The sequence below is a fragment of the Amblyomma americanum genome, chromosome 1 (genome assembly GCF_052857255.1).
Source record: "Amblyomma americanum isolate KBUSLIRL-KWMA chromosome 1, ASM5285725v1, whole genome shotgun sequence".
In the NCBI taxonomy this organism is placed as follows: domain Eukaryota; kingdom Metazoa; phylum Arthropoda; class Arachnida; order Ixodida; family Ixodidae; genus Amblyomma; species Amblyomma americanum.
Window position 1 is genome coordinate 340267207 of NC_135497.1, and position 71767 is coordinate 340338973.

Genomic DNA, 71767 nt, shown 5'->3' on the forward strand with positions numbered 1-71767 from the left:
CGGTGCTTTTATCTTTCGCTGGGCTGTATTAAGTAGAAACAAATTTGTATCTCCTCGTTTTTACGGGAATATCTCAATTAGGACATAATCTTACTCTCAAGTGTGTTGTATTGCCGTAATATTGCGTTGCATTAATACGGCGGTGGACACGCCCGTTACTGTGACGGCATCGTACCCTGGCGGTACATATGCCCGATAATCTGACCGCGCCACCAGCTTCTCACACTACAATAATGTCCGGTGGACGTTGCTATGCTTGAAAGTGAAATAGTAGATGCTCCCCGTCACGTAGGAAACCTGTGTAATTCCACTGCTATACTTTAGTTTGTTGCGTGGGGGCCACATTGTCGATCATTTTTTGTTGTAACGGTAGTAAGCCTTTCTGCAATGCAGTCAGCTTCTCCATCACTTGTTGGAACAGAGCCTTCAGTTGTGTTCTGATATTCTGAATTCCATTGTTAAGGCATCTATTTTAGCCCCTCTAAGCTTCCTACTCTAAACTCTAGGTTGCCTACCTTGATCTCTACGTTATCCACCCTTTTGATGAGCGCATTAAGGTCAGCCCTAAGGTTGCCTGTGGCCTCAGCTGGCTGCGGTACATCGCCTTCAGAGGCTTCAGCAGCTCTTTTGTTTTGGGTATTCTCCTCGGGGTTATGGGGGGGGGGGGGGGGGGCGTTAGCTGGGTTGCGTTTCTCCGTTTCCATAGCCTCGAGCGCGGGCGTGTGTGTTCTCGGAGGGGTTTTCGCACAGCTTTTGGTTGCGGTTGTGATGTTTGCTCTCCCGAGGCCATTACAAGTTGATGGAGCTCCGCCATCTCTTTCTTTAGTCTAACGTTTTCCTCGTGACGCGCTTTGAGTTGGTTCTGGAATTGTTCTGCGAGTTCCTTCTCCCGAGCGCTCATCTGTTGGGAGGCTGCATTTGGCCAGCTCACCTTTTTGTTGGGTCTGCTATTACTTCTTCCTCAGCTTGACCTTGTGCTCTTATCTCTATCTTCCGCCTCGGTCAGGGGCGGGAAGGAGCTGGATCTGTCTCTGGCCTGGTTCCTTGCTTGTTCCCTCGCCCGGCTCGAAGATCGCTGCCTGGATCTCGGCTGATGTCCCACGTGGTGCAGCGGCGCACCCTCGTTAGGCTTAGGTATTGTTTTCTCGGGACCATGAGGCGGTGTTTGCAGTTTCGGCTACGGTGTGGTGTGCCCCGTGGCACACGATGCAGCATGGTGTGTATGACAGTGATTCCCCATCAAGCGGTGCAGGATGGTCCTTGCCGCATCGATGGCAAAGGTTAACATTGTGCCGGTAGCATACGTCGGCTCGATGTCCGACTCTGCTACAGTTGGAGCAGGATTCTACTTGTTTATGGAAAGGGTGAACCTGAAAGACGGATCCCCAGTAGCAAATCTGGGTGGGAATTTTCCTCGTTTGGAATGTTATCTAGATCGTTTCGAAGCAACCCATTTGCAGAACGTCGACGATCGCGACGCCTAGGGTTGCGGTTAATGAAGCGCTGTCGGACCTTCTGCGTCAAGCTACCGTCATATGCTTGGTAAATTACGAATCGGTCCGAGTCGTCTAGCGCCACTACATACGTCACCGCGTCATAATTCTGGCTTTCCAGCTGTACAGTATTGACTCCGGCATTAACTGCAGCTCGATGGCGGGCCGGAGTGCTCACGGTGAGCGTGTTATTGATTGAGTGAACACGTACCAATGGTGTCTTTAGTTAGCGCGGCCTGATACGGAACCTTGCCTCGCACATGGCGAGTTAGAGTGGGCGTGGCGCAAAGGTTTTCAGATTCCAGCTTCGCAGACGAAAGAGTACTTTATAGTCGCTCAGAGGGAGTTGCGGCCGCGGTACTCGCCTTCTAGTAGCGGGCGGCTTACGTGTCGTGTTGGCGGGAGTGCAGGAGTTAGGCTTGCCGGTGGCTTGCCCCAGATTAGTCCTCGCGGCGGCGGCTTGGTTGGCGGCGTCTTTATTCAGGCGCCTGGCGGAGTCTTTTCGACGAATAATGGTTTCCCATTCCCAGGATTCCAGCTCCACAGGCCAAATGTCGTCCCTCTCGACGGTGTAGTTCATCGTATATAGTTTGGGTCTGGCTGAAACGAGCAAGCACACGCCCCAACGTCCATGAAGTTAACAAAAAAAGATGTCGAGTTGCCAAAATTGGTGTCCACGGGTGGGGGGCAGCGCTCCGAAGACGTTACCAAACACGGCAGGTCAGAGGATGCTGCAAATTCTCCTAAAATTGGTTGTCAAGCGGCAGCAAATGTGGAACACGTACGAACAACTCAGCGTCTTCGTCTTCATTGCGCGGGAAGAACATTATAAATATAAAAAAAATATTTCACAATTCGCGCTTTAAAGCGCCTTTTGTGACGTCATTTGGCACGCGCTTCCGGCACAATTACTTTGACCCTAACTCACCTGGTGCCGCTGTTGCGCACCATCTCATGGCCTCATGTGCTGCCCGACGTGGACGTGTGTTCTCCTTTATAAGGTACAAGACAACTTCAGAGATTTTTTGCGATACACTCAGACAGGATATGTACGGTATGACAGTTTCACGTTTTTAATCCTTTAACTTGTTTTTGCTGTCTCATTAGCCAGCAACCCAGCGCCGCAGCGGTGGCCTTGTGGTTGAGCATCCGCCTCGCATGCGGGAGGTGCGGGAGGTATTTAATGGGTACAAGCATTCATCTGGCCTGGTGCTCGGCTATTCTAGGATGGCTTCATGGGAAAAGGGCCCTCGACCAAACTGCTGCTTTCAGTTCGGTGATTCGTGCGCTGCTATATACCTGAAATCCACATTGTGCGGTAAAGCCCGATTGTGGCTCTTTTTTTTTGCCAGTTTGCAGCTCCTTAAATGATGCGACTGCATGGTGGCCACACAACCTTTTCCACTGCAATCACCCCGACCCTAACAAGCCAAACAACGGGCTGCGTGAGAACTTCGCCCTATTGAGCAATCCGTATACAACTGGAACCATTATGGCGTGCCATAAAAGAATAGAATGAGTTCCTTGCGTTTTAGAAAACCCACGTCAGCTTTAGAAAACAGTAATATTGTTCTGGCTGTCCGGGGGATCTGATACTCTCCGTCTCGCTGCCACCCAGGCCCCACCGTGGGAGTTGTCCATATGCTATCCTCTCGCTCCAGCTGATTGGACGCACTCCTCCGATTACCTTATTACTTTCTATCCATGTGCGCAATTTTAGCGTCACCGCCTGCACTGCCAGCCTGTATGTAACAGATGTTATCGTAATCGCTGTAAAGGATTTTATGTTCGTCCTATCACCTTCTCCTTTACAAATTAAATTCATTGCACTCTATCGCCAGCTGTCTCGAATTTGCGTACCTCTTATCCCTGTTTCCAGTGATTTTAGTGTCAAAGTACTACACCAAACGTATCAGCCTCGAACAGACTTCTTGTAATTTTCTCTTGCCTTGTGCTCCGAAATAAATTGGGCTTATCCGGAACACGGGTACGCTCCAGAAGAACCGACAACTGCGCGAGTAGGTGCATCAAGGACGTGGTAAAAAAACAGCGCAGCGACGACGGACACGTACGATAAAGAAAGAAGGACAGCGCTTGTCCATCTTCTTTGCTTGTCCATCTTCTTCGTACGTATCCGTCGTCGCTGCGCTGTTTTGTTTGTTTTTTGCCGCGGGAAATCTCGGGTTCAGAGGAGCATCGCGCCAGCTTCAGCCAATGGGAGGCAGGTGGCTGATAAATAAATCATTATTCACGCGAGGTTGCTGGCGAGGAGCAACATGGGTCGCAGAATCCCTACCGGTGGCTTTGACAGAAGCAGCCACCAGCCAGTGCAGTGGCGGATAGCTTAGCCGCTGCGCCACTGCGCTTTTATAGTGGATGAAGACTGGCCTAAATCTATCAATGTAAAGCAGAGAATTACCAATTCTCTACCGCAGCGGCAATGACCAGCTAAAGCTATCGCGTTATACCCTAGCTTAAGGCAGAGCTCAAGTGTCCCCTCCGATTGAAAAATGAACACATTCTTTCGGACGACGGCTCGATTGAACTACATTAAACCCCTAACCCTTTTTTAAGAAAGTCTCCTAGCTGCTTGGACCAAATACGTTAATCACCGTCATTAAAATTTCGTCTATTCCTGCAGTTGTGTATTTCGGAATATTTGCCTCCGCCTTTTTCCAGTTGAGATTGTCAGTTCTGAGTCTCTTTCTGCTATGCTGTCGTGCGCTGCTTCTATATGCGGGGAGATTACCCTGACGTCGCTCCTACTCGGCTATAACGGATGTCATGTATTTCACAGCGTCGTCGCTCTCTAAGCATTTTCCCTCCGCACCTTGGCGTTCGTTCTTTGACTCCGTTTAGACAGACAGATTATGTGGCTTCAGGATTGCCTTGGCCCGCCTTTAGTTGCATCGCTAGGTTCAGCCATCCAACGATCAGTGGACGGATTTATTTTACCCACCCCGGGCGAGAATCAGTACTTCCAGTTCTTTTGTCTATAAGATTCCCATTTTCGATCTATGCCCTCCTGACAAAGCTGACAAAGCGAAATACGTTCTCTTGAAGACGCCCATCTTTGTTCGATGGCCCCAAAATTTCCTTACTCCACTAGCTTCGTGGCTCCCCGTTCCCTTTCCAGCGGTTTGGTCTTTTTAGATGTTTCATTTTCGTACTTATGCGTCGTACTAACTGCTTATAATCCCAGACGATGAAAGAGAGTAGGTCCCTCGCGCGACCAGCCTCGTGTATCGCAAGGGAGATGCAGAAGCGGCCGAAGTGAAAAACGGTGGCCATTCCGCTGCCTCGCAAAGGTCTCGTCCTTGGGGACAGCCACGGAAGCTCGATATGACCGAGCTTCTCTTGTAAGACGGCCTGCCGCCGTGTTACCCGCGGCTCCAATGGGAGCTGTCAGTCGCTGCAAGAAGCAAACTTTCAACCCTTCCAGCTGTAGCTTGTTGAGACCCGTCAGAGACCAGAGAAAAAATTTACCTTCGGGAGTTCCGCGTTGCAGGCACTATAGAGTGCACACTTGAAGTTCAGACAGAATCACGGCAGTCTGTGCAACATTTCAGTGGCTTTCCAGTGGCCAAATATTCAGCTGAAGTCGACGCGAGCACTCTTTGAAGGCCGCCATCACAAGCTGTACGGAGGTCAGGCACAACAAGTGCGGCTGAGTATGACTTCTTATGCCTGCTCACGCAGACAAATGCGTATAAACTTGCAGGTGGCTCTCCTGTTCACGTGTGTCACGATGATGGCGCACGTGCCACTTTACTGATGCCATGGCACGTCGGATCCACTTTCAACCCGTTAGATATCAACGCCAGTAGCCCTGCAAGCAGTGGTGGGAGGCCGGAGGAGCACAAGAGAAGTATGATGTTCTTCCTATGCTTCTCTGACTAGTGGCGGATAAGGATTGCTGCAAGCACAGGATTCGCGAAATTGCAGATGTGTGCGCACACCCGAACACACGAAGGCAGAGTAGGCAGACGCCACTATCTACTTCTCGAGGATTGCTTTCATCGTTGATGAGGCGAAAACGGTTTCTTCCAGACTTCCAGCAGAGGGTAGCTGTGCAGCCCACACATGGCTGCAGCAAGACCGCGCAAAGTAAGCGTAGCGTTCCTTCTGCACGTCACTTGTTGTTTCATCGTGTGTCATTAGAAACTTTAAACAGAGGGTCATCCCGATGCCCCTCTGGGATCTGCGGCTTCGTGCATCAGGCTGTTTTTTTTTGGCATCTCAAGTTGTTTCTTTGTTGTTTTAGGATGTAGATCATATGAGTATTACGGATTCTGAAACCTCGCAAACCTCGCAATTTTGGCTACGTTAGATTTTCTGGGAAGACCATAAATTGAATTATGTAGATTTCATTTCAGAAATAGTTTATTCTGCCTTCGTATCTACAGTTTCCATGATGTCCCGGACCCAGTCAGATGTACATTGCACCTTTTAAGGCGAAAACCTTTAATGGCTGATACTTGAGGCCATGACCTTATCCGGCCTCCGGTCATGTCCGGCCTCAAATCATGTCACATCTATGGCGTCATCAGCGGTGTAGTCATCAGCGGTGTATCGCGAAGAAAAAACCATTGTGGATGGCGGGATTCGAACCACCGTCCATCCGTTCCGAAGCCGAGCGTCGTAACTACCACTCTACTTCCTGCCATCGCATATGTAGTTCTGCTGCAAGCAGGGGCTTATTATTTTTCAATCTTTTGATGTTGCCCCAACCCTATATTTGTCTAGCGTAAGGACTATCGCGAGTGTTTGCGGAAAGGCGTCGAATCAGACGGATGCCTACCAAGCGCCATCCAATCTCTACAGCATTTAAGATTCACAAACATATATGTACTTAATCAACAACTTAACTACACATCAGGGACACACGCAGCAACACCGCGCTGAAGTCTTTCGCCTCACCACACTTTAGGTCAACAAAGTGCGCCCCTGAATTTTTTCTTATGCTATTCATTTTCTTGTAACCAGGAAATAAACAGAACTTGAACGTTCAGAACGTGCTAATTCTTTTTTACGTCGTTCCAAGCAGATAAATATAAAATGCCGCGGAACCGGCAAAATAGCATGAGCAATGTTTTCCATGTCTTATACAACCCAAAGAAGAAAGCCCATGTTGTCCTTGTTGCTGTCTCAGAAGGGATGGCACATACACACGGCAGGGGATTGGCCAGGGATTGGTGCATTAAGGGATTGGTGCAGAACTGGTGAGCTCGTGGCATGTCCTGCCCTCTGCCTTTTCTAATGTGATTTAAGCGCAATCTACGCCCTCTTGACCTTTCTGCATCTTATGGCCTCTTTGCTCCGTCGCCAGTCAGTGGAAGCACATATGCAAAGTCCTCAAGTCTGAGTGCTGCAGACAAGTGAGATTTCTGGGTAGCGAGATAAGTGGCTTGTGCGTTCAAAGACATGTAGGCTGTAAGGGTTTTGGCGCCTACAAAACCACCACTTGGCTGCTCAGCTTACAAGTTATATTTGAACGAAGTCAGAAGTTGTCTGGATACAAAAAAATAAAAGGCCACATTTTCACTGCTTACGGATGCAGTGAATCATATTCACGACGGGGTGGCACCATCGAACATCGAATACCTTCTTCAGAGTGGCCCCCAATTGAGCCTTCGTCTTCGTCCTCGGGTTCGCGACTATATTTATACGAGCAGTTGGCCATGCAGTGCGTGACGAAATGCAGGCAAGGCTAAAGACAACGATGGAAGTCCCCATGATAAAGATGTAAGTCCTTTTGAAGCTGTTTACTGAGTGTTGAATCTGTTTGAGGAGGCCCAGTAGTTCCGCAGAGCATGTTTGGTTTGTGGGAAGGCCCTAAGTCCTGCTGTTGGAAACCTACGCCCCATCCTCTCTTGCGGTGGAGAGCCCTTCAACATCAGTGGTCTGGCGTTCCCTACCAAATCATAAGCAACCTTCAGTCTCAGGAACTGCACCTGCTGTGTATGACACGAGTACGCGCACCTAATGTGGTCATTTTCGCGTTGGAACTACGTCCTGTGGATCCCCTGCTGCAACAAGCGAATTATGTGTGGACTTTACAACTTGCGTTTGTAAAATGAGATCAGCAGTTCTCGGTCCATATCTTGGAGAAGCTAATTCTACTGAAAGAGCAAAAATACGGGCGTATGCTGAACAGGAGCGATGTACGAGACGGATGACTGGCGGGCGAGAACGTTGTAAATAAGAAAAAGATTTCAAAATTCGCGCTTTCAAGCGCCTTTTGTGACGTCGTTTCGCACGCGCTTCCGGCACAATTACTTTGACCCTAACTCACCAGGGGCCGCTGTTGCGCGCCATCTCATGGCCTCATGTGCTGCCCAACATGGACGTGTATTCTTCTGTATAAGGTACAAGACAACTTCACAGATATTTTGCGATACACTCAGGCAGGATATGAACGGTATGACAGTTTCACGTTTTTAATCCTTTAACTTGCTTTTGCTGCCTCATTAGCCAGCAGCCCAGCACCGCAGCGGTGGCCTTGTGGTTGAGCATCCGCCTCGCATGCGGGAGGTGCTGGGTTCGATCCCCAGTGCCGCCGGGTACCCACCGCGTATTTAATGGGTACAAGCATTCATCCGGCCTGGTGCTCGGCTCTTCTAGGATGAATTCTTGGGAAAAGGGCCCTCGACCAAACTGCTGCTTTCATTTCGGTGATTCGTCCGCTTCTGGATTCCTGAAATCCACATTGTGCGGTAAAGCCCGATTGTGGCCCTTTTTTTTGCCAGTTTGCAGCTCCTGGAATGATGCGACATGGAAGCCACACAATCTTTTGCACTGCAATCACCCAGCTCCTAACAAGCCAAACAACGGGCCGCGGGAGAACTTCGCCTTACTGAGCAATCCGTAGACAACTAGAACCATTATGGCGTGCCATAAAAGAATAGAATGAGTTCCTTGCGTTTTAGAAAACCCACGTCAGCTTCAGAAAACAGTAGTATTGTTCTGGCTGTCGGGGGGATCTGATACTATCCTTCTCGCAGCCACACTGACCCCACCGTTCGAGTTGTCCATATACTATCGTCTCGCTCCAGCTGCTTGGACACAGTTGCCGTGCTCATTTGATATTCGACACGTTCCAGATGATTTTGCCTGTTAAGCAACGGCCTTCACTTTGTGACTTCCATTCCCTAACTTCGAACCGCTTCGCATTACCGCCAGGCCACGCCATTGTGTTCGTTTACATATATCGGATTTGTACTTGATTTGTTTTGACTCCCGTTGTATAGATACTGCTTAAAGAGGGCAGACGCAAAAAAAAATTTCGCAGCGTATTTCTGCGGTCGAATGATGCTTAAGACATTAGTAAATTTGAATCACCATGTGAAATTTGCCTGCGCTCAGTACCTAAATTAAAGCTGTATTCTTCATGCAGTTTCGGTTTCAGCAGTAGAAGAAAATGTTGCGACGTGAAAGTGCATGAGCACCAGATAACGTGAGTCATACAAAGATTGTAATATAATAGCTTTTTGTTCATTCGCTTCCATACCGTCTTCAGGTGCAGCTTTGCATAAGAGTTTAAATGAATTAAAACTAAAGAAGTGGTTATGCTGCAGTTTTTGTATGCCTCACGTTATCTCATAACCACTTGGGACTTTGCAGTCATCGTCTGACAACAGAAACCGAAGCTGGAACTGCAGAGGAGAAAAAATTCAAGTAGAAATTATTTATTGAGCGTCTACGGATTCCACGTGGTGATTCATGTTCACAAATGTCGTACGCATCATCCAAAAGGAGCACACTGCTAAATAATTTTTTATCTCCTTTAAGCGGTGACATGAACTCTTGTGTAAAACGAAATTAATGCTTGTAAATTATTTTTAAAATGCCCTTGCATAGTTGAAATCGCATTACAATTTGAAACATTTGGTATGCATATTTTAATTTTCACTTGTATCTCTAGCTTGGTGGCTCATCGCCACCATTCTTGAATTAAAATTTGTTTACCTTGTATCACCAGAAAGTGAAAAAGTATATTTGATGTGCTGAACTACTTTGCCACAATGCAAATCAGGCTACCTATTGTGACCGGAGTAATATACCAACTATCCCACATTGACTGCTCTGCTACCAAGTATGTGTGTGCGATAAAGATTCGCTCAATCTTAGCATTGATAGATCTGCAGAATACATGCCTCAATCCGCTTTAATTAATTGATGAAAGCACTTTAATGGCGACAGCCGTTAATAGGAGTCTATACTTGTAAACGTCATGTGTTACCGAAGCCCGTAGCAATTGTACTTGCAGATGTCGTAGAAATCCGCAAACAAGGGAAGCCATCAGTCATAAGTCAAGCCATAAGTTTAAGAACAGAAAAAAAAGTGACAAGAATAAGAGCAAATTCTAGCCAAGAGGGCGAAGAAGATGAAAGAAGAAGAGAAAAGTGAAGAAGTAAGAAGAGAAGCCAAGCGAGAGAAGATAACAAAGAGGAATAAGGAGAGAGAAAGCAGTGAACAACAAAAGGGGAAAATGTAGGCATGACCAAATATTTGAACTCAGCTGTATACTAGCCTAGCCAGTCATTTGTTTTGCTACCTTCACTTTCAATTTCGGTTACCTGGAGCGTGACATGAGTTATGATCAATTCAGTATGGAAAGAGTGCCATTGACATTGGCGCACTGTTTACGCAGATCCATGGTGCAGGTGTAGTTAATCGCTTCATCAATGCCACATCCACATGAGTCATCTGCACACTCCGCCTGGACATACACAACTTTTTTTGTACTTTCTTGCTAGCAAGTACAGTGGTTCCTTAAAATACAACTGCACCAAATTTCCACCGAGCTCAATCAAGGGCTGCGGTACCGGGACACTGTGGATCGCGGCCTCGTGTACAGCGCATCTTTAAACCGTACACGGATGGACCTGTGCTTCGTTTCGTACATAGCCCAACTTGCATATCGTGCAACGCTGCCAAAGCTGCGCACCTCTGCGCACTAACTACGTCCGCGTCCGAAAAATAGTTCGTCAGACAGAGAGCTCGAGAAGTAGGAGTGACATGCGGCGGAGTGATACATCGCTGGGACCCGTATTCACTCCGACTCCATACGCACCGAAAGAGTAATCCGCGACCAGTGAAAATTGCAATCAGAGGGTTTATTAGCAGACCCCCTTACTGCTTTGTCCATGAGTTATGATGCAAACCATGCCGCTTTTTATACCGCTCCATGTTTCCGACAGAACCCGTACAGTCGCTTCGAGAAGAACAGTCTAACACGATTTGAAGGTGGTTACGTGAGGTTTAACCTACTCGGATAGAACTGTTATTAGAGGGTGTATTTTTGCAAGAAGGCTGCAACGAATACATGAGATTACCTAGCCGAAGAATTCCTCGATCCTGCACTGATATGTCTGTTGCTGACTGTACGAATGATACGCGGCGTAATTGTATGCTTTTGTGGGCGTACTATTTCCGTATCCTGCACAGCGTTGCGCGCAGAGTGTAGAGAGAGAGGCACACACAACTGTCATAAGTCAGGCGCCCCTAGACAACAGCGACGCGTTCACTGCGCCTTGGAGGGCTGAAAAGAGCAGGGACATGGACGCAACTTCGTCGCCGTACTCGCCTGCTCACTCCTGCCGAACCAGCACTGGAGTTTGCTATGCCGATCCTTAGCCATATAACACGCAGTACAATGAGCGGGTGAGGAGTTTCGCGGTGTTTTCGCGAAGCCAAATGCAGCGTGCGTCTGCGCGATGAGGGGCACCGAAAACAAGGAACTCTATATGTCAGGCGCGCATCTGTGAGAGCTGAAAACGTGGTCACGGTTTTGTCGCGACTAGAGTGGTTTTCGGTGATAGTCTCTGGTTCCGCGGTAAAAAATCGCAGCACCGCTTGAGAAACTTGAGTTCCCTGCTGGTGGCGTAGGACATTCCCATACAACAGTGCGGCGCCTTTAATGCGACAACCATTGTGCCCCTACTGTCTATGGAAAGTGGACGCCAAACTCGTTTGGCGCTCCTCGACGCCATCAGGCGAGCAATCGCCGTGACGCGCATGCAGACAACACCGAAGCTCAGAAGGTTTACGAACTCGTTAAGGCACGCACAAAGGCCCGATCAGGTGCACCGAAAGAGCAGACAAAGCGCTCGCAGGGCTTCAGGGCTGTTTGATCAAACCACTTCCCAAAATCTCTATGAAGCCATGCAATCTGTAGGTGAGCGGATATAGGCTAGCGGACACGTAGGTTAACGGAGATAGAGCATAGACATCGGCGCTGTCGTCCTGGCTTGCTCGACTAGCACTGGAGGATTTGCTGCGCTGTCACAGACAGCGGCAGTGCCCCAAGTATATCGCAAGGTACGAGCGTCCGTGCTCTGTCGAAGCACGTGCAGCGCGCGTATGCGTGGTAGGGCCTTGCACGCAGCATCGACACGTGGAACTTTATGGAACCGCCAGGCACGCGTCTCCCATAGTGCGAAATGTGGTCACTCTTCTGCCGAACTAAATTTGCTCTCGGCGATGGTTTTTGGTTGCGCACTGGAAGAATCGCTGCGCTGCATCATGCAGGAGCGCCGCGCCTTGCACAATGCGGCATGAACATGAGCTGAGTGCATGAGTCTGTTTACTGGCGTTTGCATGCTCTCCGCAATACCGAGCGGAAGCCAGACACGTCGGGCGTTCCCCAAGCACAGAGGGTTGGCGAGCTCGCTAAGACGCGCGGAAAGGCCCTATGTGCAACATGTACAGACCACTACAAACCGTCCGCGGGGCTTGAGAGCTTTTTAATCATGCAAGCAGCAAAAATCACCATAGAGTCCATGCTAACTGTAGGTTAGAGGATTGTTACGCCACTTGTGGCATTTATATGAACGGCCCCAAGCGCGCTTCAAACAGTTGCAGAGTGTTGCGAACAGCTTGCGGCTTTGGTCACAGGCGGCGCCAGCACTGCGACTCTATACCGGTATATCTGAGAGTTTGTTTACAGAAATATAAGGAAGAAGAAATATCGAGCATGTTGACACCGCCAGCCACCACCACCTTCCCCCCCCCCCCCCCCCCCCCCCACACACACACACACACACGCGCGCGCACGCAAAGAAGCCGGCAGGGGGGCAGGCAGTAGGAAACATAAGGCATAGGCTCTAGGATAAGAAGCAGGAGAGGGCTATCTGTAGATTTTGAGGAAAAAAATAACTTAGTAATCAGGAATTCTTTATTCCGCGAGCGTAATAGCCGCACGCATGAGCATTAGGGAACCCAAATTTGAATCTAAAAATAAAATAGGCTTCATAATTACGCGTCCATCCAGGCATCGCGCAGGATGTGGAAGTTCTAGGCAAAGTGAGATGTCGCGACCATACATAACAACGACCACATAATGGATCATAAAAATGTCGCTGACTCTATGACCACAACGAATTTCCACTCGCTACAGGTGGAAGACTCCGAGATAGCGCATATTCCGATGGTTTTTGCCGTCATTCGCCAAGTTGTAGAGCAAGAAAAGCACGTACTGTAGAGGTTAAGATGGGAGTCGAATCGCTGACGTCTAGTCCACAGATACAGGCCACAGGCGCCTTCGAACAGCTTAAGCTGATCGAGAGGACTATATTTTGGAAGGGTGGGAGAGAGGAGTCCTGGACTGTGGACTCCTCCCGGAAGGCCACATAAAATAAAAAAAATTTTCTACCGAGCGGCAGCATGCGCGCCTTCGTCTCACGCTGTGACGTCACGTCATGCAGACGCACGCTGGTGACTCGAAATATGTTCTGGCTGTGGCGTCACGAAAACATATCGCGCCCAGATCAAGGCTTCTTTCTATACTGTGTTTCGGCATTGTATACTATCTGCAGAAACTTCAGCGGAGCAGGTGTCTTCCGGAGTGGACTACTTTATACTGTGAGTGAATGTGTGTATGGAGTGTGGCACTACAATGACCTATGTTTTACTGTGACTGAATATGTGCATAGATGGTGACTTCTGGAGTGGACTGTGATGTGAACTGTGTGGTTTGTTTGTGTGCATAGATGGTGACTGCGGGAGAGAATGTGTGCTATTATAAGAGACTGTGCGCTTAGCGGGGTAGATGCGGCATTGTTACTATCGAAGGGACGCTGCGGTGGAGCAATTGCCGGCAGACAAAGCAAGGCTAACCCCACCTGTAGCATTCAACACCTCAACCTCAGGTTTCAATGAGCTTAAATGCATAAGCACAAAGTATGCCGACCCGCTGCTGTACGCGTGTGATTACTCGAGGTTGCGATTCATGGCGGCGAATGCGTCTCGAGCAATTTCACGCTTATTTTTTCTCGCGTAAACGGGGTAGCCTGCGCCTTCTTTTTCTTTTTCGCGGGCTGAGCGACGATCTCTGATCCTGCTTGGGCGAAAAGGTGGCTGTCCGCGCTAAACATGTCCAGGCCTGCTTCGTTATTGCGCGCCCATAGATCCGCCGCGTCTTTGCGAAGCGACAGCGGAGCTGCTGCCAGCCTGGCGACTCGCGCGTTAACAGCGCGCGCGCGAAACCCAAAAGGGGCGACCATTCTCGCGACGCCGTAAACGCGCGGCGGGTCCGACGGGCCGCTGCATAGGCGGGGGGTGGTGGGTGGGGGGGACCGCTCGCTCCCACGGTGCTCGTAAAGGGCGCGTTCGCTGACCAGCAATATCGTGCCGCCGACAGGATTGATCCGAGACGCACCTGGCGCTCCTGCGGCTGTAAAATACAATGGGGTCCATGTTCGCACCTCGGCTGCCTGCGGCTATTTGCTCCGGCACTCACCGCGCCCGGTGCCGTCCCCGCCGCTTTCCTTGTTCGCGCTGCTTTGCCGCCCTTCCTGCTTTCCGGCAGTTTTTTTTTTTTTTCGTCGCGCAGAGTGTTCGCGCGTGTCCTTTCGCCTCTTCCGCTCGGTCAGTCGACAATTGTTACTTCACGTTTTACAACCCCAGCGTTGACTTACAACGGAGGCATGGCAAGCCAGGAGTGAACGCCACACTCTCGCATGGCCGGAATCTTTTTCATGATCAGCAGCGGTTGTATAAGCACTTGTGAACATTCATGAAGATACGATTTCAACCAAAAAAACATTAAAAAATTTTATTGAAAATTCCATTCGAAAACAGATTAAAAAAAAACATACGTTCCTTTCCGCGCGCGAAATGACGAGCATCCCAGGCGGCGCCTTGCGCTAATGTGACGCAGTTGGCCGCTTCTCTTCACAGCGACCGTTGGCAGGGGCTCAAATTGGGATGTCTCGATCACAGAAATGGCTGCATCATGCGAACCTGCGATGGGATGCACGCACATGAGAAGGCCAGCGCGCCTTTCACGGCATGAAGGCTTCCCATTCGACGTTACCGAGACACAACAGTCTGTGATACGTAGGTGCTTGAGGGAGGGCGCCCGGGATACGACGATATGTTTGAGACGTGGAGAGAGGGATGCCACATGTGGAAACGGGGGCAGAGAGCGTGTGGCGACTGGCACGGTATGCGGAGAGAGAGATGACAAGTGCGAAAGCCAGCTGCGGTTGGTGTTCAAAGTGAAGGATACTCGCTACCGCCTTCATACGATGTGAAGGGAATGACGCCTGTACTCTGGAGTAAACCGGCTGTGGAAGCCCCCGCCCTGTCGCTGAAATTTGCATTACATTGCCCAGCCATAGAGTCAATATTATATATATATATATATATATATATATATATATATATATATATATATATATATATATATATATATGCGCTCAGAAATTAATTTGAGACCTCAGATTTACACTTACTTTTGCCCAGCCATGCAGTCCTTTATTTTCAGAAATGCATTGCAGCACTAGTAGCCAAGGACCCCAGATTTCCACTCACTTTTACGTCCACACCTCGCGGCAGCGTTTTTACGTCCGCATTGCAGAGCTTAGACCTGGATAACAATATGCATATCCAAGCTCACGTGGATGGCAGTTAAAGCTACCCATGTCTCCGAAAGCCTATAGTAGACAGTGTATGCGCGGCATGCATGGCCACGTTGGTAGAATGACAGTTATCCAAGTTATCCTGGTGAGCTTAGCAGAAGATTTGAAAGATGAAGGGGAAAAATAGTAGGCGAGGAGGAAGAAGACAACCACGGAAGAATGTAGGGGCTTCTATTGGCAGTCGATGGTTGGTTGACTTATGGGGCCTAACGTCCCAATGCGACACAGGCTATGAGAGACGCCGTAGTGGAGGGCTCCGGGTAATTTCGACCACCTGGGGTTCTTTGACGTGCACTGACATCACGCAGCACACGGGCCTCTACCATTTTGCCCGATCGAAATGTGACCTTTGTGGCCGGGATCGAACCCGCGTCTTTCGGGTAAGCAGCCGAGCACCATAACCACTGAGCCACCGCGGTGGCTGCTATACGATGGAAATGCAATTCTGCGCAAGTTGTACAACCTTACGAAAGCCTGATTGGTCGCATTTTCCAACCCGCCACGGTGGCTCAGTGGTTACGTTGCTCGACTACTGATCCGGAGTTACCGGGTTCGAACCCGACCGCGGTGCCTGCGTTTTTATGGAGGCAAAACGCTAAGGCGCCCGTGTGCTGTGCGATGTCGGTGCACGTTAAAGATCCCCAGGTGGTCGAAATTATCCCGGAGCCTTCCACTACGGCACCTTTCTTCTTTCACTCCCTCCTTTATCCCTTCCCTTACGGTGCGGTTCAAGTGTCCGCCGATACATGAGACAGATACTGCGCCATTTCCTTTCCTCAAAAACCAATTGCATTGCATTGCACTTCCCAGATTCTTTACGAGGTTCCATAAGCGCTACATACACAGAGAGCTACTTGTGGTGGAATGCAACCATGGCAGTGTCGCAGCGATGCTTCGGCCGTCTTAAGCATTACAGAGGAGGAAATAGTGGAAAGTAACGTGGCTATAATTTAGCTAGTTGCGTGCAAGTCTGGTAGGCAGTGAGAAACCTGAGTGTGGTTGCCGTTAATTGAGAATTCGATGTTTGTTTGAAGATTTATGCTCATTTTGTTCTTGTAGCATCTGTTAATAAACAGTATTTTTTTAATTTTTATTAGCATCTGTTTTTTTCGTGCCGTTTAAGTATTTAACGCAGAAGAGAAACGTTACCAGACTGCTAACAGTCGCCGCTATTTTTTGTTGTAGCAATGGTTTATTTCTTCATGTCTCTAACAGTTTTCAAGAGCTAACCTTCCTGCTTTGAATTTTCTATTATTTGTCAAGTTAGAGCCCAAGAAAAAAATTGCATTTAATGTAGCAGTTGCATAGCGGGGCAACAGTGGCTCAGGTTCGGGTAAAGTAATCTTATACCACCTGAACGCAACCCCAGCCATTGTTGCTGGCGTGCAAGAAATCAGGTTTTTGCGGCGTACTTTTTCTCAACGAAAGAAGCAAGGGCAAGAAGCGGCAAAAAAAAAAGGGGGGGGGGGGGGGCAGGACGACGCAAGCGCTCCAGGAGCACGTTCGCCAAAGGGCCGCTGGATGGAAGCGGTGCCCTCTAATGGCGGGCATAAATGTCTCTCCTTGCAGCACGAGCAACGCGCGCGCGCGGTGCCACAGAAAGTGTTGTTTCGGTCAGTGGCTTTGTCGCGGGGCCCTGGAGCGGGGTCGGCGCAGGGGCCGAGAACGCGAGGAAGAGGAGGGTGCGCTTCGGCATGCATGGCAGTCCCTCCCAGCGGTGGCCATTTCTCGGCGCTCCAGCCGAGCGTGAGCGTCCGCATGCCACTGGCGCGAGAGAACATTTTAACTCCACTCTGGATGGGGTTTAAACGCCATCAAGCCCCGGAAAAGGGTGGCGGATGCATTTACCCCTTGACTCTTGCCGGGGCGACAGCAAATCATAGCGCGCTGTAGCTGTGACAGATGACAAAACGGCGGCCAGGCTTTTAGCGTGCGCAGATCACGCCGAGCAGCGGCTGCCGGTGCACGCGAGGGCCGACGCCGAGCGAAGAGAGATCGCCCGCGTGCTGTCGGGGAAGCTAAACACAAACGGGCCAGCGAAAAACGGGAGGCATAATAATGCGAACCCCTAACGCCTTTCGCTCGGCACCAGCTGGCGTTTGCTTTGTGCTCGCTACTCGAGCGCTCAGGCCGCGCACACTCCTTCCCCGCTCCCATTTATGCCTTTTATAACGGGCTCAGATAATGCAGAAACAACTGCAAGAAAAGGAAATAGCGGCGCGCGCTTAAGAGCCCGAGGCTGCTTATCTTGTCATGCTCTTCTCGCCTTACAACGAGGCGGGCAGGAAAAAAATTGCAGCGAACCCAAGGGCGGCTGAATGCTTTTACTATTCTTTTTTTTCTTTTTCTCTGCACTGCACTCTCAGTGCATCTGCGTGTTCTGTAGCCATCTCTCGTCTCGCGCGTTCCGTAGAGATGAACGATTCGACTTGGAGGAAAAGCGTGGCTGCTGGCGTGTGAACCCGCGCTTTCAGAGCACTGTGCGGCTGAGCCGGGGATCCCACGCGCCGCCGGACACGCGGGCTGCGAGCGTTGCTTCTAAGTGAAAAGTCTCCGAACATTTTTTGGCGACACAAGGAGAGAAAAGAAATTCCGCCAGCAGTGTGTTGTTCTTTTATTTCATAACACGACAAAACAACCCTCTTGAGACACGCAGGCTTAATAGCGCACTTGGGTCGCGCTTTCATGGTTGGTAATTCTCGCTTTCTCGCGGGGCGTACGCCACTGCTCAATATGTCTGACTTGGAAGGGCTGCCAGTGCATATACTAACAGCGCAATCGTAAGGAGCAGGTGAGGTTTTCTGTCTTATTGTAACCCAAAAAGAGTAGGATAAGCAGGTCGCTGCACATGCTTCTCAGTATTTAGGTGATCGTTTTTGTCTAGCAGTCTTTGCCACGTTTGGAATGTCAAATTCTCCGCCTATAGTACGAGACACATGAGACTGGTTTTACTGAACTGTTGACTTTTATTTCGTCGTTTGCGGTGATAGCGCGTACTGAGGCTTGGTAAGGACACGCAAACGGAAATAGCGAGTGAATTTAAGCTTTTCGTATAATAATGTTACGCATGAAACCAGAATAACTGACGAGGCGAGGTATCGCACACAAGAAAGGAAAATGTTGCTTGCGAAACTGCCCGTGAGTTACGCCCACTACGTTTAGATTGCGAACAGGTAACTAGGCGTAGTACATACGCTGCATTAAGCAAACACTTCCCAATGTTAGCATAGGTTTGTGTTTCTTTCACACTTTTATTTGTCCTTTTAGTGAGTTCCTTGCTTTCCTCGACAACTTAACTTGCTATGTGATGGATAGAAATTTAGGTCTTATTTTTGGCGGCGGTCTTAGAGGGGCCATAAAATATTTTTAAAAAAAGGCCGCGGTATGCATTCCATGTTCGCTGAGACTGCTTCTTGAATCTCCATGAGCATGACTTTTTCCAATCCATTTTTGCAGGAGCAGAGAGCTATTGCCTTCTTCACACTTTTCCTCTTTCTCCCGTGATTTCTAATAATCTCAGTGCCATAGAGTTTCTAAATATTACCAAGAGGGCAAGCTGGCAGGTTTCTTCAAGAGCCTTTCAGCCACCGCGGGATTGCTGGGAAGACGAGGTTCCGCATTTGGCTTGGCTAGTGGTGGGCTTAAAGCGTCAATTATGCCTAGGAATCGCCAGCTGCGCCGCGATGCTCTCCTCCGCGCACAGATGAAATTATATTAATAGTACGTTTTTTACTTTTCTAATAACATTAACCCAAGTTTCAAGCTGGTATGGAAAATTTCACAGCATTCCTTCGAGGTTTTCCTTCTCAAAAGGCGTACTGTTATGGCTGAATCCAGATTTCATGCCTAACGATAGTCAAAACAAATACGAAACGTTATCTTCCCGACTTTATTGCGCTTCTATTGGCTCTGAGAAGTTTGAGTTACGCCCTCTCATGGTCAGCTGGTGTGACGTCACGGCAAGGACTCCCGAGCGAATGCTCCGGCTCCTTTCGCCTCGCCGAGCAGCATCGTGTTTGCTACTACGTAGTTCGTCACTGTTAAGTTACGGATGGCAAAAACAGCAGCGGCATAATGTCAGGTAAGCACAACTGAATCATTATGACAATCGCATTCGAAGCATAAGCGGCGATCGAGCGTGTGCTCGGCTCCGCGCTTCCATTACGATCTTGTCCGCATGTAGTTGTGCCGGTTTTCTACATGCCCCTCTCTGCTTTCCTTTTTCTTTCTTCCAGTTTAGGCTCACGTTGCGATATGTTTGCTTCATTGTTGCATGGTCGGCAAGTGATAAATTGCATTGCTGCGAGCGCTGAACCTTAGCTGTGTTTGCCACTGCGACTCCTGCAGCGAAGGTTTTCATCGAATAAAGGCCTTATTTTTGAAGCTGCGAGAGTGGTCTTGCTTCGCGCGTGTTTATGAGTGTCACGAAAAGCATGTGCGCTTTAGCAATGCGCGTAATTTGACATGGGCCACGCGCCTGCATTATTGCGCCTTCCTCGCTGACGACAGGGAGTGTTATGGACTTTACCGGAAGACCATCCTGTCTGGCACTCCGTTCGCCTCTGCGTACCGCGCCGCACCTGTAACAGCAGTGCTGTTAGGGGGTAATGCTGACTTGTGTATCCTATATGTATATTTGCAGTCGCCCTGGCACTGCATGAACAAGGCATGGGAGAAAAGTCGCCGCCTCTTTGAAGCTGAGGGCATGTATTGCGCGGGTGACGTGGCTGGAAAGGATTGTTTTTAGTCTATAAATAAATTCTTGGAGCCTAGCGCAAAGAAACGCTAGAACAAGTCCTGGTGAACTTACGCCGCCGCCTCGTCGATCTCTGATGCGATCGCCGCGCACCGCTTTGACGCACAGGAAGGTTGACGGATAGAGCAACAGCCGGTATGAGCTTTCTGCGCTTATAACCTGATGTTTATAAATAATATACTCGCTAACAAACAGCACGTAAAAGCGTCGGCATAGGACTTACCTACCATCTTGTAAACCGGGTGTAAAAGTTTCCCTCTTGAAAATGCTTACCGCACACTGCAGCCGATGGTCGCTAATCATCCAGGTTTTCTTCATTTTCAGCGACTTCGCGTAGCATTGGAAGCCGACACTAGCTTTTTTGCGTGAGTTGCACTACTGCAGTGAAAAAGAGGCCACCGTGATTACATAATGCAGCACGCGGAAACGAACGAAAACCGCTGTCACGCCGGCCGCAGGGTTGACGAAGTACTTGCTGCTACGTCACACAGCGCCAATCGTAGTGCCGCTGTACTGGTCATTCTCGAGTCTATATAGTGTCGCCTCTCGACTGGACCCATGCACCCAGCGAAACACAGTCCGAGATGTAATCATTCCGTTGTCACTTTTTTACTCTTATTTATCTCGGGAGGCAATTTCCTCCAGTCATGAAAAACGCTGCCTATTTATCTGCTCGTTATTTTAGATTCTCTTTCGCTGCAACTACTGTGTGACTGTGTGTATCCAAACATTACACGAGGAATGTAGGATGCTTAAAATTACGGGGGCGCTCGATTATCGTTATGAAATGTCAACGCGTTAGCATTAGGCCTTCTCCTTGCTTGAAGAGCTAAGGCCGCCGGCAATAGTACTAATCAGCGAAAGCTGATTGACACTGGCTGATGCGTCCTCCAACTTCCACGGTAGCCACTAGCCGGGATGCTCCTGTGGCAACCACCCTCAGGTAGCGCATTCATCCCCCCTACGTCAGAACCTCCTCCATCCATGGTTCTTCCCGTGACAGCCACCTTCTGGCCTCTCCTTCCACTCTCCTGCAAGTGGAAAGGGGGAGTTCCCTCTCTCCACTTTGTCACCTGCAAACCGTGGACACAACACTACAACGGCGAACGCTGCTTTTTCTTCAAGGCGGGGCTTCTAATCGCAACGCATTTAAGAGCAGGAGAAGGCCAGCCAACTTTCGAGCGTTATTTTGCGTTCTCTGGTTCGTCAAGAGGTGTTATATCGAGTCGAAATGTTCATGACACCACAATCTAACGAGTGGGCTAGTTTGCTTACTATGATCGGAAAGCATTGCAGTGCCCTGTTAATGTGGACGTGCTTGGCTCTGCGCATTTACAAGTTACAACAGCAATTAAATGTGTTACTCCCGCTGATAGCTTCTGTATTGTAACGCGATACATTTAACCGAAACCAGTGATATAGGCAATTGCTTCGTTTCTAGATGTACCGATTACAACATTAACTGTGATTTATAACGGTAGGAACAATCTACGTTGATATCAGCAAGCCATCTTGAAATATTAGTTTAAGAAAGGCAACGTCTTGCTTTGAGAGCCGTGGCAGTGTATCATATTCAACAGACCAGTCTATATCCACGTTGCCATCCTTTTGACGTGCTCGTATTCATGACACATGGAACTATTTAAGAAGTCAATATACCGTTGAGAGGCGTACTACAGGTTTGTCGTTTTTTCTTGGAAGGGGTGGACGGCGGTAGAGAGAGCGGCATATACGCCAGCAGCTTTCCATTCAAGAAAGTGAAGCGCCACACCGAGCAATGAGACCGCGGCCCATTTACCAGCCACTTGAAATAATTAATAATAATAATAATTGGTTTTTGGTGGAAAGGAAATGGCGCAGTATCTGTCTCATATATCGTTGGACACCTGAACCGCGCCGTAAGGGAAGGGATAAAGGAGGGAGTGAAAGAAGAGAGGAACAAATAGGTCCGTAGTGGAGGGCTCCGGAATAATTTCGACCACCTGGGGATCTTTAACGTGCACTGACATCGCACAGCACACGGGCGCCTTAGCGTTCTTCCTTAAAAAAAAAACGCAGCCGCCGCTGTACCGTACAAAATTCTTGTTTTTAATTACATGAAATAATTAAAAACAAGAATTTGGTACGGTAAATTTACTTTAAAGGAAACAGCGATCTTTATAGTAATTCACTGAAATAAAAAATGCTGAAAGAAGCTTGCATCAAAGCTAAACGTTGCTAGACACCCTTATCTCGCGAATTTCTTCCTGGAGAAAGCATGGAACAGTAAGATTCAGTCTGGAGAAGGGCAAATTTCTACATCCTAACAGTCGTCCGGCTATACCCGATGACGTCGAGTATAACGAAAACGAGTTTCTCAGAAATTTCGCTCGCGGACGCATTCAGTGAACTTTTTGCACAATAGTTTCAGCAGCGAAACCTGCGAAGCTGTTTAATTTGTTTCCAAATGCTTAGTGTTTAATGTGTAAATGTTAAAGCTGTTTAAATGTGCCCAACAGCAACCCTAGTTAAGGGCAGTATAGCCTAACCGTGTTATTCAACACCCGAACATTTTTTCGACGCATTTGCGCGTATAGCCGCCGCGTTGGCGGAGTGGTTACGGCGCTCGGCTGCTGGCCCAAAAGACGCAGGTTCGATCCCGGCCGCGGCGGTCGAATTTCGATGGAGGCGAAATTCCAGGGGCCCGTGTACTGTGCGATGTCAGTGCACGTTGAAGAACCCCAGGTGACCGAAATTTCCGAAGCCCTTCACTACGGCGTCTCTCATAGCCTGAGTCGCTTTGGAACGTTAAAACACCCATAAACCAACCAACCAGCATTTGCGCGTACATAATAGCTGCACTCCTTGGAGTAAATGTATACGCTCCTATTTGTGCCGAAAGAGTAGCGACTAGATTCGCTAAACTTTTTTTTTTCTCACCTAAAAGCTTTTCGGGAGTGGCCAGCAGTTTGTTCGCTGGTCATCGTGATTGGGCCGTTGTCCCGAACTGCTTCTCGCGATCGTCCAATGAGGCCGATGCACAGACCGTACAAACCACGCGCTCTCGTGTGACAGGAGCTTTGCGAATACGGCCTCAGACGCTCAGCAGCAATAAGCAGCGCGCCATGAGAAAAAACTTGAGAAAAGAAGAGAGAATGAAAGGGAGCATATCGAGTGGGAAATTGCCAGGAAAAGGCAAGCTGATTCTCGTGTATCAAAAATCAAACACGTTCAGGCATAGCGAGTCAGCGCTGCGTTTTTTCTCAAAGAGCGCGCAACCTGTGAAGGAAACAGTGGGGAGTGAGGGAATTAGGGGGGGGGGGGGGGGGGGAGAGAGGTGCGGTGGTTGGGTCAGGCTGCCACGAGTCTTTTCTGCGCAGAAGCCAGCCGGTATTGAACGCAGCACCGATCGCGGCATGGGGTGAATTATTGTTCATAGGCAGAGCATTAACGATCGCCCGTATAATCGGTAACTGCTGCGCCACTAATTAAACCGAACACAGGCAACAATGAAGACGCTTTCATATAACGTTTTGCATCTTGTTAAGAGTTTTAATTAAATACTCTCGCGAGGGATCCTCCACTCTTATGTTTTTACTTATCGCTAGCGCTTTTTTCTTGATGTTTGCTTTGCACTCGCGCTTCTCTATTTCTTTAAAGGCACGCGGCTCTCATCCTTTGATTTCCTTTGTTTTTTCTTAGCTTCTATAATATTTCGCTCACTGCTTGCTTCTTTGACGGCCCATAACTGTCCAGGGAGTGCATGTGAATCATGTGGTTTCTCGCCCACCGAAATTCTTATCAGTCTTATTTTAACATATGTAGCGAAGTAGAAGACAGGAGGAATATGAACACAAGTCCTCTTCTAGAAACGTTGGTCTGCGGGCTTGCTCACGTTGGCGTTTGTATATACGAAGATGCTTCTTTAAGAGAATAGCGCCATAGGGCTGCTCCGCTGTCGCTTTTTATTTTTATATTTTCTTCGGCTACATCGCCACCACATTGAAGGGTTCATGTCACGGAAATGGGACCATGGAACGTCAGCTTATTTACAACTATTTCCTGTCGCATCGGGTACACTGCCCAGCAGATCGGAAACCTTGGTATATAAGGTTGCACTTATAGATTTTTTTTGTCTAAACGTAAGATTAAAAAAAAAAAAATAGTGGTCGTCAGCAACGGCTACGTTAACAATTATTCACGTTCTTATGCAAGTGCCGTGACGACAGGACGGCTTGTACATACCAACGAACCATATGCGACATTTCTTACGGTTTTTCATCCCTGTTTAACACGTGCGGATGATTTTATTTATTTATTTATTTATTTATTTATTTATTTATTTATTTATTTATTTATTTCTACATACTGCTAATTTGGGATTGTTGCAGGAGGGCAAAATAGGGTTTGTAATAACAAAAAAAGATAATAAACTAGCAAGACAGTTAAACAGCTGTGTAGTTGCGTCTGAAAGCCCGAAAATTGTAAGCAAGGAGAAGATTCATGGTCGTTTAAAAGCTACCAGTTAATGACAGCCAGCATGTATGGCAAAGCCTGCATCATATATTTACTGGTAACAAATCTTCGATGGCACGCTAAACCAGTATGAGTCGCCCTCAGAGGCAGCGTGTAGCACGCAAGTTATCCTAGCGTTCCGCAGTAGGATATATGCGAAGCCAGAATATAGAAACACAGAGAAACCACTGAACTCATTACGAAACATATGATGATTGAGCAAGAGGCCGCTTTGCTTCAACGTTAACAAAACTGTACAAAACCTTCAAATTAAAAAAAAAGGGGGGCGGGGGGGACGTGGTACAAAGCAACCATTTCTCATTTTATCATTTCCTTCCTGTGACGGTCTCTCTCTCAGGAGCGCGAGCGACCGCGTTCAAGGGCCGGTCTGAGTTGCAAACAGCCGAGGAACGAAAAGTATCAACATGACGCAACTCGAGAACAAGTGAATTAGCACACAATTACTACTACTGTGTTGAAAGACGCCGCGCTTTAAAGCGACGTACTAACGAGAGGGTGGAAAAATGATGAGGATAGGACGGCGGGGGCGCATTCATTCTTTCGCAACAGGGCAACTTTTGGCTCCCCCGTGAGGCGGACGAGAAAAACAAACGCAAAAAGAAAACGGGACGAGAAGAGAGGAAGAGCGCGGTCGAATTGCCAGTGGACTCGGCGAAGTTGCCACACAGCCCGCTGTTGGCGCCGTCCGCCGACTGCGCTGGAGAGCGTATAAATTAGATGCAATAGGAAAGAATGAGCCGGCCGGTCCGAGGCTCGCGTGGGCAGCGGCGAAGCGCGGCAACCCGCGGACGTCGTATGTTTCGTTGCATGGTGATCAAATTACGGGGCCTGGAGCTTCAAATAATCTCTCTAATGCACGGTCGCCGCCTTCCCGCGGCCTCCTCTGCGCGGAGGAGGAGCGTTCCGTGGGCAGCTCCCCCTTCCCGCCAGCACGCGGGGAGGAGGCCGTCCGATCTCTTCTTGTCGGAGCTGTTAGCCGAATGGTCGCATTCAGTTTCCGCGCTGGGGCTCGGCCCCGCAGTTTATGGGACCCCTTTGAATGACTCACGCGCACGCGCCATCGCGGCACACTTCTCCGTTCTCCTCCCTGCAGCCAAGGCCTTCCGAGAAGGCGCACATTGAAGTGGGGGTGGGGACAGCAGCGTCTACTTGGACGCGGCTTCTCGCCGCTGCCTTCCTCTTTGCCTTCTGTCCCGTTGCCGGCCGAACTAAATGCTTAGCGAGCGTATGTGCCCATAGCTCGGTATTATGGGAACGACATTGATCTCTTGACCACTACTCAAGGAATGATGGGAAATGGTAACTAAGGCGTTTGTTCCGGAACATTCGAAAGGCAATGGGGAAAGGTGGTTGGCAGCGTGCGCACAGGGTTTGCTGTGCGTGCAAATTCTGGCAGCGACAGCTTGATAGTTTGGTTTGGTTAATAATGGTTGAACGTCCCAAAGCGACGACTCAGGCTATGAGTGACGCCCTAGTGAAGGGCTCCGGAAATTTCGACCACCTGGGGTCCTTTAACGTGCACTGAGATCGCGCAGTGCAAGGGCCTCTAGAATTTCGCCTCCATCGAAATTCGACCGCCGCAGCCGGGATCGAGCTCGCGTCTTTCGGGTCAGCAGCCGAGCGCCGTAGCTACTGAGCCACCGCGGAGGCTCGACAGCTTGGTAGTGTGTGAGCCAAACAGTGAGAGCGATTTAAAAGAAAAGAAGGCGAGCATGCCAGTTCGAGACGTGTTTCCACAGGCATACTGAGAGCGAACTAGCATTACACGGGCACCGGGTACGTTACAACGCTATTTGCACAAAGCAGTGAAGCAGTGATGCGAAAACAGTTACATAAAATAATCTCGAAATAATATACAAGCACTTTTCTATTGCAAAGAAGCCATGAGGCAAATATACTGCTGTCTGGGGTGCCTCTTGGAATGTATATTCTCGCGCGAAGCTGCGCTGAGGCATCAGCACGTGCTTAGCCATCCAACTTTACACCTTAGCCGCAGCACTTGGCAGGGAAGCCGGGCCGCGACAATCAGTTCACGAAGGCACCGAGTATGTCCGGTAGCCCTCTGTTTTTATTTCATTGCATTTTACTCGTACTGTGCATTCTGCTCTCATGACGGTGTACGTATCGCGTTTGTGGCGTATATATGAAGCCAATATAACGCCCTTCACATCCGCTGCGCTATAGCGACGCAGCCCAGAATGTTGCCCGCACAGCGCCGCTCAAACGGCGAAGCAAGAGAATTAGCGTAAGGTTGAAACTTTGTTCCATGCGGCATTCTTCGCGGGCAATATCTGGCCCGCTCCCGAGATCCCCGAATAACCTCAGAGCGCCTCGTCCGTTAATTATGCCTCCTGGCCCGCCGCTTTCCCTTGGCTCCTTTCGGCCTGCGGACAGCGGACGAGCCTCTTCAAAACAAAGCCCTGAGCGAGCGAACGCAATTAAATTCCCCTTCTTGCGCCCGGCTTTAAAAGAAACGCGATTCACAAGCCCCATGGTCGGCGGCGAGTGCGTACGCGCTGTTGCCTCCAGGGAGGTCGTTTCGCAGCGCCCCCTTCCCCCTGTCTTCTCTCGGTCCTGCTGCAGCACTGCCTCGCGAGAGCAGCGCGCCGCAAAGTTTTTCCAGCGGCTCAGTCAGCCGTCGCATATTTACTTCTGCTTATGAAGATTAAAACGCTCCGGCGCGAAGGTTAATCTAAAAGTTAACACTCGGCAGGCCTAGACAGCGCCTAATGAATTATACGCTCCCTTATTATTATACGCCCGGGCCGCCATATTATAACGGAAAATCCCGAGGCGAGGGCCGGCCGCTGCGGAGGCACTGGGACGGTGGCCCCGCGCGCTGCTGCGGCTGCTGCGGCAGGAGCGCCGCTCTGGGGCCTCCCGGGACCCAGCTGACAGAGCGGCAAACGAGCGGCTCGATTTACATCGCGCGCGCGTTCCGGTGGCGGCGGTAGCAGGGGCTCTCTTGACAGGCACACCGGGCTTGGAGCACCACTTACACCCGCATGGAGGACGTTAAAGGCCACTGGATAGGTCAGCAACTTCAGTCGCCCGCCGGCCGCATACCCGTCAAGAGATCTGCAAATCTGCGAAACGGTTATGACGTTACCTTTGTAACCTCTTTGGTCGTAGAGCTAGTGCTGGTGGTTTAGACACATGTATGAACTTCTCTACAGAATTTGAGGCGGGACGTGATGCTGAGGAAATAAGCAAAAAAAAATAATACAGGGGGAGAGGGCTCAGTGGTTATGGCGCTCGACTGCTGAGCCCCAGGACGCGGCTTCGATCTCGGCCGCGGCGACTGCGTTTCGATTGAGGCGAAACGTAAGATAAGGGTACTGTGCGATATCAGGGCACGTTAAAGAACCCTAGGTGGTCGAAATTATTCCGCAGCCTTCCCCTACGGAGTCCCTCATTGCCCATGCCACTTTGGGACGTTAAGCCCTGTATACCATACCATACCATTACTTTGTACCAATGAAATAGCTGCACCTATTGAGAGCCTTGATGCTTTTTCGAATCTGTGCAATCACTGAGACGTGAAAGTATCCATGATAAAATTGGTACGTGCGTCAATAATAGAAAAAATCACCCTTTTCTTACTATTACACTCTAAGCACTGCGCAATATCTCAGATAGACTCCCATACCTTTGCTAAACGGCCGAGTTGGTAATACATTTGTGAGGGTACCAGCGCTAAAGACGGGGACGAAAGAAAGAACATACGATGGAGTAAGAACCACTAACCACTTGAGACGGTCAACCTGGGTTTAAAAAATTTCTGCATCGGCGCACAGAAAGCTAGATCTCATACAGCACGAGACTTCAGTCCTCTCCTTCTGTGGCTATACTGTCGGCTCGCAACACACTAATCAGATCTCGTTTGCAAAAAGCTTGCGAAGTTTGGGATCCTTTACTAAGAAAGATATGAAGAAACTTTAACAACTTCAAAGACTTGCAGTTCGTTTTATAATCTCTACCAGCGGCTTATTTCTAAAGCTGAACTGGTGCAAAACAATAACATCAAGGCCTTAGAATCCCGCAGAAATCTAGCCAGAAGAGAGCCTAGCCGCCGCGGTGGCTGAGTGGTTATGGCACTCGGCTGCTGGCCCGAAAGACCAGGGTTCGATCCCGGCCGCGGCGGTCGAATTTCGATGGAGGCGAAATGCTAGAGGCACGTGTAATGTGCGGTGTCAGTGCACGTTAGAGAGTCCCAAGTGGTCTAAATTCCCAGAGCCCTTCACTACGGCGTCTCTCATAGCCTGACTCGTTTTGGGACGTTAAACCCCCATAAACCAACCAGAACAGAGCCTGCTGTTTAATCTATACCACTGCCAAATTCGCGTCAACCCTACATCCTTTCAGCCGTCATGGTCCAAAATTACAAGGCACCGCCATCCGCATAAAGCAGGTCGTATGTTCGCTCGTACCAAGAGCTTTAAATACTCATTTTCTTCTACAGCCATATCACAAGGGAACGATCTACCTGATAATGTACCGTGTTTACTCGCATAATGGGCGCACTTTTTCTTCGCACAAAATTGGTGAAAATTTTGGGGATGCGTTCATTACTCGAGGTAAAATATTCAGAAGAATTTTGGAGCTGCTAAAAGATGTCTAAAATAGGGAGAAAACCATGTAGGCTGGTCGCATAAATACTTTACCCGGTACGACTCACCTTATAAATAAACCAAACGCACTCTTAAGCGCGGTTTCCTTCCCCGAGAGCATATTCAACATCTTAGCGACCCATAATGCTGTCTGAAAAGAGCTCAGCTAGAGTTCACTCTAGCCCACTTCGCAGCGTTAAGCGGGAAGCCCAACCGCAGAATGTTGCTGCAGCCCTTAATATGGCAGAGCGCACAGAGAAACCCTCCATGACCATGCGGAATTTCTATGGGTTATCGCATAGAGTTTCTTACTATTAACTAGAGGGAAAGCTGACGGCGCTGCACCTGAACCTCCATGGGCGCGCAAAGCATCATGGAGCGATGAGCTACTTGGTGCGGAACAGTAGTTTTTTGTTCAGGAACACAGAGTGGCGTTACTGAGTTGTCCCGTTCCGTATCCACGGGGCGCTCCGCGCGCAGACGACTTTACCGCGAACGTAGTGTGCAAAAGCCGTAGTAGCGAAAACGCAAAAGCACACAACGCCAATAAAAGGATTTTATTTTCCGAAATGCTGCGAAAAAACTTTTAAAATGTTGAAGCGAAAGCATTTTTTTAAAAAACATACGTCTTTTTAAAAGTGCGCCTGTTAAGCACGAAATATTGGCTTTTGTGGTCTGCAATGCTTGGGCAATAGGAGAGGAAGCCATCGCTTATTTTGAGCAAACTTTGCATTTACATGCTTTTCTGCTCGTTTGTTACGATTTATAGACAGGTTATTGAATGATAGGTCATTCTTGATTATCGAACAACGTTTGTGTTTTCATTATTTTTTGGACAAAAGTTGTGGTTCTGCAGTCGGTCGCTCTCCGCCCCATGATGCTTAGAGCGCCCATGGTGGTACAGGTGGTCTCGAGGAAGCTCCATGCAAACTCCCATAGGCGGGGCACCAGCATTCCCTCTAGTTAATAGTAAGAAACTCTATGGGTTATCGGGTTCCTTGCAAAACAGTCATATTGGCTGTTTGTCCCGTACTGAGCTAGTAGCGTTGACATCCGACAGATTGCGCCTCACCAAATCGAGACTTGGACGAAAATCATCTGGTCGTGGTTAGTCATAATAACGTGAAATTTTAGACGCCGATCAATAAACAAAAACATGACGTTTCGGCTCCCGTACGGGAGCCCTGTTCACAATCTTGCCGTACAATCACAATCTTACCGGCTCTCGTGCGGGAACCGAATAGTATTTTTTTTTGTTTTTGGCCGGCGTCTACAAATTCAGGTTATTATGGCACCTCATAGTAAGTAGTACTGCGTAGTTCACCGTTACGTAGTTGTTTCGGCGTTATAAAAGAAAGGCGCCTGCTATCTTTCACTATCGCCACCTGCTGACCGCGCGCCAAATGAAAGCGGGGCGTTTATTGTGCGAAGTGGAAAGAAATGTGCCATTAGCGTAAAAGGAAACGCGAACAAAACAACCGAAACGCCACTACGAACAATCAAAAATACTGGCGGCTGGAGAGGAAAATGGAGGCGTGGCGTTTTAACTTTTCTACAAAGCAGTCTTTACTCATTAGATGCGAAAATCAACCGCTTTAGTATTCTGCCTCTTTAGTGTAGTATCTTAAAGTTTTGAAGTTTGCGCTTCAAATCTCTTGCTCACATTTCATTTGACACTGATAGTACTTTCTGAAAGCCAAAGTAAGGCCCGCCTTCATTATGCGGGCGTGTTCATTACGCGAGTAAATACGGCATTTGAGGCTGAAAAACTGCTTCCAGTAATTGAACAGATCTTTTGATATGTAACTGCTTCCTCTGACGTTTTTTGTTTTGTTCTCCCGCTTTGCTTGCTTTTACTCCTGTCCCATTGTTTGCTGTTGTGGTTTATGGTTTATGAGGGTTTAACGTCCCAAAGCGACTCAGGCTATGAGAGACGCCGTAGTGAAGGGCTCCGGAAATTTGGACCACCTGGGGTTCTTTAACGTGCACTGACATCGCACAATACACGGGCCTCTAGAATTTCGCCTCCATCGAAATTCGACCGCCGCGGCCGGGATCGAACCCGCGTCTTTCGGGCCGGCAGCCGAGCACCGTAACCACTCAGCCACCGCGGCGGCGGTTGTTTGCTGTTGTATTTTACTTTTATTTGCATTCTGTAATGCAGGTCATTTGTATGCATATTACGCTCGCACTTGAGCCCTACATTGGCCCACAGTGCCTGATCAATATATAAAAACATTGATGATTACTCTACTTTTGCTTCTGACGCATAACAGCGTCTTTTTTTTTTCATTCTTTAAAGCAGATGTTGGTACCAGCTTTCAAAAATCTGACGCAGTCTACGATCTAGAGTGCGCCTGGCCACCCCCAAGCACTAGCTAAGAGCGCACAAGGACCCTTTATCAACAAGGCACCGGCAATTAGCTGCATCATAATCCTGTAAACTTTGTCTCCGCCCAGCGTCAGCAGCTGGCCGCATGAGGTATACAGCAGCCCTCGTTCGCAGCCGACTAAGCGCCGTCGAAATGGCCTCCGCTTTTTTCATTTTGTCGCCCCCGCGCAGGAGAGCTACCGGGAAGAAGATGACTGCACTGATTGGGCGAGCTTGAAATCGTTGCGAAAACGAGCGGTTAGAGCTGCGCGCGCCATCGATCGACGCGCACAGCGCAGCAGCTCTGGCGGCAGTGAATAATTATTGCGTCCCGTGATGGGCGCCTAAGAGCGAGCCGAGCACTTTTTGGGGCTCCTGATTAAGCGTCTCGCAGTTGCGCGCGTCTCTCGCCCAAGTGGGCCGCAGTCCAAATAGGGGCGCCGCCTTGCGGTTCCGCGTGGGCCCCGGATTGCTTTTTCGATACTGCTCGGCCCATATTGCACTGTCTGGGCCGGCGGGCTCTGTTTGTCTTCATTTGGGGAAAACCGCACGCTCGCTCTGCGGGGCAGACCTCTCGCGTGCCATTCGCCGGGGCCCAATTTGTCTTGGTTCGCCTCTCTCTTAGGCGAGCTGCGCGCCTCCTCTCCCCGTATAAAGTGCGACTTATAAGCGATGGAGTTCCTACATGTAGGTACCATTGATCTTACGAGATGACTCCCAGCCGATGCGCGTTGTTTTCGCTCTCGTTCGCTCTCCGGCGTCCTCTCCCTTTGCCTCCTCTGCGCGCCTGGCCTGGGCTTGGATTCTGCGCGCGCTTGCGCTACCGAGGCGCTGATTTAGGGCCAGCCGGTCTGATTGGACGCCCTTCTCCCGCCATGGAAAGACGATCAGGCGGAGCACCGTCAGCAAGAGGGGCGTTTGCCGGCGTTAAGCTCCAGCGCTGATGCCGCGTGGCACTTGGGAGTTTGCAAATGAAGTCGGTTGAGTACGCGATTTAGAGGTATTCAGTCAATTGCACTTACCCTCCTAGTTTCTATCGGGACCTGCCATTAGGAAAGATTCAAAACTTGCCACGTTGGCCTTGCTTGCCAGTTCGCTTGAATCTTTCTCTGTCGAACAGGAATATTACTAATGGAAAGAGATCTGCAATACTCCGTCCTCGAAGATGTGCGCCTTCTAGTTGCTGAAAAAAAAAAAAAACGACGGGTGCCTGTTTACTTCGTTTCCGAGCTGGTTGCTGCGGTTCGGGGTTCGCAAGATGGTTCGAGAGGCTCGCTGTCACATAAGCCCCTGTCACTGTAGCTGCTGCCAATAAGGTGAAGCCTTCAACTCACATCATATAGGATCGAGCTTATTACAATGGCATGTGTCAAACTCCTGCTATACTGTTCTTCCGACAATAACAAAGAGCTGTCCATCAGGGCCTTAAATCTGGCACACGCAACACGTGCAGGATGAAGACAGCAGCGCTCTGTGCAAACTCGTGTCAGCCCAGACTTTCTGCACGGCCGGGGCAGCCCCCCCCCCCCCCCCATAGCGCTCCACAAAATCCAATGCGCGCGAGGCCCATCACTGCAGCGCAGGAGTGCCTCTGCCGGGGTCCTGGAACGGAGGAAAGGAATTAGCATAGCGCGACAGCCACAAGAGCGGTGGCCCTATAAGCGGGACGGCGCTGGCTACGCCCGTATCACCGCTCGAGATCTGCGCGTCGTCAGTCGGCCGAGATTAGCCAAATCGAGGAGTGGATGGCAGCGCTGCAACGGGAGTCCCGTAGATCTGCGGCCGCTCAGCTGGATCCCGCTGGGCGGCGCTGCGGGGAGGGCACCCTAGGATTATCGAGGCCCCGTAATGCGATTTCGAGCACTGGGCTTACGCGTCCTCCCTCTACTTTGCGACGACGTCCTGCGGTGTTTCGTTACCCCCCCGACGCCCCACGCTTCTATCTTTTCCGATCGGTTCTTTATTTCGGCTCGAGTTGCGCCCGTCCGGCGGGGCGTTCTGGTCGTCGCGCCACGTGCCGCCGCTGACAGGGACCGCGGTGGGCGAGATCGTTTTTTAAACGGCCGTAGCGCGTGCCCGACACGTGTCTGAGGCCGACCCTGCCAACTGCCTCGGCTTCCGGCCGGCTGCGCGGCGCCAGTCCATCGGCGCTGCTCGCGCCTTTGACCGTACACGCTGAACGGCCCATTAGACCAGCAGTCAACACGGTGAGCGTGCTGAGATTGACAACCATTGCTTCGCTCTTGAAAGCTCTTGGTTCCTCATAAGACAGCGCGGATAACCCGGAGGCGACTGTTGCATTGTCGTAACTGTTGTTTTTTTTTCTTGACATATTGAATTGCGCTTCCAATTTAACATTAGAGTAGTACGGACCACCCTTCGGCCTTCCGACCTCTTCCCTCGCGTTGCGTGACAGAAACAGAGTTTTTACTGCCTTTATGCGTCATGTGTAAGCGCGCAAGTGGCATTTACTTGATTGAGTGTCAAACACCCATAAATGTTCGTTATAGGTTACGTGTGAGAAGAGCTCGACCGCCGAAGTGTGTTTCATATTAGTCTGTCCAGGACTGTGCAACCCACGTAAACGCTCGAACACAAATTTTCACTGTAGACATGTTATTTGTCCCTAACGCTCAGTCCAATGTCCTCAGCACGTTCCGGTGCGTTAGCCCTTTTACGGTGAGTGCGTGGGATAGTTTATGGCATGAGAGCACGGTGTCTTCCCATCTTACTCGGCGAACAATTGAAAAACAGCTATTGGTCCTGGCTTTCGTTCCACCGCACCGTCTTATTCGACTGTGTAAAATGCTGTGCAGTGAAATTTATAATTCCTGTGAAATGAAATTACTGTACAGTCTTTTTCAAAAGTAAAGAGCCCAATGGGTCTGCTGATAAGCAGTCTAATGAGGCTCTTGTAATATCCCTGGAAGTCTAAACTTTTGTTGCAGTGAGGGTGACGGTTCCTCTCACGTTCAAAATATCTGCAACGCCAGCGATGCATAGCGCGCCATGCAACACTGCCCGGAAGCAAAGCACTGAATTACATCAAATGCCCTCCCTCCACCTTCACTCCGATGAAAGGACGAACTGCCCCCAATAGGGAGAAGCGGTAAGTAATAATATATAATAACATACATTTGTTGAAAAGTTGGTCCTTGTGGCCCATGCAGGTGAACCTGAAGTGGTTTTAGTACAATATTATGCCCGCTATCTTTTTCTGTAAAGTGTCCAAAAAATTTATGCGCTTCAAATGCGCCTTGCGCAGGTTAATCGCTAAAACTATTGCGGGAAAAGCGTCGTACGAAAAACAAATTCGGGCACGGTTCCGTGGCATAGTGAAACACTACGCACAATAACACGGTCACGCACAAGGGAACAAAGAAGCAACACACAAGCGCAAAAATCTGTTCCTATGGGCAGCTTCTTCGCTCCCCTGTACATACGTGTACGTTGACGAAAGAAGGCGCTTCCACAAGAAAAGATGGGATGACGTTTCGGCTCCCCCACGGGAGCCTTGTTCACAATGAGGCATAACGTAGCTTCGTCCTTTATTTATACACGGCGCATGAGCGATCCCAGACACCTGGCATAGATTGGGGGCAAGTTCCCGTCATTTCGATTGAGCGTGTGCGCTCTCGTCTGAATAATCAGTGATTCCAGATAGAGCCGTGACTTGCTGTTCCTTTCTTTTGCAATCACACGTGCCTCGGCCCAGTCTATGTTGTGTGCGGCGGAAACCGAGTGCTCGGCAAGCGCATTTTGACCTGCGCGCCGGTTTCTGACGTCACTCTGGTGATCCCGTATTCTTCGTTCAAAGTTACCCGACTGGCCGATATATACAGAAGGGCAGTCCGCACAGGGTATCGAATACACGACACCTGGGAACTTTTCTTTCTTTAGCTTGTCTTTGACGTGCACAAGCTGTACAACGTGCACAACGTGCACCGTGCACAACGTGTACGTTGTGTTGCTCGTAGTGTTTGATCATGGATCGACCTTAGCAGCTCCTCCGTCTATTCACGATTTCAGTTTCGATACCTGGGGGCTGCCATATTGCTAGACCCCAGCGCCGCGCGGCGCTGCCGTTACGGGCTGTTACTTTTGGCTTGGGCTGCTCGGGCTGCGTTGCGTCTCAGCATGTTTTGGAGTGCAGCTCGTCGTTCTGCCGGCACCCGCTCGCAAAATAAATCTGCAGAAACGTAGCAGTGGTGAGCTTGAAGCCGTATGCGTGTGCATTTTGAATGGCGCAAGCGGCTGGAAGCGCTGGTGGTCAAGGCAACCAACCGGCCGTTATTGCATCGACGGAGCAAACGATCACGATCGGTGAGTGTCTGTGCTACTTACTACTAAAATAATGAATAACCGTAGTAGACAAATAAATATTGTTTTTTAACGGCTGCGTAGCGTGTTACAGTCTTTGTAAGTTACCGCGGGCCACCTGACATTCAGCGGAATGAAGGACCGGCAGTCCGCTGACAGCGGCGTCGTCGGAGATACGCGCTGCCTTCTGCCACCGATGGGCTGGCGTTCCGAACTTGCTCGCGAGGGCTCCGGAAATCCCGCACAGTTCGTCTTTGGCCGCATCTGACGTGTACCGTACGTTCTACTACATGTAAATCCTTCGAATTAGCTTCGTCAGTCCGCGTGCTCTTTCCCGTTGTCGGCCGCGTCCCACATAGCCACACCACTGCAATGTGGAACTCGCTCGATGCGTCACGAAACAGAAAGTTGGAAAGAAAGAGATTGGTAGACCCTTCACGCCTCGTACGTAGGCTGCACGAGCGCACGCAGCCGTGAGAGCGCAATTTGATTATGTGCGAGGCAGTGTTAGTTGATAGTCTGCCCAGTTGCCGAAATATGTGTAAGGTCGCCAACTCCTGTTGCCCCAGAGTATTTTGTGCAACTATATGTGCTTTGCGATCGGAGTTGTGTTCCTTGTATTCGGGCAGTTAACCAGCATTATCGCGTCAGTTTTGCACTGCTCAAATTTCAAGAAGGCAGAAGCAACTGTGGGATCCATATTATGGCAGCACTACAGTGAACTCATGATCGTACATATCTCCTTAAGAGCTGTAATAATAATAATAATAATAATAATAATAATTGGTTTTTTGGGGAAAGGAAATGGCGCAGTATCTGTCTCATATATCGTTGGACACCTGAACCGCGCCGTAAGGGAAGGGATAAGGGAGGGAGTGAAAGAGGAAAGGAAGAAGGAGGTGCCGTAGTGGAGGGCTCCGGAATAATTTCGACCACCTGGGGATCTTTAACGTGCACTGACATCGCACAGCACACGGGCGCCTTAGCGTTTTTCCTCCATAAAAACGCAGCCGCCGCGGTCGGGTTCGAACCCGGGAACTCCGGATCAGTAGTCGAGCGCCCTAACCACTGAGCCACCGCGGCGGGTAGAGCTGTAGCGCCCAATGCACTTTTGCCGGCCTTTGGAGGTATCTTTATTTTAATGTCCTTTGCATGCCGTCTTTTTTTTTTCAGATGGTGACACCCATGCTCATCCCCTGCTCGTGCAGCAGTGGACAGATGACACCAAACTCTGGCCAAGCATAACAAGTGCTCATATTGTATGCTACTTGATTAGATCAAAGGCCTGTGATCTTAAACAGGCAGAGGCGTACAAAAGCCTGGACTCTTATAACCAGCTGCAGTGCGGTTGGGTGGGCCAGGTGCTGAGTCACGAAGCAGCTGCTGATATTGTGTATGTGAAGGCGGATGTGCGACCCTCTCAGGCAGTAAACAAAAAACCATGGTCGCCATGGGCCTGTGTGCGGAAGAATGGTCAAGTGGTGACTGCTGGTTGTTCTTGCATGGCCGGAAAAGCACCTGTTTGTAGCCATATTGGTGCCCTGTTGTGGAAGCTAGAAATGGGCGTCCAGCTAGGCATCACTGGCATCTCATGTACCGACAAGGTGGCAGCTTGGAATCGGGGTCCAAAGAGAAATGTTGAGCCGGCCCTTCTCAATTCCATGTCCTTCAATCTTAAGAGGTCAACGGTGGACCCCGCAAGCACTCAGCACCCAAGGCCGACCCGAAAGGTCAGGCATTTTGCAAGCAAAGAAGAACTCGCAGACCACATCAAGAAGTCACCTTATGGTGAGCTCTTCAATATTCCTGGTGAGTATTGCTGATATGACACACATCTATTAAACAAGCTGGTTGGCAGTGTAGTAATATGAGTGTGCTTTGCTGGTATTCACTGTCAGATAACATTGTCACTTGCTGCATATAGTACGAGTAAGGCTCTACAACAAGGAAGTGGCAAGTGATCAAAGTCATTAGTTTCTAGAAGTTCAGTAGCACAATGAGGACCATGGACACTAATGAGTGAAAACTGATCTAAGATATAGAACTTATGTACTTTATATGGAATACACATGCAGCTCATTTTGGAAGCCAGTCATTTTCGCAGACAGAGGAGAAAACAATTGTCACATGAAGATATTTCACATTCCAAGAAAAATCTGTTTGCAAGCATATGTGAATGAGAAAAATCATGAACCTGTTTGAATTCTGTGGAATGGCTGGCTGGACGACAAATTTTCGTATTGTCGGTAACACAAAACACGAATAATGATATCTTCATTTCTTTCCAAGGGAAGAGAAGCCATTTTTGAGAACTCCGGCTCATAAGAAAAAATTTGCTCATTGACACGTGTATCTGGGAGAGAATGAATGCTGCTTTTAATGTAAAAAAAAAGTTCGCCGCTGTATGTGTTTAGTCCCATTTTGCAGTGTTCCTTATGAAAGAGATGATTTCTTTCTTAGTTAGAGCTGCATATTCAGTGCAGTTATGTGCTGTGAGGATAAACTGAAATGGAACACTGTAAGGAGCAAAATAGAGTGTAAGTGTAAAAGGATTCAATATCTTTGAGTGTTAGTTTGAGGAACGATTTTGCCAAGCATTGACAAGTCCTCGGAGCACATCTGCTAGCCACATATGAAAAATTTTCTTTGTAGAACATATTTTCTACTTTTTTGATGAATGCAGTTGCAAGTGTACACTGGGCTGATCCATCCATTTATTCACTCTTGTCCTGATTGCACTGTCATATTCTTGAAAATGAAGGTAGTACATTGACTATTATATGTAGGTGCGAGTTTGAGTGCCTTTCATGGAATGAAATTGGCTGTTAGGCATTGTGGTGATGCTTTTCATTTCCAGGCACCCTTCTCCACAACACATTGATGACGACGAGAAGGGAGATCCAGCAACCTTCTCAGGCACCAGCAAGTGTCCAGAGGCAACAAGCGACACATCACTCAGAGAAGGTAGCGACAAAAATGCATAAGCCTTTGTCATGCATGAACATAACTTCACTTATTTATCTTGAATTGGAGTGCAAGTTTTAGGAATGACCTGAACCCACAGCCATGCTCAATGTAATCTTGCTGACAAGGCAGTGTTGCTGCCCTTTTATTGTTGCTTAAAATGTTATAGTCAGACTTCTTAGCATCTTTGCCCTTAATAAAAATTTATAACTAGACTAATGAAGATATTTTTTTCAGGTTGCCTTCCAGTCACCGAAGTGCAAAGAAATGCAGCTGAACAAAGTGGAGCCACCAGTGGACGACTTCGAGATTACTCTCGAAAGACCTCTGTGCAACCTAACTTCGGAAAGCTGCTTGGAAGTGAGCGAGCAGTGGATAAGCTCAGCCTTACCATGACCTCTGCAAAAAAAATTGAAGCGGCCACAAGGGAGCAAAGAAACTGTGCCGAGTGGTTTTCCCACCGCAAGGGCAGGATAACTGCTTCATTGTTCAAAGATGTTTGCCGTTCCAAACGGTTGAATTACGAGTCATTAATGAAGAGAATACTTAATGACAACTGCATTACCAGCCTTGCCATGCAGTATGGCATAAATTATGAGCAGTTAGCGAAACAGCGTGCTCTTGCTGCTTTTCAAACAAAGCATACAAATTGTAGACTCGAAGATTGCGGCTTGATGATTCATCCAAGGTATCCGTATCTTGGGTGTAGTCCAGACGGTTTGGTTGTCTGCGATTGCCACCCCCCAGCACTTTTAGAGGTTAAATGCCTATATAGCTTGCGGCATGTACATCCGGGCGAATTAATTAAGGAGGGGCAGTGCAAGGCAGATTTTTGCTTAGATTCTGCAGGTGTACTAAAGGCAGCACATAGATACTACTACCAAGTTCAGGCACAGCTGCACCTGAACCTGGTAGGGAGCACTGTTTGCTACCTGTACTTGCACGTAGACCAAGGGGGAGCTTTGATTCCAGTCAAGAGAGATGAGGGATTCATGGAAACCCACATTAATAATCTTGAAAGCTTTTTTGAGAGCATAATATTGCCTAGGCTGTGAAGGGAGTTGGTTGGTAAATTTACGAGGATAACATAAGTCTCAGCTGGACGATGCGTTTATGGTGCAGTGGATATAACCAAGGCTGATGATGCACAGCAGGAACTTCCTCCTCCTTGCACAGCTGTCTCCTGAAGACGCAGCGGCCATAGAGTGCACTGTTAGTGATGTCTGTGTTGTGCATTTTTTTGCTTTCTTAGCGTGTTAATCGCACGTTAGCATTTGAAATAAATGAGTCAAGCCCTAACAGTACTGGGATTGAAACTGAACCTTTATTGTTCTTGCTGCTCTTTGATCAGAGGGCCCTTCAGATTGCATAGGCCAGCACAAACGAAAACAATCGTGTTGATATGCTTCCTTGACTTGATAGGCAAAGCCTGCTTAAAAATTCGATAAGTCTTTATCCGATTGATAGCGCGTTCCACATGGATGCGCAGTGAGGCAATTCGCCTGGTTTTTGTCACTTCTTTTTCAGACAGTTGACTCTTTCCTAAAAGACAACAAATATGAGCATTTCAAACCCAGAGGTGCATGAAAGCTTGCAATGTAGAGAACAGTCTACATATCTCTGGTGAAGGCCGGCACATTCATGCGGATTCCTTGTGCTTCAAGATGTGGCTCAAGCTTGAATCCACGATCTGCCATAATTTCGTCGCCTGGGAGTAAATAGTCCTCCACACCACATGTCCGAACTATGTATTTATCGGAGGCCCTTCCACCATATACATCTGATACAAACATGATTAGCCCGTTGGGCGCTATGACTGTCAAAAACTTGATAGTATTTGACCCTTTGTATGCGCTGTAGCTCTGTGCCCTTGCCATTAATTTCTTGGGTTTTGCAACCATGCCTCTGTGCAGTCAAATATGCATGTTGTGCGGTCGTAGCCATTCTTCACAAAGTTGTACGGCATACTGTCATAAACTACTGACCGAGGCAGCCACACCACTATGTCTTCCATTACTTTAGCCAAGGTGGACATCATACTTGATAATATTGTTGACACTGTCGCAATTGAAATGCTGAATCTTTTTGCAAGGTCCCCACAGAGGAGCCCAAGTCTTAGTCTCATAAGTGTGAGCAACAGCTGTTGTTCTAAACCCAATATCCCCCCTACTTTTGTGCCATTGGCCCTCAGTAAAAGAATGACCTTATTAAAAGCATCAAACGGGAGGCCAGTGTAGAAGTGTACGTCTTGTGGCATTAAGTACTGAAAGTGAATGCTTCTCATTGTAGGAGGAGTGTTTGAACTGTCTTTTGTGTCTGCATATGTGTGGTCTGGGACTGGTTCCTCCAATTCCAGCTGTGTAGAGTTGTCTTTCTTCTCCACCTGAAATAATAAACAATCTTGTATCTTGTTTTGAGAATCCATTTTCTTATAAATTACCTTCATTTCTGTTTCCTCCCTTGACAAACTGCTGTTTTGTTGGTCAGCGGCCATCTATCGGAAAAATACAGGAAAAGAAAAACATGAAGGCAATGCAGGTTGTCTTGGTTGGAAAAGTGAACTTTGTATGAGCACTCACAGTTGTTTCTTCAAAGCTAGCATCTAGGCGAGACGAAGCAGCATCAGTTTTCAATGAGACCTGCTAGAAAAAAAGAAGCAACATCAGAAACCACCGTCTGGAAGCTCGGACAGCATGCAAGCTTATATCCAGTCTACTGCTGCATAGCAAGCTCATTTTTGGAAATTAATATAGATTTGATAGTTATAGCCGTGAGAGTCTAACAACTTGCTGGCAGAAAAACACAAGAATGGCAAAAATGGCCTATTTCAGTATGTAGTGGACCTGTATGTGCATGCATGCTTACATCTAGTTTGTACAAAGGCATCTTGAACACTACTGATAACCTGTGAAAGAAAGTGCAACAGATGGCTGCAATTTAGCTTCAGCAACAAAGGAATGATGAGAGTATGCATACTTACACTCACTCCGTGGCTGAAAGGCAGGCTGACCGAGTGATGTCCGATACAAACAACCTGCCAACAGAGAAGTACATTAGCTGTGAGTCTACTTTCTCAGCACATTGCAAAGCATAAAATAGTGAATGCACACTAACACTGTGTTTGCTGATTGAGGACAGGCTTGCTATGGAATCTTCTGTGTTGGATGAGACATGTTATGAAACAGTGCAAATAACCCTGACCTCAAATTATCTAGCATGTGATGATGCTTAACAAGCTTCTCCGTACAATAACTCTGGCTTCACTAGAACAGTCATAGCTTGTCGAGACAGGTTCAGTGCAAATAACATGACAAATGTCTCACACCTTTTGTGTGCCATACGTGAGTGTGTTGCTCCAGACGTCACTCTGCATAGGACCTCTTGCATGCTCAAATATTTTGGGAAAATTTCCCTCACAGTGCTACACTCTGTTTAGGCAACAAATTGCACAATACTCAAAATCATGAACTCTGAAAGCCAGTGCACTGCACAATTTCTTTTCTCTGCTTTACATGGTGGCATCAGCATAGATACGTGCGTAAAGCTATCTGCCTGCCAATGTATAACTAGATATGGTACTTGATGCCTTTGTTGCACTGTATGATCTTTCTAGAAGACTCGCGTTTGTGAAATTGCTGTTCTGTTTATTTTTTTGTACACGAGTCTCATTTCTTGCTCGAATTTCACAGCTGTGCATTCGTCTGAACCGAATATTTGAGACTGCTGTGTTTTTATTGCTTTGAAACACCTTGCCCCCTGTCTGTACTTCAGCCCGCTCCTGTAGAAGCCCGATAAATGCTAACAATATTGTGAAATAATAAATGCGCATTTCTTACATTGTGCGGTGGCGTCTGCTGAACTGCATCAGATGCTTCGGACTCGTCACTTGGGCTTTCTTGTCTCTAAAATGCGAAACAAGTGTAACGTGAGCAACAGCTAGCAAAGCAGCAATGTGGGCTAGTTGGTTGTACATTTGATGGGAATAACGCACTACACAAGGAAAAACAACTGAAACGACGGCGCTTGGACTTTGATGGGAATAACGCGCTACACGAGGAAAAACGACGACTGAAACGAGGGCGCTTGTCCAAGCGCCGTCGTTTCAGTTGTTGTTTTTCCTTGTGCAGCGCGTTATTCCCATCAAATGTAACGTGAGTTCCAGCATTTCCATGTACAGACTCAACAATCTGACCTTTCGTTTGACAGGTGGTGGACCACGGTCATCGCGCATCAGGCGTCTGCGGCCGTGGATGACCTGAAACGATTATTATTTATATTAACGGAAATAAAAAGCGCTCCTGTACATCACATCTGGCGGTGGTGAAGTTGTGAAGCTGCACTTATACGTTATCGACAACGCTTTAAGTTCAATCTGCGGCCAACCAGCGCATAACGCACCGCTGTCGCTAAACGTGCCCGGTGATGGAGCAAGCAATGGAAAAAAAAAAGTGACAAATGCTGTCCGTGCTTTTACGCACGCAAAATGCAGCATAATAAACATTTTAACTCTGCAGCAAGCAAATTGCATGTTTACTATACGTAAAACGACAATAATTGTACTCGCCTTTCGCTCGTAGCCGAGATTCAGCATGGGCAGTGGGCTTTGCTCCGTTCGCTTGCCATCGACGAAATGCAGAGAACAGACGCGCGAGTTTGTAGTCGGGGCAAAGTCCTTTCTGTTAACCAGCGACGTCCACTGACGATTCAACTCGGGGTCGACGGGAAAGCGGTGCAACATGAACATGTCACACCCGCACTGAGACCTGGACACAGCATGCTTGGCGCAAGTGCTATCGGCGATGTTTTTCCTTTTACGCTGGTTGTTGCCACAGCCGACGACTTCGCAGTGCTGACCAGATGAAGTTCGCGCCGAGTACGGCATCGCGGCATTAGTTGCGAAGGGCGAGAAAATCACGATAAGGTACGGATGTCTGTAAACAAGCTACGCCGAGAAGGTAAGAGCCGGCGATGTAACAGCCCGCAGCTAGTTGGTCACCGTGGCAGGCTGGAGAAGCGCGCGGTTCGAGAGTATTTTCTCCCTCTCCCAGCAGCCCTCGGTAAAATCGTGTATATAGCCATTCAGTTACGGGTATGCTTCGCCTACGATAGACCGCATTCGACCTGCTCGTTTATGGCGTGTATGTTTTGTGAACTACACAGTAAAACGCGTTAGCTCCCCGCTTCCCCTTTGTCACCGTGCATGCATGGCTACAGCGCCTGTCCTTTCAGCTACATGTGACGGGGTATGCGTAGAGCCCTTCTTTTCCGGGTTTTATTTTTGCCAAATTTCACGGAATAAAAATCAGGCGATATGTTTTGAACACAAATTCATGCGTAAATCAGGTTATTTGGGGGAAAACTACATAATTCAGTTTTTTTTTGGAGGGGGGGGGGATTTTTTCCAGCAAATGACAATTTACTATTATCGATCGTTTTTATGCGGGATTTTAAATGGTTTATTTCTCTAATTTTTTTCATGGAAGTGGCAGGTTGCACTGAAATATTGTTTATCAAATCATAATTCCCTTTTTTCGACTGATTTATTCCATAACTCTCTTGCGTACATAATCAACTGTAGTACTTTCGCACCCATGAGAGGTCTGCCTAACTTTGTAGGCAGGGAAAACATTCATTCAGCATCACAGCGACCATTTTAAGCACACAAGAGCTGAGCACCATGCCGATAGTGCTGGCAGCGCTGATGAAGTGATGCCAATAGGACATATACAAAATTTACCTAATTAGACTTCGCAAATTAATTAACTGTGAAGAAGGAAAAAAGTACTGCAGACTATGCCACGCGAATCTGAACAATCCTCGGTTGGTTTCAGTAGGCTAGGACACTCCGTATTTTTTTAAAGCTTGGTAACATTTAGCTGGGACGCCCAGTACCCGTGTTGGCCTGTTGCTTCTAAAAAATGCTTTTCGAACTTATCCTCAAATTAAGCCCAGTTTTGGATAACAAGCGTTAAAAGAGGTTTGAAATCATCAATTAACTTAAAGCACGTGGTCTGGATTAAGCGGCAGATATCTGCTAATTTCCATGCGGGTCTTCACTTTTGTGCACTAGAAAACTACTTCCACCTCAAGGTGCAGTTTCGAGCAGTAATCGAGTTTAATCCGATCTTCAAGAAATCTGTTCGGGAAGCAAGATACGGGTGAAATCGGGTTTTATCCGCAAACGGGCCCTAGAGCCTTTACGTAGCGTGTTAGGCGTATGACGTTAATTACACCTACTGCGGTCCAGTTTCAAATCATATACCAGACCATTTTAAAATCAAAACACGGAACGGTACACTGCAAAAATGGCGGCGGAGGTCCACAGCGCTATCTGCGCATCCCTTATATCGACGACTGTGATGCTACTCGTCCATCTATCTGCTCATAGATACTTACGATTGCTTTAAGTGCGCGCGTAGTGATGCGTGGCACTCGAGTTTCTTTAGAGTGATTCTGTGAAGAGTAGGGTCATTCAGCTATCGCGCTAAACTGACAGAAACTTTACACTGAGCACAGTGCCCCTGACAAGACGGATGAAGTATCCTTTATGATCGGACGCTGTAAAACCGTCACAAATTGCAGTAACTGCCTCGCAAACGTCACGCCGTAACGACGTAACGAAGCATGTCGCTCCTGCGTCGGAGAGGCGCACAATCAGGGGAAAACGTCGTTAATTCACTTTATTCAATGGGAATTCGATAGATCTCGGCCCTTTAAGAGCGCGCCCGTTTAACGCCGGCCCTCCCCGGCCACTGGCGCGGAACGCCGCGCCATTCCCCAGCGGCTCAAAACAGCCGTCCTTGATTTGTGACCTGCGAACGGGGGTGCCGGGCTCGTCCGCGCTCTGGTAATTATATTTGGCGCCCGCGTAGCGTGCGGCGCTGGCACGCCGGGGGGGGGGGGGGGGGGGGAGATGGCCATTGAGGCGCTGTCGCGGAGCGTTGCCGTCCACATTTAATTTTGACACGGAGGGCTTTTGTTGCAGCCTGTATACACTCGAGGGGTGCACAATACTCTCGTCACACTCTGAGCCTGCGTAGTTTTCTCTGAATTACTGCGGCCCATATTCGGGGCTGCTATTTGATTAGCGCCGCGCTTAAGGGAGAGCGGCGCGCCTGCGGGGTGGGGAGGGCCGCTCGGGGTTGCGAGCTCTGCGCTGCTGGACACGCCGTCGAAAGAGAAGCGCTGGCGTATCCGGTGTCGCGTGCTCATTGTCGAACTTGCCCCATGTCCCCAGGGGACGAGCCTCTCGGTGCTTCGCGGTGCTTAACTATTACGATGTGCGCCAATTTCTGAGTCTCGCGCATAGGAGCCGCAGTGGCGTGGACAGGTGCAGCACGGAAGCGCATGCAGAGCGAAGGCCGCAATTTACATGCATACATAAACTGCACACAACCTGCGCCAAGCGCGAGCCTCAGATGTGATCATTTTCTGCGAACAATCGCGGATTTCTTGAAGGGACTCTTAGGAAACCATTTCGCGGAAAATAAACGGCAGGAAGGTACAATTCTGAACGTTCCGCTTTTCAGGAATTCGATACCACGCTTCAACATTGCTCACACTAACTGCATGAGTGCACATTGAACTCATCAGTCAAGAAAAAAGTTTTTCGACTCTATTGTTTAAAAGGTGCCAAAGATACGTATCGGCTTATGAGCATTGGCTTTGAAGGCAAAATATTTGATTGTGCATCTACCTGTACGCACCACTGGTCGAGTGCTACCCGCTACCCAACAGGAGTAGTTATGAGCGCTTCGCATGGCCTCAAGGAATGTATCACCGCCTATTAACGCGACAGGGTTAAGGCTCCCGTTCTGCCCAAAAACCGGCGTCGTCAGGACCGTTGTCGTCGGCGTTGTGAACTAAAAAGCAGTAGTGTTCCTGTATATGCTCCCGCAGGGAGCATATACAGGAACACTAAAAAGCAGGTGGCCCACCTGCCAGCTTGGTCAGGTGACGTCATCACATCCTGCACACCATGGCACTGTGACAACTGCCCACTGGATTGCGAGCAAATGCCCACCGTGGCAGATGGCAGTTCAATTAATGACTGGTCGCGAGAGGTTGCTCGGGAAGAGCAACCTGGGCCTCACAAGCACCGGCGGTCGCTCTTTTTGGAATAGCCACCTGCCGAGGAAGTGGCGCATCGCATAACCGCTGCATCACTGCACCAGGAGCGGTGTAGGGACTCCCAACGATTCCTGAATGTAAAGTAGGGATTGACCAATCCCGCGTGTATGGGCACGCAGGCAGAGCCTAGGTGACAGAGAAAGAGTACCTGCGCGGGAGGGATCTCTAATGATATCTCAGTGTACTCTTAAGCGTTCGTTAAGCGTTATGCGCTGGCGAAAGACAGAACAGTATCCGTGTCTGGAAAGTGAAACTCAAAGAGGACCCTCTACCGCTGAAGGGGCTCATTAACACTATCGCAATACCCGTAAGGACGGCGAAGCTCGTGTTCCCTCAAGTTTTTCGTGACATACACACGTGTAAAAAAAAGGAGGGGGGGGGGGAATATTTGCTCATTGGCATCCACCCAAGCGCAGCCATACGGCTACATAGAAAAGCTATACAGCTTCCACAGAAACTTCGAAGGTAAAGAAAAATTTGTCCTGGTCCGGAGTTCGAACCCGGGACCACCACTTCACCGCAGCAGTCGCTCCACGAACTCCACCTTGTGGGGTTCCCCTGAAACATTTGACCAACACACAAAAATGTTGGGGGCATCTATTGTTCTCATCTTTTTAATTTGGGGTGGGGGGGGGGTATCTAAATATTGTGATTGCAGGACAGTATTTCTATTTCGCAGCATCATAAAGACGACGCCTCAACTGGGCTCAAACGCATGACCTCATGCACAGCAGCCAAATGCTGCCAAATACCATGACGGCTGAGCCACTGCGTGATCCCAGCTGTCGTGTACATCACGTGTACACTTGCGTGCGTGTGAGAGAGAAAGAGAGAAAAAAAAAGGTCGCGCGTGCTTAGTTCGAGCACGTCAGGCATGCCCTTGAGGCATCCTTCGATACCATCACAATGCAACGAATGGTTCATAGCTCGAACGCTCGACCGTGAAGTGGTGGCCGTCTGCTTCAGCTGAACACCGCGCAAAGTCCGTCCTGATGCTCTGAAACGACGAGGAACCCTCGCATCGCGCATATTCTCTGTAGAGAGCATGCAGCTGGCGCAAACGCTGAGCGCGTGGCCCACGCTGAATGGCCGAAAGCGCCTGGCTATACGAGAGGCTCTCGCTAGCGGCGTAGTTGCCTTGGAGCGCGAAACGATGGAGCCGGTCACCCGCGGCGCCGTGCGACGCCGGCCGGTCGAGCGCAGCGTGATTCTCTTCCATGCTCCGCTCACGCATCATTTGGGTCGCCAGTGGCTGCATTTCTACTCCTTTCGCCACAATCTTGGTCATCGTAGGCTGCTTGCCTATTCCGACGGCGAAGCGGCTCCAGCGCACGTCCCTCCCTCCCTCCGCCAGCCATGAAGAGCGCGCCAGGTTTGCCGAGGCTGGCACGCATCGCCTCCGCCGCGGCGTTGAAGTGGTCGGTGTGGGTGGGTGGGGGGCTCCCATTTGCCGGGATGTGCGTCTCGCGGCATCAATCTCACGTTACGGTGCATGCATAAAAGCCGAGCTCTCCGGCGGGCCTCGGCGCAGCGCCTGTGTTTCGCCGCCGCGTTGTTTCTCGGGGGAACGCAATCCATAGCCGGCGTTGCCAGGCGCGCTGCGTGCCTCTTTCGCCGAGGGGTGGGACGCCGAGAGCGGAGCAGACGCAACAACAAGTCGAGCCGGCAACAGAGGCAAAATGGTCATGCAAACAGCGACGAGCGAAAGAAACGCTATCGGGTGGGCTTTATGTCTGGGCCCGCGTAGGCACGCTGCGCATTTGTTTTTATTTAGACGGATGCACACGCGCCCCGGGCATATTGGGGAGCGCCGCCGAAGACGGCCGATTTCCATGATGCGCGCATATGCGACGCCTCCCCGGGCGAGGTGGGAGGGGGGAGAAGCCGTTCGCGACGCCGCTGCAGCGCACGTTCCGGGACCGATTGCATTTTGCAGGAGCGCCCAGTCAACTCGTCCCGTATTATCGCGCAAGCCTGGGCGCATGTGTCACCCGGCGATGCGTGGGCTCAGCGCCTCGCGCGCTCCCGCGAGCCGTTTCGGGAATTTGTCTACCTCGCGAGGGACGCGGCAGCTGCTCGGCGCGCTCTCGGGATCCGCCCCGGGAGCCTCCATCAGCGGCGCGCTGCTACCCGCCTCGCTGCACTCCCAGAGTCTCGCTGCTACTGCTGCCGGGCCGGAGGCGCACGCAGCGAGACCTGTGTCTGACATTTGGGCTTCGCGCACCATGCGCGGAGATTTGTTCGCTTACTTCGTGGCGAAGATCCCAAGAAAACTACGCTGGAGCACGGGGTGGAACTTCCATCCTCTTCGAAACTCAGCTCAGGAGGCTAAGCGCTAGAAATATTTCGTAGAACTTTGACTCAAAGAGTTGTGTTTCAATATCTCCTCGCACACGAATATACGTAAGATGCTCTTAGTCCGACGTTCCCCTACAACGTTGCAGCCGCCGATGAAAACGAAACTATGATAATACTTACACAGTTGGTTTTTTTTTTCATCTTTTTCTCTAAGCGTGTCTCCGGCACTGAACACTATTCTCAAATTAATTCCAGAAAAGCATTTGGTCAAATCATTCGATGAAATGCATGATTTGCCTGGCTCGCATTTGGCTTTCAGAATTCGGCACTGATATGCCGCCCAAGTAGCGCCTTAGGAGTAACACCGTTTTGTTAGGGCGAAAGCACTACTTCCCTAGCAATCCTGAAAAAGGCGATGTCTGTGTAAAGCCTCGCAGATACCTGCAGAAATGAAATAAACATTGCCGCGACTGGGATCCGAACCCGCGTGAGCGCGAAGAGACCACCCTCGCTGGCCCCTGCGGGAGAGAACTATGCTATCGCGGCTGCCGATCCCATAATGTGGCGGTAGCAGCACCCTGGTGCGTAATAAGCGAGCATTCGCTATACCTGCGGCCGTTATAAGTGGGCTCGCTGTATTTGCTTTTTATGCAACCTATATGTGTAGCCATAACACAACCACCACCAGTTTATTCAGCCGGTGAATGAGTAAACCATCACAAGAAAGACAGAGAGAAAGAGAGCGGTAGGGAACAGTTTCAGAGTTAGAGAGCAAGTCCAACGTCCTGCAGGTATGTGGAAAAAAATTTCAATGCACGGCAAATAGGCATCAAGGGGTATGCAAAAAGGTTTCAAAGTTAGTCATTTTGTCCAATGTGCTCCAAAGAAAGCAAACAAATTTCAAGACACGGCGCTGCTGCGCAGATCAGGGAGAGGGGCCTTAAACACTGTTCGCTGTCACTGGAACTTGCACGAGAGGCTCTATGTGATGCTCGTAAATGCATGTCTTCATTCTATCAGCCCACACTAAAAAAACTAGACTTCCGCATTGACTTCCTCGCCACCTGGAATCTGTTTACCATCGTCTTGGACTGAATACCGGGTTTACAAACTGTGATACTGCATAGGCCAAGCGATCAGTCCACCCTGCGAAAGGCGTGGTGAGTTGAATCTGTGAAACACGTTCTCTGAGAATGTTCAGCTTACGCAATTAAACCACCGCAGAACAATATAACACATCTTTATACCAGCTGTTTCACAGAGCTCCGGCACAAATCTTTTAAAAAAAGATACTTTTATTTTTAACAAAGTAATACCCGAGTTGGCAGACGTCAGACCAACGCGTGAATCACGTTAACTAGTAAGCCGGTTAACTAAATTCTAATAGTTCACTCTATAGCTATTACAGATAGGCACCTTGTTCAAATTAGAGATTTGTAGAAGATCATTAGAAATAGCGATATCTGTTCTTACAATTTCTAAAATACGATTACACTTGGCGCTGTGGTTCAACAAATTTCGGCCATTTCTCTCGGGGTTCGAAAGTCGCGCGCCCGCGTTGCGCGCAAAGCGGCGCCCTGCCTCGGCAGGAGCAGTCAGCGGCGGCGAAAAATTGAGGGTCCAACGATGTATGAGACAGATACTGCGCCATTTCCTTTCCCCAAAAACCAATTATTATTATTATTATTATTATTATTATTATTATTATTATTATTATTATTATTATTATTATTATTATTATTATTATTATTATTATTATTATTATTATTATTATTATTATTATTATTATTATTATTAATTGAAAGGTGTAAAAACTCTTTCACTTCTCGGTGGACGCCTCAACCGCGCCGTGAAGGAAGGAAGGGAGGGAGGAGGGAGTGAAAAGAGAAAGGAAGAGAGAGGTGGCGTAGTGGAGAGCTCCGCAATAATTTCGACCACCTGGAGGTCTTTAACATGCACTGACATCGAAGAGCACGCTAGCGCCTTTTGCGTATCGCCTCCGTCGAAACGTGGCCGCTGCGGCCGGACGAGACAGAGAAGGTCATGTGGCGCGTGCGCCACGGAGTGACGCGACTTGATGGCGTCGCTGTGCGCACACAGCCGGCGCACCATTTTCGAGCTGCGCAAAATGTTCAAAGTTCGTCGAGTCAAGCGCCGAGGGTAGTCGCATTCTTGAAATTTTAAAAGCAGGTATTGCGACTGCTAATGGTCAGTTACAAGTCTATAATTACAACCAGCTGCCTATCGGAAATAGTTAAAAAGTAAACCATTAAAATTTAGTTAACCAGCTTACTAGATAACATGATTCACCTGTTTTATGACGTCTGCCAACACTGGTATTACTTTGCAAAAAAACCATCTTTTTAGCTCAAAAAGCCTATATTTAAAAAACATGGTGGCCTTCCTTGAAACACGTAGCACGTATCGTAGGAAAACAATCAGCAACTGCAATTAGTCTATAACGAAGATATTTAAAAAGAAATTGAGCAGTTTATGTAATATAATAGATGTTCCACAATGCAAACTGAGCAAGCATCCTTGAATATACCTAGCATGTGCTAAAGGCGCGGCGAACTTTTCTGCGTCGAAGCTAATTTCGAAGCGCATAAGTCAATGTGTTTGGCCGCTTTAGGCCGAGAGTCAGAGTTGAAAACAACTTTTTTTTACTAGTATAATGAATTGTAGTATATTGATCAAATTTTCTTTCTTCTGTACAGTACAAGTGTATTCCGGTAATACTGTTTTCACAGGTCAGTTCACAGCAATTAATGTGTGCTTTCGATGAAATAAATAGACACTTATTTTATTGCCCCACCCACGGCCCAACCCCCCAAAAATGTCTTCTCTGGAGCTTTCCGGTCTGTTTCTTTCAACATGCTCTCTTTTATGAGCGCTGCACATCATGACAGTACCACACGGAAGATCCACATTCTTGCTTCTTCGCACATGGATGTTTTTCAGAACACATTGCTTAGTTGAAAAAAAAACATGGCCTTGATTATTAACGTTTTTAGCTCTCGAATAATATTTGCCGCAGCATATTTGCCGTGTTCCGCCTTTGTAATCTGTACCCTGCATCGCTCCTATCTTGGTCCTGACCGGACTGATAGTATCTCTAATAAATAAATAAAACCTTAGCGTCACATCTGGACTGAAGTTTTCCTCTACGTTTTAAGGGCGCAAATCTATCACATCGACTTTCAATCGTACTTTCCAAAAGTTATCGCAATATTTCTCATAATATTGCGAATTAATTTCCATACGTCACGTCAATATCATTTTTTTGATAAAATCCAAACACATGGGCAGTAGTAATATGGTGAACAGCACCACGTTTGCATTGAGTAGTAATCCGAACGTGCACCAACAAACTCCTTAGCGTCTCAAAAGTTGACCTTCGACTACATTAAAACTGTCTTGAAAATTTCTGTTTGAAAGCATTATCAAGTGTTCACACTTCTGCAGCCCTTACTTGTATAAAAACACTGTGCCGTCTTTCACATCCTCCTCCTCACTAAGTGCTGTCACAAAAAAAAAAGAAATACTTAAATTTATCCATACACTGCACTTTTTGATTTTCTTCCGTTTTCCTGCATCGTTGCATTTAGCTTACTCGTCTTCATGCAAGGCACCAGCTTTACTGCAACAGGGAAGTGCCTAAGTTTCTCTTGCAGAACCCGCGCTATTTTTTCGCATTTTTAGTTACACCGGAATAACAGCGGTCGTGCTCAGGCCCGCGAACTCGTACTTACACACGGAGCGGAAACGGTTGCTTACCGTAGCACAGGCGCGGGGGCGTCCATTTCTGTTTTCCGTGCTCCACAAAGATTTCGCCGCCCAAACTTGGTGCTGCAAGATAACACCTGCCCAGTCGGTCCCCGCGCGCCGGAGGCCCACGACCGGTTGCAATTGGCTCAGGATTGGGTAGACACCGAGAACTAGAAATAATTGAATGCAGTTCCCCCGCGGCAACGTCATGAGCCGCTGCGGAGCGCCTGTCTCTCCGGACATATATCTATATCTAGAAAGAGCTGCGGCTCTTCCACAAGAAATCGAATTCGGCAGATAGCAGTCCACTTCCTTTCATTGTCTTGGTCAGCCACCCTCGCGCTAACAATTTCTCTGTCTGTTTCGCTCCCCCTCTTGGTCCTGGATCCCGCTGGAGTTCCCTGAAGGTTCGACAAATATGAAAGCGCGAAACAGCACAGGAACAAAACAGAGAGAGAGAGAAAAGCAAGGGGCAGTCGCCTCTTTTCGAGATACATCATCATAACGCTATATCCTCCTTCCTAATACCCCGCCGTGGGAGAAGCCGGTTTCCACGACGATCCCACGTGATTCTTTTCTTTGGCCGGTTTGAAACTGGAGGAGGTTACATTTGGTGCTATCAATTTTCCGGAATGCAATTGCCTGCGGCCGTGTACTGCGATTGACCGTCGAGGGCAAGGAGGCTGGCCGCCGGGTCTCTGCCTGCCTTTGAGCGCGCCCTTGTGTGCGTGTGTGCAGGAAGGCTTTCTGCGCGGGCCTGGTGTGTAAGCACGACATTATTTTCTCGACCAAGCTGTGTGGACGTTGTTGTGAACGACCAGCTCAAACGACCGCCGCTCCCAATAATATTTCCTGAGTATTCTTTGAGATATTGCCTTCTCTAAGGTTGACAAACTGGTTAAATTCAATTTCAGTTCCTTTCTGAGGAAACTAGAAACTTAATATCTATGTAGAGCAACTTTATGATGTGAACAATACGTTTAAGGTCTTGCAGCTACCAGAACTGAACACTTTTTTTTTCTCTGAAAAATGCACGAAATTTGAAAATATGGAACTGTCGATGACCCCAAAATAGTATACTGCCCACGCGTCGCTTAAGACCAAGCGAAAGGCCGTCGTAAATGTTCTGAAGCCACCGTAAAGTGACAGCTTAAAAGATAGGAAAAATTTTCTAAACATCAAAGTTTAATACATTTAAAACTCGATTTAACGAAATGAAGAGCAACCGCGAATTATTTCTTCCAATTATTCTAGAGGAGCGTGCACTGTGCGATGTCAGTGCACGTTAAATAACCCCAGGTGGTCGAAATTTCCGGACCCCTTAACTACGGCGCCCCCCATAGCCTTAGTCGCTTTGGGACGTTAAACCCGCGCAAACAATTTCCTTAAATAGAAAAAATTCGTAAAATTGAGAGAGGCATCTTTTGGCCCTTCGAAATCTAAAACAGGAACGCAGAGGCATCCGAAAGCTACTGGGTATCGTATTTGCTGCCAACCCGCGCATGCGCGTATGAGAATTCCGCGAAGGCGTTCCGAATCGTTTGCGCATAAAAGCGCCATCTGGCAAAACGGATTCGCAGCCAAGGTGAGAAGCGGGCCGCCGACTGCCGAGTCCGTTGTTCCGAGCAGCGGGGCAGCGTACGCCCCATCAAAATAAAACTAGGGCCGCAACTTGGACGCCTAGATGTTACTGCTGACACAGTGCCAACAAGCTATCAGAAATCATCTCTTATACTCATGTATTCCCGGATAAACTTCGTTAGATCGGGTTTCTTGTTCAAGTTCGTTTCGTTATTTAGGGTTGATGATAACATTAAACCCTATTGGTACTTGCCGGGGAATCAAAATTTGTTCGTTATATGGGAAACTTCCTAAAATCGGGTTTCGTTAGATCGAGTTTCAACTGTATTACTAGCGTGATACGCGTGATTCGTGACATATACAATACAATATAAACGCGGTACCGTTAAAGGTCTTGTTCGGCGGTAAACCCGGCGTCGGCGTGACTGGAAGATCCTTATTGGTCGAGAGGGTCGTGACGAAGAAGAACAGCTTCGCTGAACAGAAAAAAAGGAGGTCAAGTGGAATCGAAGCGCCGTCGTTTAGTTCGGGAGCCGAGCGTTCGACCTCTACATTACTGAGGAATGTTCGTCCCATCGGATAAATGGAGGCTTTGTACGAGCGCACCGTACAGTAGGAAACTTACATTACAGGAACACTTAGTTAATTAGGAGCACTAATTATTGTAACCAAATGATAAGGACGATGATGTGTAATAAATCAGAATGTGATGGCAACAAACGCGTCGATGTCTGCGAAGGGGTGCGCCAGGAAACTTCCCAAGCGACCGTAGGGACCTTTTAACGGAGTCGCGTCATACTCTTAAGGTGAACTTAAGTATCCTCCAAGTTTTTTAGTGGCGCATATATATAGCTGTGACCTCTGAATCAGTGGGTGCCTGTTTTTGTTGGTACATTACCCAGGAACTCTTGGATTAATTTTGTTAAATCATTCGCAGCTTACCATCGTGGCCTGAGTTGATTTTGTGTGACACAGTGATTTCCCTACACAGTCACTAAGGGGGGTGTACACATTCTCTTGTTTTTCTGAAGGCATCCCATTAATTCGTAATAATCTTTTTTACACACGACGGGGAATTTTTGTCATTTTTGTCAAGAGTCCTGTAGTCATAAGCGTTGCCATTCCCACGCGACACATGAATGGCACAAACAAAAAGTAAAAAAGTACCGCTTCTCCTCTACGCTCAACACCACCCGCCCCCCAGAAATTCAGCCCCCCCCCCTCCCCCCTAAAAAAAAAGATATATTTGTTCCTGGGAAACACCTGGTGACATATCTAGATTCATCGGTTCGGTTTGAATAGACTCGAGAGGTGTTTTTACGCAGTTTCACTGCTGGAAAGCATAGTGCATTTTTGTTTCAGTTCGTTTTAGATATTTGCCTGTATATCAAATAATAATTGGTTTTTGGGGAACGTAAATGGCGCAGTATCTGTCTCACATATCGTTGGACACCTGAACCGCGCTGTAAGGGAAGGTATAAGGGAGGGAATGAAAGAAGAAAGGAAGGGAGAGGTGCTTAGTGGAGGGCTCCCGAATAATTTCTACCACCTTGGCATCTTTAACGTGCGCTGACATCGCACAGCACACGGGCGCCTTAGCGTTTTTCCTCCATAAAAACGCAACCGCCGCGGTCGGGTTCGAACCCGGGAACTCCGGATCAACCTGTATATCAAAGAAACTGTTTGTAAAGCTAAATTTTTGCTCGACGTTTTAACCGGCGCAAGATCCTTCGTGGCATCTCGTAAAAGAGTGACCGCCCATTGTCGAGCATCGCAGCACAATATTATAGTTCACCTTTTTCTACTGGTTTACTTCTACGAGTTATTACTAAGCGCGCACAAGCGTGAAGCAAGAGACAAGACTGCATAGTACTGCACTTTCTCAGCTCTGTTCAGACTGCAGTCATAACGGCTGCGTGGCACGGAGGTGTCACAGCGAACGGCCATTTACGGCCCTTATTGTCCATTACTCATAATATTAAACTTGTTATGGAAGTTGCTACAGCTACTATCGGATAAACGTAACTGTCGTCTATTGGAATGAGTAATGGCTTCAAAGGAAGTGCTTTAAAAGTTTCACCATAAGAGCTCCGGCATGTGAGGAGCAAAAGAGGTTGCGGCTGTGGGTGTTAAGAGCAAAATAAATTGCTCACTTCCGCTGCTCGTAGCCTGAAACTAAGACACGTATAGCCTGTTCTCTGGCACTCGATCTAGGCAATGCATCCATGTGTTCCAGGCTACGCCGATGAAGTACTGGGGGATATAGTTTTCTCGCTGCTGACGAGGTCTGGTACGTGTGACGTCTATCCGCCGCCACCACCATGAGCCAAGTTTAGCCCTCTTCAAAGCAAAAACAACTTACTAAACCTCTGGTCTGCGCCAGCGCCCTGTAGATTTCAGCAGATTTGCTGACCTCGTCAGTAGATACCATTTTCTAGCGCTCTCAACTGAAGGGGGACTTGGGATAAATTAAGTTGGCCTTTATCGATCAATTAAAGCGTTCATCTGCCAAAGAGGCTACTTTCAAAACAGAACTTTTTCAAGCCCCAGAAGAAAGAAAATGGAACGCAGGTATCGCCACCACCGGTCGTTTTCGCATGCAAACTGCGGTAATGTTTAGGAATGCTTTTTGCGTGTGTGTGTGTGTGTGTGTGTGTGTGTGTGTGTGTGTGTGTGTGTGTGTGTGTGTGTGTGTGTGTGTGTGTGTGTGTGTGTGTGTGTGTGTGTGTGTGTGTGTGTGTGTGTGTGTGTGTGTGTGTGTGTGTGTGTGTGTGTGTGTGTGTGTGTGTGTGTGTGTGTGTGTGTGTGTGTGTGTGTGTGTGTGTGTGTGTGTGTGTGTGTGTGTGTGTGTGTGTGTGTGTGTGTGTGTGTGTGTGTGTGTGTGTGTGTGTGTGTGTGTGTGTGTGTGTGTGTGTGTGTGTGTGTGTGTGTGTGTGTGTGTGTGTGTGTGTGTGTGTGTGTGTGTGTGTGTGTGTGTGTGTGTGTGTGTGTGTGTGTGTGTGTGTGTGTGTGTGTGTGTGTGTGTGTGTGTGTGTGTGTGTGTGTGTGTGTGTGTGTGTGTGTGTGTGTGTGTGTGTGTGTGTGTGTGTGTGTGTGTGTGTGTGTGTGTGTGTGTGTGTGTGTGTGTGTGTGTGTGTGTGTGTGTGTGTGTGTGTGTGTGTGTGTGTGTGTGTGTGTGTGTGTGTGTGTGTGTGTGTGTGTGTGTGTGTGTGTGTGTGTGTGTGTGTTGGGATCCCTGAGGCTAGGCCACAAGGCCACTAACTTCTCATTGGGGATCACGGAGTAAATTTTGGTCTTGACGTCATGAGTTGAATCTGGAGGGGCAAAAAATGTTCCAGATTTAAACTATCTTCTCAGCTATAAATGCGCCTTTTGCTGCCGAACAAATACCAAAATAGCCATAGAGAGCCACACAATTAATTTTAACTGAGAACAAACATTGTACTGAGCTGTCTTCACTACCCTTTGAAGTTTCCCTTTGTTGACGTGGGTTCAATCCTGGCCGCGGAGGTCGAATTTCGATGGAGGCGAAATTCTAGAGGCCCGTGTACTGTGCGATGTCAGTGCGCGTTAAAAAACCCCAGGCGGTCGAAATTTCCGGAGCACTTCACTACGGCGTCCCTCATAGCCTGAGTCGCTTTGCGACGTTAAACCCCCGTAAACCAAACCAAACCTTTGTTGACATCTACTTCATGATTCTGGTCGGTCACCAGACCTATTCTGCGCACATGTTATACAAAAGTCTGTTTTCTCCTACTTTCCACTAGAAAAATTCGACACCTACTTATCTTATGTGCTGGCAATGCGATAGTATAAGAAGCTGATGATGCCTTTACCGGAGGTGACGCCACTTCCGGCCTGGTGACGTCACTTATTTCAAGTCAATGGGAATTATCTGGTCTGCTAACGTCACTTCTCTCCAGCCAATAGGCAAACTTTTTGACTGACTGCACTTTTTTTTTCCCCGATGAGACTTTTAATGCTATCGCATTGACATAATCGACTCTAGTTCATTCGTAAAAACACACTGCTCAGTTTCTTAACGCTACCGCTGTCATTCTCATTTCCATCACTCACGGTGGTATCGTATGATTTGGAGTTTTTTCGTCAGCCTTCATATTTTGCCACCAGAAGGAAGTACTGCAGAAGACACATCGGTTATATATTTTCCTTTTCAAAGATAATGGTAAGCTGAGGTTCCTAATTATGCAGTGGCGGCCAAACGCACTCAACCCCGCTCTTACTCGACTGCAAGTTTATACGTCACGGTCTCACTCTTCGCCAATTATTTTGCCTAGAATATATTTACTCTATAACAAACTCTAGAACTTTATTACCTATTGCAAAATGCTGCTCCTTCTCCAAACTGAATATTATATTAGTTTTATTATTAATACTATACCGTTCAACTTTGTCCAGGCACAGGATCTCCGACGTTATTGGCACAGACCTAGGGCATTGAGGTCATAATGAGGCCATAGCTGTTATAGCACGGGAATGGAAACTTCTCCATCGCGTCGTTGGCTGAGTAGTCAACAAATTTTATTTTCTGCTCATGTGATCCTTACTGTGTCTAGCGTTTACTCCACACTGCTTAACGTCAGACGCTTCACATATGCTACAGATTTACTTTGCTTAAACGTACGAAATGTAATGTCAATGCACGCACCCGAATTTTGTCAATTCAATTTCAAAGGCCATATCTATACACACACCGCTTTTCTTCCTGGTCTATTGCTCTTTCAGTAAGGAATGAAATTCAAAGCCGTTGTCTTAAAGGGGCTGTGAAGGGGGCTCTAATAAAGTTGCCGCATGCCTGGGATATTGAAGCGCGCCGCTTCACGAATAGTGTCCAACAAGGATTTTTTAAATGCGCTTTGTAGAAGCTGAGCTATCTGTAGTTTATATTTGAATTTCAGCGTCTTCGCGCCTTTCCCTCTCCTCTCGTCACTTTTTGCACGCTGGAAGGTAGGCGCTCCTTCGCCGACCCATCTCTGGGAGCGGAGCTTCCCGACCCGCCGGAGCTAAGCGGCTTATTGGCCGCGGCCACGGTAGCTGCCTGACGTCTGAAAGAATCTAACGAATGGCCACCTCTCACCTTGTCTACGCAGTTGTTGGGGACGGAGGAGGGTGCGAGCATGAAAAAGTCGCCGGGAAGGGCTCAGTGTTATTTGTCTCCGGTTCTCAAGGCAACGCAGTGCAGTGATTAAGTGAGTTAATGTGCTCTCCTCGGAAGGTGTTTTAGAGCCCGTTTAAGTTAAAGCTTGGAATGTAATTTTTTTTCCCGGATAATATCACTTTCTTATGTAGACTACACCGGCAGCGATCCACTTCTTTAACCACTGCACACATTTTCGTGCCATTGTAGAAGAAGGGGGGGCAACTGTTGTCGACCCCAACGTCGCGTTGCACTCATTAGCCCTTCGTCGCACGCGCGTGTACTTCAGAAGTTCCTTCGTCTTCATAATTAACAAAAAAAAATCACATGCGACGAGGTACGGGCTGCACGGTGTTTGAGGCAAAATAGCCACCCGTGGCAGATCGTCCGCCATCCGGTTCGCTCGTCTGAGCCCACCTGTATTGCCACGTAATAGAGGGCGCCAATAAGGCAGGCAGGCAGGCATGCACACACACGCACTTCAAAGCGAACTTCACATCAGGCAAAACCGTGCCGCTAATTCAAAGCAATTCGGCGATAGCGACACGCACACTTGGCAGTCGTTGAGGTTAGAACAACCGTCTCTACAGCAGCACTCTATTTAAAAATTGCTCGCAACTTTCTAGATAGCGCGCCCACAACGTCGCGAACAGGTATGGACGTGGTTTAGAAGCTGTCGCGCGGGATTGCAATCCTTCCAGAGCGATCTGGTCGTGTGTACGATAACTAGCTTCGTACGACAAAGTGATAACGGCGCGTGATAACGGCGCGTGATGGCGATAGACGAACAATGCCGGAGAAGCAAGTACGACAGAGCAAATCTCCGCGGCAATACCAAGAAGTGTTGTCCTCCCGGAAAAGAAGGCATTCCAAATTTTATTCTTGTGCAGCATCTTCCAATTTCATGTTTTAATTAAAACAGTCACGGCCCACAGGATAAAACTTCTGGAATGTCTCTTGAACATAAGATAATACCGAGCAGTATAGTGACAAAAGAAGGAACGATAAGACAACTAACGAAGAAGAGATTTTAATTCAGTGCTGCTCCTATTCAGCTTATTATTTGAGCGATTGAAGAGTAATCACGTAGTACAAAGACTCGATCATGACATAGAAAACAGTATCCGAATCATCCCGACCGCTCTAGAAGACTTGCTTTGAGCGAGGCCGTACGAAATCGGCACACGAATCGAAGAGTCAAATTTCCTACGATTAAGAGGAAAGAAAACGCCCAATACGCCTGCATGTATTCCGTCCTACTTCGGTATCTGAGCACTGAAGGACTACAGCCGCCCTGCGCAAGCTGCAGCTTGCGCCACGCTCGTATCGAAAAGAGGCTTGCTGTACAGCGCAGTGGGCGTCCGGCGGGCTCTGCCCGCTCGCTGGGGCCGTGGAGGTGAAGGGGTTGTCTCGCCGCATTATTTTATTCACCGGCCGCCGTGCTATAGGAGGGAGGGTCGCGTGAACAGCTTATAGCCCAGTGATCCGTAAATTAATTGCATTCGTCGGACATGGAGCCGACATTAGGCTGCAATTGGGAAGAGTTCAATTTTCCCCGGCTTTAGAGGCGGCGGGATTTGCCGCGAGGAGAGCCCCGATGAAGGAAGCCCGAGCCGCCGCTTCCCATGCTGCCGGCCGTCACTCGGGTATTGAAAAGAGCTCAGTGCGCGCGCTCTGTCGCGCCGCCAGAAGGGAGGGGGCGGGAGAACGCCCGAAGAGGCTCGGCGATTTGTAATTAGAAATCGCAGCTGAATCGTATGCGCTATCGATAATTAGAATTTTTTTCTGTTCTGCGCTCGGGCCCTTCGCGAGAAATGCGACGCCCGTGCAGCAGGCTGTGCTCTGTAGCTCGGCGAGCCGTGTCCTCGCTCTGCGAGTCCTTCGCCAGGTGCGGGTATTCTTGGTTTATTCTTTTTTTTCATTCTGGATCCCAGCGGCAATATCATGGGATGTTTATTGTCTCCAATTAATGTTTTTTTTATACAATAACAATATTTCACGAGCAGAGCAGCTCAGAAACAGGCAGTGTTAAGGCGAAACGTGTGCACACCACAAAAATTTCGACAGCTAGGAAGGAATCTACATACAAAGATTTTGTGGCTGCACCAGCGAGCTTTTGGTGGTGACCTTTGCACTCCTTGTAAGGGGCTTTATCCAGCATCATCGAGCCTCATTCGCATGCCTTTGAAATGTGGCGCCTGTACTTTGGGAGGAAATTTTGAACGCATTGCTCACGGCTAAGACTGTACGCTCCAAACATTCATTTCTTTTTAATCGCGTAGTGCTTGCATGAATTACAGATATCAACAACGCTTTTTGTCTTTTTGTTAATTGCATGGGGATCCTGATTTTTTCTCTGCATACCAAATTCGCGCGTTATTTTCAGTGACAAATTACAAATACCGTGATGGCAGGACTGGAAATCTCCCGCCAGGTCCAGCGCTGCGCCAGTTGTCTGTTCTTATCTTAGCACTTTACGCGTGTAATGTGTGCGCTATGTGTGAATGGTTATGCAAGCCTGGCTGACTGCCCGGAGTCTACTTGTAAGCGCGCAGGAGCACTCTGCAAGAAATCCATGCGAACGCTTCTGCACGTTTTCTTAACGCAGTGAGGCTAGCTGGTAAGTGATAACGTGACAAGATGACGCCTCTGCTGTACGCCGGCGCGAAGTGCTGCTCAGCTTTCCCTGCGTGCATGGCTGCGGAACGCTGTCGCGGTGGGATGAAGGAATTTCGGGAACTTTGTCGGCCCCTCGCATGCAGTCCGGGGACAAGCGGTGCCTCGAGCCCTGCGTCTTCATCGCCACGTTGTTTATGCGGGAGCGCACGTGAAACGGCTGCCCGCGTCCTGAAGGAGTCTCGTCCTCCTGCGGAGGCGATCGGGAAGACGGGGCCCAACAAAGAGGCTTCCCGCGGCAGCTTTCTTGCCAATACGAGGGCCGCCGGGCGCCCGCGGAGGGGAGGCCGCAGTTGCGACAGCTTTCACGCACGCCGTCGGGAGGGTTCCTCCCACCGGGGTAGGAAATGGCCAGAAAAGAAGCGAGCGGCAAAAAGCGCCCGCGCTGCTGCTGCAGCCACCCTTCTGCTACCTTTTTGTTCCGTTCTATTAAGCGCGGCGGGCCCAGCGCGGGCAGCCTTCCCCCTCGACCAGCCGCTGCGCAATAAAGGAAGGGACGGGAGGGAAGGCGCTACTCCCCGGGCCGTGATCATTGATGGCGTCATGATACAAGTGTTGCGAAAGAATATGAAATTTGAACCTATTAATCACGTACTTCAGAGGGGTCCTCTTTGACCGTTGTTGCCATCGGAAGCTCGTAAGTCATCTTTTCCGTGGGCGCAGCCTTCGAAAGCCTATTGATTGGGACGCGAGAATTAATAAGGGCCCTCTTCTTTCCGACAAGAGGCCGAGGGGGCCGGCGTGTCAAAGGGCGTACCCTGTGCATCTTTTTGCCGGTGCTGCCCCCTTGTGTTCCCGTTTGTGCTCCCGTCACGGCACTGAAGGAGTGTCGAGCATCTACATAGTCGGCCGCGAACCTCACCCGGAGAGCGGACGCATCTTGCATGGGCGGCACCGCACGTGCGGGTGCTCCCGGGTTTTAGGCAAGCTTTGTCCGCCAGCGGCAGCCGCGCCGTTCCTGTCCTTCTGAGTGCAGAACCTCGCCACGTGAATCCGCACGCTCTAACGCACATAAAGCTCATCATGTGATCGATAGCTGTGGCAGACGAGCTACGGTGCCATAACCACGGCCCTACAGGAAGATATTTGGGGCTGCAGTTGGCGTTCAGATTTCTCCCAAAGTGCTGCCGCGCAGCGGCGAGATGCCAAGGCTTCCGCAACGATAGCCGTACAAGAATTCTTTCTTTAGTGTAAGCGGTACCGCGTTCGCATTCGGTGCATTGTGTCGTAACCGAAAACTCCATCCTTCACCCACGGGGAATGATGACCTTTGTGGTCACGTGATGCGAGTGGGCCAGGCCGATGTGGGCTTCGGAGAGGGCGTTCTCAGAGGAGAGGGAGAGCACAGCTCTCGCAGTCAATCCACCCGGAAGAGGGAAGAAAGCCCGGAAGTTTCTATTATGTTTGTCTGTTTGTTTCTGTAGAAATATTTCTGATATCGAAGAGTAAATATACAAATCTGCGTACCTAATTTAACATCTGCCCTTGTATATGAATATATCGCTGTAGTATAACCACATAGATTGCAAAAACAAGCCGAGTGTGCGCGAGCGATGTTAAAAGCCTGCTTTGTTCCCGCTCGATCTGTATTTACTTGGCGTCGAGGTTCCGCACTTTAAGTTGCCGAAACTTTATAACTGTTCACTTTTCCTGGTAGTGCATGTGCGGACGGGATGCGCCCTTCCATGCCTCACAAACGCAATACAACGTAGCCGTTCTGGTGCATTCTTTATATGTGTACCAAGACTGCATAGTGTAAACATTACTGGCACCAACTGGTTGCAGAATTATTGGTCACTCTTCGAATCTGCAGGGAAAAATAATCTATTTCAAACAGGGTTGGGAGAGGTAAAAGGGGCTCAATTCACGCGCTGAGGCGGCAGCTTCACATTAAACATTCGTGCGCACTATCCCTTTAAAGACTCCGACCACATATCTATTCTCATACTCCAATCGGCGGTCCGGAGCAGAGCTCTGAATCCGTGAAGTAGTACAAAATCAGCACAAAATACGCCATTATAAGTGCAACAGCAAGTGAAATGTTACTTTTAGAAGAGATGCTTCAGGCTGTTCTCATGTCGATAAGAACCTCTAAATTTCACTATGCACACGCACACTTGGTAGTCCGACACTTTGCAATCATGGCCTCTATTCACGCGTTGCACAATAGATGTCTGAGATCAAGGTCATCTGCAGATGTATAACCAGCGGTATTTCGGCTTTTTTATAAGGAGGGTAAACGCTGTTCGTAAATGTGACCCGATTGGCCGTATACTAAGTCAGAAATCTCCAGCTTAGAGGCACCTACTGTCTGCAGTTTTGGAATCCCCTTGTGACGAAAGGACCGTGTGTGAAGAGTCCATCTGCTCCCCGCGGCAGCCCGTTAATAAAGATGAGCTCTTCCCCACGTGTCAACATCGCTGTCAGCACACCCACGAAAATCCCGCTTCATCGCCCGGGCGGCTGATCTTGGAGCAAACAGACGTCCCCACATCTCGTTCTCATCGCTTGGTGTCCCTCAAGAGCCAGAAGCCGCGCCGCCCCTATCGTTGCACTGTATTTCCTTCTGTGCTTCTGCCTGTGATCTCTCGCCGAGAGGTCGGTCACTGGGAATTTATTTTTGAGCTTTAAACATGAGCCTTGCTCAGAAAACTGTTTGATTAGCAGAGGTAAGGGCCTATCAGTGAGAGTGACGAGTCGAACCCTTCGCGTTTAACTTATTCGCTATCCAGGACATGTCTTTCTTCATTACTTGTTAAGTTCTGGTAACAGATGAGCATCGGTACCGACTGCATGTATGTAATATACAGGCACTTATGAAAGTGTACTCGCAATGCTTGCGCGGGAGTCAACATCTGTGTGAGTGTGCGTACGGTGGCAAAAATTCCCCCGTCGGTAGCCCTCGAGGTAATCCGAATTTCTGCGATAGCTTGACTGGTGCGAAATGCTCATGTGGGCAGGGGGGGGGGGGGGGGGGGGGCACGACTACGCTACGAGGGTGTAAGGGTGGTCTGTGCACGTGCGGCGTTGATTGTGTTGGTGCACTCTGGTGCGGTAAGCAGTCATGGGATATGGTGGTGCGGCGTGCGGGACGACGCCACCGATGCCACCGCCTACGACGGTGGTGATGGCGGGGCTTTTGTACTTGTGGTAACGCAAATATCAGCGACAGATGGGGACGCTGCGAAATGCTGATACAAGTCAGAGTGTTTCGTAACCCTGGGTGGATGTATAGTGTAGGCCGTCGTCACGCTCGTGATGCGCTGGCTTTTCCAACGTTTCGCTGCGTTCTCCTTCTGGTTCTCTGTCCTTGCTGTCAACCGCCATGGCCCACATCACCGAAACGACACGACCAATGACCGAGTGTCAGGTCAGGATAAGCACTTTTTAAGGTAAAGAACCTAACGGGCAGGAACAACGCCAGCAGTTATGATTACTAAACGAAGGCGTGGACAGGAAACTGGCCTCCTTGACTCCTTCTGTTGTCGCTTGTTCTCATCTCGTAAAGATTGCTCATGCTATAGCCTGCCTCAAGTTTTAAAAAGCGAAAAGTGTCTGTATGCTCGAAAATTGTCGCTGACAGCCGAAAATGTTAGGAAATGCCGACCACCAAAGCAAAAAAATAGCGTTAATAGTTTTAGACCCCAACCGTTTTACTTGTTACCTTTTAGAGTTATGATTTCTATCTTCGTGGTTCAATATTACGCTCTAGCCACATTTGCAGTGTCGCCAAGTGGCGAAATTCAACAACGAAGGCATGTCCGACCTGTGACCGGGCATTTTCGCCACAAATGTTGAAGTCTTTTCAACGCGTGATTATCATCAAACGTTCAGTCAGACAAAATGGAGACATATGGCACATCCTTCTATAGTAAGGCTGCTAATTGAGGCATTAAGCAGATAGTGTAATTTTTTTGTACCACATGCAGCGGAAAAATCAGGCTTTAATTATTTGCTCCTGCTTCTGTTGTACGTCATACCTCCGCATTTACTCCTTTAACTACATCTTCGAGCTCTGTACTCTGCTACCCTCTCCAGAATGCGACGCTAGTAGACCTGCGCCATGAGAGTCATGCGAACAGGGAGTCGGTACTCTTTGGGAATGTGGCACCACCTGTGGTCCTATGACTGCAACTAGGCTTGGAAGCGGGCTCTGCCGTGGAGGGTGCAATATAACTGCCGCTTTTGCGTCTTCGCCGGCGGGCAATAATGAAAAGTCAGGAGCATAATTTTTTCTTCTCTGGATAAGCGGTTTTCAACATCATCGACGTCGTCAGCATTGTCAGCATTATGCTCGCCTCTTCGTTTCCCCACTGGGTTCGCAGTGAAATGAAGCAATGGAGGCTGTCTGCTCACCTCATGGGAGCTTCTCGCAGTACGTCGAAGCGTGAATCACGGCCCTAATTTCCACTCAGCCTGATCCCAAGCTCACGACTTTGCAGGCATGGGCCTGCCCGGCGCCTACTCTGGCACGCCATCGAAGCCTGGTGGCCTCGCATCATGGCGCACCGCGACATGGCTGCACTCCCGGCGGGCGACAGGGTACCCGACCCGACCTGCACGAATACGGCCGATACAGCAACCCAGTCCCTGGCTTCAGCTGCAGCCAAGCCCTAAGCAATAAGGCGAGAGCAGCCTTCCATCCTCCTCTAACCCACCATCCTGTCCCGTCTATCTCAGCATCGGCAAGGCAACAAAGTGCACAAGTAAACGTATTTTGAGTCATTCATCCAATCAATACCTCCGAACGACACTTTAACCGATGAAACCAACCCAAACGTCGATAATAGCCTCCTATCTCCATTACCATTATTTTCCCCCATCCATTAAGAATTGTTTTCCGGCCTTCCCATGAACAGCATAAAAGCACCGTTAAAGTCAGTATCGGCCTTCAGAGTGTCTATTACTGAATATTTATGCGCTGTTTTTCGCTGTGTAGAAACTTGCGTTCGCTGCCGTATATCACATCAGTAGAAAATGCGGAAACTGTCCGCTACCTCGTTAAGAAATCTGCCGGCATCTTATTTCTTTCCTTAACATTATGTTCTATTCAGGATTGAGTGGTGGTCATTTTCGATTTTCCCTGGCTTAGTTTCCAAATTACTGCTGCAGTCTTTGTGATCATGGTATGCATACCATATTTCTTCTCTCGCAGGCGCATCTTCTTTATTGATATAGTTTGCGTATCCTCCATCGCTGCCGAAGGACTGCAGACGGCAGTGCGGCAAGACCAGACAAATCAGAACATGTATGGCATAATGAAAAAAAAACAACATTACGCGTCGCAACTTTACACTAACATACACACATAGAACTCATTCATTTGCACGGGAAAATAGAGAGACATAAAAGTAGCACTTCCCGGAAAACAGCGAGTTAAATATTTACGTCATATCGTTCATAACGCCGTTCCGTTGTTTGGTGTATGATGAATACAGAAGTGAGGCTGGTCGTTATGAACTGCATTTAATATCATGCTGAAGATCCGTACGAGCGCACTAATATGCAAGCAGGAAGACGATCTGCTGCGTAAAGATTAAATGCTATGAAGCTACGAAGTATTATTGTTGTTAGCAGCATGAATAAAAACATAAAAACTAAAGACCGTTGAGAGCAACTTTCACTATCATCGTAATAAAATATTAATTCAAAAGAGCCCGCACACAAAACACGGGCCGGAAAAACTCCTATTAGGTACCGCACGGGGTTTTCAACTAAATCGTCAAACCAGTTACCGTACGTCATCAGTAGCGAAGTCGTGGTCATCTGATCACTTACTGCACCACAGCGATCTTCCTTGTTCTGCAAGGTAGCCAATCTCTGAGCGCTGCTCTCGTCATCGACCCCGCTCCCTTTTCACATACTATAGCACGGTGGCCACGCTGGCCTTGCTCGGCATTTTAAACTCGCGGCAAAAAAAAAAAATGCGTTAGGCCATCGAGAGGCGAGTAGAATTATCGCTTCCATTGTCGTCGGCGCACATGTTCGCCCAAAATAGAGGCAGAGGGAAAATGGAGAGGAAGGGAAAAGGCGGCGTAAAGTGTAATCATTTGTGCGGTCGCATTTGCATGATCCGAGAGGCAGTCGTCGGCAGCAGCGGGCGCGTCATTACTGCGCTCACTTACACGCCTCCATCGCTTTGGCGCGAACGCACAAAATTGAGAAGGCTCGCGATTTTGAAGGGCTCGAGGTATCGCCTGCGCTGCGGTCGCCTCGCTCGTTCCTTGCTTGCCGCCTCTTTTCCTTGTCCTGTTTTCTTACTCTCCTCTCTGTTTGGCTGTCTCTTCCTCTCGAGAGAAACTTCTCACCCCGCCCTAATGGCGAAGAATTTTGTCCGCGACGATCTCGGCAGCGGCGAGAACCATTTGGAGGCGTCTCCAAATACATTAAGTGGAATTAAATCTCCATCTGGGAGCAATTTGCATGACAGCGCGCCGCCGAGCAGCTGCCTATATCGCGCCATCTTCGCTCGTAGGTTCGGGCGTATGGTCCTTAGGTGGCTCGCCCCCGGCGCGCCAGCGACAGAGCCCCCCCCCCCCCCCCCCCCGCGTGCATCGTTAAGCTGGCCGCCCTTCGAGGTGCCATCACGAGCCGGCGCCGTGATAGCAGCACAAAGAAATTGGGCAAATGCTCTGGCAAGACTTAGTTGAAACATCGACGAGGATTAGATAAGCGAGCGGCGAGAGCCCGAAACCCTGCGCGAGGGACTTACGCACTAGCCCCCCCCCCCCCCCCCCCCCCTTTTCACAGTACCTCCCCTTCGCTCCACGAGGCTTCACCGGCCTTCGTACGCGCCAATGAACGCCCACACAGAGAAAAGGGTTTTCTGTTTCTTTTTTCCTCTCTCAAAGATGTCGATTTGTTCTAGCACTACACAATTTGCGTCTCTCCTTTTTCTTGGTTGCGCTTTCTTGCCCTTTCTTGACTTTTCCTGCACAGTTTGTGAACTGCGATTCTTTCGGTTGTGAAGGGCGAGCCCAATTTTTTTTCATTTCCTCCAGATCATACTAGGCGGAGAAAGATAGAAGAAGAAAAAATAAAGAAGCGCGTATTTCTCGCCTTAAATCTCCTCGTGAGGAGATTCTCAGGAGCCGCCTATGCCGACCTTTATTTCTTCGTTTGATAGCGACTGCCCTACTGCTGATGCGAGCTTGATGCCTTCTAGAGACTCGGCTCCCGTTGCGATCCAGTAATGGTGGAGCCGCTTCGGGATGGACGCAATATCGAGGCGACGCTCACACGCGACCCCCGCAGTACTCAGCGCGACCCGGAGCCAGTGGCAAAGTGCACGCCACGTCGTCCAGATTGTGCTCGTCTACGGCCCCATTAAGCCGTCCCAAATGCGCCGAATGGCTGCCGCCCCTTCACTCTCTCCCACTTTGGCCTCGCAGTCAGGTCGCATCCACGCCGGGTTCGATTTCTGTCTTGCGAGTGCTTTAAGCGAGCCCCAGAGTAGTTCTTAAAGCAGCCTGGCATAGCGCAGTGCAGTCCATTTGCCGTGCCTCTGGCAGCGCTGACTTATTGCGGGCTCGGATCCTCGTTTGTCAGCTGATGACTCGCTTTTTTTTCCCCGTCCCCGTTCCTTTAAAATGTCCGCTGCCCAACGCTTTCAGTCCATTCGCACTTCAATAGCTCTTTGGAGTTGTCGCCATTCGGGCGAATTAAAAAGTATGCGCCCGCGTTACGGCAGCTATAGCCATCGCACACTCGAGAGGAAATAAAACCGCATTGCGAGTACGGCGTCCGCGTGGGACAAGAATAGTGCGAAAAAAGAATGGCTCGTGATTTTTTTGGTCTGCGGCTATGGGTGACTACCTTACACACAGGGACGATGAAGTTGACGATGAGTTTGCGCACGCGCAAACTCGTCGTCAACTTTACAGGGGCATCCATATTCTCGCCATTACAATACAGGGCCATAATGGGCCACTTGGAGCCACGGAGGCACATGTTCCGCATACACAGTAAATATTGCGGCGTTGGTGAAAATCGCAAGCAGGTGCGTTGTCACAAAATGGCAAAACTGCGAGGAAAAAATCGCATCTGTTATGTCTACTTCCACCCCTCTTTGTTGCGCAGGCCTGCTTAAGTGTGCTGGTATCAGCCATCACTCGCGGGGACCCTGCATCCCTCGGTGCGCGTTTTGCCGCCAACATGCCTCACTCAGTGTGACTTCCCCTGCACTCCAGTCCATCAAGCGACGAAACGACACAGAACATGGATGGAGAAGGACTAGGCGCTTACGCTGTTAAGGGCTGCTCGCGATGGCGAGAAACATGGGTCTCGGCCTTCTCATGCACGCACGCACTTTAACCCAGGTCCCCCAGAAGCGCGTTGCCTGAAGTGCAACTTGGTTTATGCTGCAGCCTACCTCACCTCGCTCTTCGACCGTCTCAGATCGCTTTTTCCAAGAATCTTTCGAGCGTGAAATGTTTCTCTACCTTGGTGGGGGCTACTCAGCACGGCGCGCAGAGAAAGGAGATGAAGCTGGAGAGTACACCGCAAAGAGGTGGAGTGAGCTTCACAGCAAGAACGGAATTTTGTATCGCGCTGTAATAGAGGCCAGGAAACAGCAGTCAGTGTTCTATGACCCACGGGCCGGTGACAAGGCTTTTGATTGCGAGGCTTCTTGGGGATCTAGAGAGACCGTTGATAGCTTTCTTCAGTATTTATATAGCCTTCAATCATACAGGGTAGAATTTCAAAAAAAAAAAATGAAATCATAATATCTGTTTCTACTAAGTTGCATTATAACCGATTTGTACTGTGCACAGTAGAGCGGATATACGTTCATTCGTCTAAGGTCTGAGAAAAATACGCTAGCATGTGTCGAAGTTGGCGATTTCAAGGCTATGAAGTTAGTACCATACTCTTCAATTATTAGCGTGATGAGATGTTAGGCTGAGCTTTGTAGTCCCATATCAGTAGAGTAGCTCCGATCACGAAAGCACGAGCTGACATGAATGAGGGAGATGAATGGCTCCTCAAGGAAATATGTTTACAGCGATCGAAACCAGGGAATGCGCAGGATGGAAAGTAATGCAGACCAAGACAGAATGCGGAAGGTGGCTGTCACCCCCCTCTTCGAAGGAACGGGCAACTGCGGCGCACCGTATTCTGGCAACTTCATCACTCCAGTTGAATCTCTGCCGTCCTTGACTTAATGATCTCTCCAGGACACAAATAGCCCTCATGACTGCTC

General features: G+C 48.8%; 1 protein-coding gene and 1 pseudogene across 2 annotated transcripts; one reads left to right on the forward strand and one right to left on the reverse strand.

The window, feature by feature from the left end:
- Positions 1–37549: 37549 nt before the first annotated feature.
- LOC144121215 (uncharacterized) lies at positions 37550–40541 on the forward strand. The gene is made up of 4 exons (XM_077654302.1): positions 37550–37799; positions 38848–38954; positions 39192–39314; positions 40482–40541. The coding sequence occupies exons 1-4, from the start codon at positions 37550–37552 to the stop codon at positions 40539–40541; spliced, it is 540 nt and encodes a 179-aa protein (XP_077510428.1).
- LOC144121219 (uncharacterized) lies at positions 39637–43836 on the reverse strand (annotated as a pseudogene). Its single transcript, XR_013312575.1, has 7 exons — positions 43519–43836; positions 43147–43209; positions 42791–42856; positions 41935–41988; positions 41534–41596; positions 41395–41448; positions 39637–41337 (listed from the first exon to the last, which is right to left on the reverse strand). The product of XR_013312575.1 is annotated as an uncharacterized LOC144121219 (transcript).
- Positions 43837–71767: the final 27931 nt, after the last annotated feature.

Bases quoted from the DNA above. Each gene is read 5' to 3' on its own strand.
- LOC144121215 (XM_077654302.1), top strand. From the start codon at position 37,550: ATGGGCGTCCAGCTAGGCATCACTGGCATCTCATGTACCGACAAGGTG. The intron at 37,800-38,847 runs GTGAGTATTGCT...TTTCATTTCCAG, and splicing joins TGAGCTCTTCAATATTCCTG to GCACCCTTCTCCACAACACA. The intron at 39,315-40,481 runs GTGAGCGAGCAG...CTTCTTTTTCAG, and splicing joins CTTCGGAAAGCTGCTTGGAA to ACAGTTGACTCTTTCCTAAA.